The sequence below is a fragment of the Dufourea novaeangliae genome, unplaced genomic scaffold, assembly GCF_001272555.1.
Source record: "Dufourea novaeangliae isolate 0120121106 unplaced genomic scaffold, ASM127255v1 scaffold39, whole genome shotgun sequence".
In the NCBI taxonomy this organism is placed as follows: Eukaryota; Metazoa; Arthropoda; class Insecta; order Hymenoptera; family Halictidae; genus Dufourea; species Dufourea novaeangliae.
Window position 1 is genome coordinate 1371849 of NW_015373918.1, and position 72089 is coordinate 1443937.

At 43.3% G+C, this 72089-nt stretch overlaps 1 protein-coding gene across 1 annotated transcript; it reads left to right on the forward strand.

Moving 5' to 3' along the window:
* Positions 1 to 16600: 16600 nt before the first annotated feature.
* Positions 16601 to 47515, forward strand: LOC107194426 (cell adhesion molecule 2-like). The gene is made up of 5 exons (XM_015584048.1): positions 16601 to 16661; positions 35868 to 36073; positions 42123 to 42351; positions 43411 to 43710; positions 47415 to 47515. Exons 1-5 carry the CDS (start codon positions 16601 to 16603, stop codon positions 47513 to 47515), a joined length of 897 nt encoding a protein of 298 aa, XP_015439534.1.
* Positions 47516 to 72089: the final 24574 nt, after the last annotated feature.

Below are 72089 nucleotides of genomic sequence, written 5' to 3' on the forward strand. Positions count from 1 at the left end.
TTTCGTTAATTAAGTGGATTTACCGAATTGAATAAATACCTCCGCGGGAATGAATAAATGATTCTGGGACTTTAACGAGACCGGTCCGAAAATTTCGCGTTCCCGTGTTAAATGGATCGAGATGCAATGAACACGTACGTCATATCGAATAATATAAATTTTCTTATAGATAATTAACATCGGTGTTCGTTATCATGCAACTTCGTTTACAATCACATAATTAGCTGTATTCCGACGGAGAATCATTTCGAACTAAATAAATATATTTCTAAGTATTGCAAAGTCTCAAAGGCTTCTATGTCCATTTCGAAGGCGAAAAAGCGAGTACACGGAAATTTTACGTTCCTGTTACAGATAAATAAAGGTAACTTTCGCAATTCCCGCAAAGTGAAACGGGGGTAAAAAAGTTTCCACCATCCCCCACCCACCAACCGCGAAGTCCATGAACCGAAAGATAGTTAAACTTTTATCTGAAACAATTTTTCATAAACGCGGAGCGAGAGCTTCGTGGAACTCTCTAGCTGTTAGAACAGTCTGTGAACACAGACAGGAAAATTCGAGTTTATTTTGCATTAAGACCCCCGTTCTTCCGGACGTCGATTAAACACGAACGGAGTGTAATCAAAACGATAATTATTCGCTTTGTGGGTGGTGGGGCATGGAAGGATAACTGGCTCGGTGCTCGCGATCAGGTGAAAGAAGGGGCCGGAAGCAACGGTTCCAGCACGTCCCAGTTTATTCGTTTCCCGTCCACGCGAAGCGAATCACGGCGCGGTAACGCGAGGAAGGAAGTTCTCGCATATTTCTATCTCATTCGAGATTCTTCTCGGGGATCTGAAGATACAACGGGAACTTCATTAAATGATTATATCATTAAAATTCTGTAGGGATACGAGCTCTAGCGTGAATACAGATGCAAATAGAAAGTCTGGTTCTAGTATAAATACTGCAGTAGCATCTCATTGGACCGCTAACTGGACCTGTCTAGTTTGTCAATATTTACCTGATTTCGGGGATTTCATCAGATCCGGAGGAGGCACACAAGAAATGACAGGACATTTTATATATCTTATATCCGTATTAATTATTAGGTCGAGCACAAGTAACTTCTGTAGTAGACGTTGAAACAATTGCTCAGTAACAATTAAATGGCAAAGGTGATAGGATTAGTTGAATTCAACGTCAATACTTAAGTTTAGAGATAATGAGGAACATCGCATAGATTCATATAAATTATTAAAATTCTTTGAATCGATAAAAATTTTACAGAGCAAAAAGAAAGTTGCTTACGACTCAACCTTATACATGCCAATCTTATCTATATACATCCAGAAGCAGATTCAAGATCTTTTTTAACCGATTCAATCGAAGTTGTGCATGTATATATCTGACTCAATGAAATTAATGGAAAAATGGGAATAAATTGTAGAAATAGTAGTAAATAAAGATATGATACGAATTATTTAAAATATTCTAACTATTCCCTTATAAACGCTACGAACTGTCCAACAATTATTAATGCTCACCACTATACGACCACTGCTAATCCCACAACGAAACGCACACTTCACTCCAGATCGATGTCAGAATTACCTCATTAAAGCACTACCGAAAGAAATTCCCACTGGATCGAATTTCGAGCACGTAAATCTACGGGGAAGGAAGTCGGTATGGGCTGATGAAACACGTTCGGAAGATGAGAATCGGTGGACAAAGGGATGGGTAGCATGGAAAGCTTCGAGCAGGAAGACGGTAGGAAAGCTACAAAGGAAACTGTCTGAGCGGAGGTTGCACGGAGGAACGTAACGGAAGACGGATTCGCACGGCTCCGGCCGTATGTTTGACGGTTGTCGAATCGGAAAACAATTTGAGCGTACCTTCTCGCCGGGAAGTAAGAGTCCTGGGGCTGTTAGATGGGGGTGGGGTAAGGAGGGTAGGATATCGGGGAAAAAATCCAGTGGAACGTGGCGGCGGAAGTCGAGCCCAGCCGGGGAGAAGGAGGAGGAGCTATCTCGGTGTGGGATCGCAATAAATAGCTCTCGACGAAACACAGCGGGACAAGTGGTTGAGAACGCGAGGATAGAATGGAGGGAGGTAGGGAAGGAGGACAGATCGATAAATAAATTTGTCGTTCGTTGAACACGGCCGGGTAATGGCGTCTGAAAAGTCCGAGGGTTGCGGCAATCAATGGTGGGGAACTGATGAACAGAAACTATAATACAGTAATGTTTCGATGAGTGCGACGTACTTGGATCCACTTCAGAACATTCGTGGCAAGGCGAAAAAGTTTTCAGCCCTTCATAATTCTTTCCATCATAAATTTGTTTTCTGCCCGAAGCCAAGCCTTAGCTTAGCTTCTGTTTCCTCTGTTTTGATTGGTCCCACATGTCGCATTCATCGTGGAATCACTGTATGTCTGGTAATGCGTAGAGATTACATAGAGGTATAGTATTCCCTTTCCATGATCATATTTCCATTATGTATACTGTGTCCTTATCACGTTGTACTATCATAAACCGTCACGCTAACAGAACGTATGGGTGTCAATGGTAATATAATCGATTCTATAGAAATATAAATTCGGTAACATTAGTGATTCTAAGTCATTCGGGTACAAATTAGGTCGGTATTTCGGTGCCCATGTTTCATCACGGTGACGTTGAAAATTTACACAATTTAGCGAATAGAAACGATCGATTTTCACTAGAGGACAGTACAAAGTATTGTTGCACACTTGTATGGGATAGTGTACCGGGGACACTCGTCATGGAATATAGTGTTCCGCGTGGACCATTAATCACAAAGTTGTCACGCGTCGACAGCGCATATTGTTCCGAATGTCAATATAATTCCCGTCGCTAATAAACTCGCGGGTACGTTAAACTATGGGACAATCGATTCCGGAATAATGGTAGATTCAACTATGGCTAATTTACCTTCAGATAAAAGTGATCTATCCTTTGGGTGCATTTAGAAACACTTAGCGAGTCTAGGCATAGAATTACTCAGTAATACGTCTGGTATATTGAATAAAGGAAGGTCAAGGTACATCAGAAAAAAATATCATGTAATATCAAGAGCTAATAGGACTTTGAAAATGTTCGAATGACATGAAAATTGGGATGGTTCAGGATATTCCAGCCAGTTGCTAGAATGAATAGAAGTTGAAGAATATTTTAAAATTCCATTAATTCGAACAGAGTATTAAAATCCTTGTATTTTAGATTGCATTGACTTAAAAAATCTTAGAAAGCCGTCCCTGTTCCTACAGATCTGTTATACCCTGATCTAGAGCCTTAGAAACTAGAGTCATGTTAAAAAAATTGGTCCAGAGCCATCCACGAATTCTACGTAAATATACTTAAAAATTTTTTATATTTATTATCATCCCACTTAAAATCCTTATCATTCGTGCAGTTCTGTGTGCAAGTTTCCTCCTCAACAACAATGTTTAAATAGACACAACGAGATCCACGGGAATAAATCGGACGTTAGTCAGACAGTATCTAACCTTTTTCGAAACAATGCATTTAAGGACTGCCGGAACGACCAGAGAATTCTTTCAGCGGTAAAATGATCGACACTGAAGCGGCACTGCATTCAGAATTCGTTTACCTAAGGAACGCTCGGGCAATTTTTCTCGTGAATGGAAACGTTTCCTTATCTCCGCGCGGCTGTGGCTGTGGTGGCGGCGGCAGTCCCGCTGAAAAATCTCCTAGTCAGAGATGTACAACATTCCTTTCTTCCTTTGCCTAAAGTCGCGCATCCTTTGATTAATTTTCTACAGGCATCTGGATCCGCCGGAACACGACAAATATATCCGCCCGTTCCATCCCTCCGTCCCCCAACCGCGGCCGCATTTTTCTTCCGGTCTTCTGCCCACTTCCCGGCTGCTCTTCCAGCCACTCAGCTCCCTCGTGAATTTATCATTTCACGAATTTGCTCCACTCATTCCGTTTTTAATCTCGTCTTCGTGTGTCGCGTAACGGGCAATACAGAGTAAACGTGCGCGGACAGTGAACCACTGGCGGAATTTACACTCCACGAAAATAGTGTAATATGTGTTCTCTCTGCCATAGTATTCTTTCTTTTCTACACAGCCGCCAGACGGAAGCTTGAGAACATAAACGAGTGTTCATCTTTACTATAATAATATTAGGAATTCTGGCGGTAACTCTGTAAACCTTCCGTGAGATAACATATTTTATCACACTCCTTAGGCAAACTCGATCATTTATATCCAAGCCTGATTCTTTCGCTGTTTTAGACTTTCAAAAAATCTGGAAAAATTCTAGGATACTTATTCAAGTTTCTACTTCATATACAATCATTTCTTGAGTTAAATGCTCAAAACTTTTTTCAAGCTTGGGTCGTCGACGATTCATATTGCGTACGTAGGGTTCATACAGTTTTCTAGCATAAAAAAAGATAGCAAAGATATTTATTTATGTATATAGATCATTATATATATATTAATACATAATTCATTATTTCTTATTCAATAAAACATTTAATACAGCCTATGAATCAAAGTAAATATTCCAGGGAATTTTACCAATTCTACGTTGGACATATGTATTTCAAACGTTTATTTCTTTCACGTCAAATTAATGCATCGCAAATTGAAACAGAATTTCACGAGCCATTAATTCTGCAAGTGAATTAAATGATGCTTTCGAAGTAGCGCGATGCTGAGGGCATTGCTTAATTTAATAACACCGATTGCTACGTTTTCGAAGTTCCACATCCGCATAGAAATATTTTCTCGTTTCCATCCACGGTTTTCATTCCAATCGTCTGCATCGAGTCTTCGCACAATCTATTCGTATTCACACGCGATACATCGACGGTGATTCGTTCAAATTCAAACTCTCGCGGCGTCTTTCAGTGATCAGCTCTCTAGGGAGCAGCGGCCCCCGAGCAGAACTCGCTCGAAACTTTATCTCTGCTCGTGCGTATCGCGAAACCCCTGGCAGAATTTGTTCGCGAACTTGATACCGGAAACAATTCCCTCGCACTCCCACCGATTCAAGTTCGCCCGACCCGGGCCAACAGGTGCGACGTTAATTCGTTAATTCTCGAGGAAATCGCGTTCGAGCCTACGAAGAAACTGTTTCCGTGCGTCTGAAAACTCGTTTCCACCTGGAAATCAGCGAAGGGAAAATTAACTCCACAATTTACGCTTAATTAAAACATCTAATAATATCCAGCTATTCAACAACTATTATCTAGGAAATCCGCGATTTAATTGTATGATAATTACGCTATTAACAAGTTGACTGCCGTGGGTATTATAGGTGATGGTATACTCATGCAAATTTTGATAACACGGTTGAATTTAGTCATTTCATAATATAACATCGCTGATATCGTCCAATGAAAATTTCATCCCAACGTCGCCGAGTTAGACATACAAAATTTCCTCGACGATAATCGTGTTAATGGACCTTACACCATACTTACGTTTATTATATTCAGATAATCGCTTCTAATCTCTAGTCAATCACATTTTCCCATCATTCTCATTTCGTAGGGACGTTGAATCAATGCAAGACACGCTTTCCACTACGCTCAATTATTCAGAACACCGAATCGCCCAGGGGCTCAGAGATATCGTTTTTCCAGTCGGGCCAAGCCACCTCCGGTGGAGAACTTGAACGCCGCACTGGCAAGAATGGCGAATGGAATCCCATAAAAGAAATATCGCGGTGCTGAATTGCAGACCTGGCGAGCGGCAGATCTAGATAGAACCACGCTTCGAGACCCTAACCCCACGATCCGGTCAGGAATGAGGAGGCCTGCCCTCCGCTCGGTCGAAATGTATACGTAACGACCTGCCGACTGCGTAAATTCTCGTCGGTTTTAAGGGTTTCGCCGACACGTTAATTTTCAGTTAGCTTACAGCTTGCGGGTTGGCGAGGTGCTCAGCGAACGAGACCCTCCGAGGGCCAAGTACCATCGTGCCCGGAACAACAGCTAAGGTTGTTAACTCTGAGCTTACCGCCTGGCCCCGAAAGGTAAGTGCATTATCTTTTAGAGACGAAGTAGGGGGGGGGGCATGAATATAAAAAATGATAACTCTAGGGGCCATGGTGTTGCGGACGGGACGGTGGTAACGCTGTTGGAATTTTCATTACATCCAACGGTAACGGTCCCGTAATCTGCGGTTCGTTCGAGGGCAACTCGTCCGTCGAGTCAAAGAATCTGATTTCTCTGTTCTGATTTGTTCTTCTGAAGTTTGGGGTCTTAATGATGCGTTTTGACAATTCGTGAAGTTTCTTGTGCTTGTCGGCGAAGTGAAGTGACAAGTAATTGAGGCCATTTTTTAAATTTTGTAAAGAAGAAACAAATATTATTTTATACAACTAAACCTATGATTTCAGAACGTTTGAAGGTCATGTTACTACTACTTTGAAGAAAAGTTTGAATTAATTGCAGTACTTTCCCTTAAGTTATACTCTAATGAAAACTTTAGAGTCGATTTTGTCGAAATAGCGTTTGGCGTATGTGCCCTTTTTCCATCAATGGCCTCAATTTCTGTCCAGCCACTGTAAATTCCAACGACCTTTCAATTTAGTTTAATCTATATGACGGTTACATTGGCACAAGGTGTATTTTTTTCTGAAAAAATATCATTGTTCACTTACCGATCTGACACGTAAAATCCTTAACTGGAAGGTCCACGGGAAGTTGTATCACGAAATTTCGGGTGGAGTGGTGATTCGATCGCGATTTCCTCGAGCAGATCACCGCGTATACGGAGTTTCACGAAACGTTGAAGTTTCGTATCGGAACGTTTCGTTTCCCGTTCCCGGTGACTAGAAACGAAAAACCTTCGAGGGCCCGGAGAACGCCGAGCCTTTTCGAGACCCGTTCACGAAGTTCGAACACTTAAAAGTTGGTCGCTACGCCGGTTAATAAAATTCTTCTACTTAACGCGAACGGGGAACGAGGTATACACAGAGTAACGGGCGGATAAACTTCCCGTTTTCAGACCCGGGGAGCCAGATTAATTCAATATGGCGGCAATTCTTGGATAATTTCCAAACCGCGCGGCGAACGTACCGAGAGAAGGTGTACACTCCGAAGATTCCATCTAGGTTTCTGACTAATACCAGAATGGAGGGTGTTTTGCGCAGATATCGGTGTAACTGGAACAACGGCGGAGGGGGTGGATGGAGAGACTTCAATTTGTCTACCTAGCTTTCTATTACTCTTTGACTTCCTACGGTGCAACTTCGACCTGTTTTCCTTCCCCTCGGTCGCGTCGACACAGAGCTTCTCGACTAAAGTTTCGCGTTTCACCGATCCCGTGGATAATTACGAACCGTGTCACGAAAATAATTACAAAAGCGTGGGAGTTGAATCGTAGAAGCAATGAGTAATTTATCCCTCGAAGCAAAGTATAGCGCTAGAAGAAAATGGCAAAGTAAAGAATTTAATCGGATAAAACTTCGTTTCTCTACTTTATCTCGAGATCGGCTACACTTGTTTAAATGGAACGCTGTCTGCCGCGAATCACTGCTTCTACTTCCGCAGGAAGATCCGGGATTGTGCATCTCATAGCTACTCGAGGCTAGACTGTCTGACAGTGGAAGTCGAAATAGCGGTTTGAAGCAGACACGGCGCTAAAGGACAATTTTCACCAGAAGCTATTAACATAACTAAATGGAAAAATAGTTCTTTCATTCGGGTAGTCATCTTGGAACATTCTGTGGGACTTGGATTGTTACTAAACGCATACATCTGTGGTTTCCCGGTTTATCTATAATTTGATAATTACATAGCAGATAGTACTACCTACATCGACGAAAGGACCACTTTTCTACCATTTAGTAAGTGAAAATTACTGCATACGTCATTTTCACCAAATCCTGCAATTCGATTCGTCAGGTATGTAGGATGAGATAAGGGGAAAGGAAGCGAGCAAGTCACTGCGTGGAACGCTGCGATGCAACGCAACCAGACAAAGGGTGGGAGATCGATAGCCTAAAGAACCGAATCTACGCAGAAAGCAGGGCAAACTACTCTCAGTTGGAGTTCGCTGACTGGTTAACAAGCTGAATACCCGCGTAACGTTTCGGACCGTCATCCGGCGGCCATGGGAGGAAGCAAGGGACCAGACCAGGCTGCGAATCGGAACGGTGAAACTCGAGGGATTCAACTTCTCCGATATTGCCAGGCCCTTTGACAGAGAGACGACGCAGTCGAAGTTACGTTTTCCGTCGCGCTAATAGATAGACATGCAGCGAACAAATCTATCGACACGTAACTTCGCTATCAACAGAGCCCAGCCACGGGCAATTTCATTTCGCTCGGTTGACCTGCGTAACAAAGACCTTGGGATTGGTTGTCGTGTACAGACGTTTCTATATGAAACACAATATTCTACGTTCCGATTGAATTACCGAGTGCAGAATTATTTTTTAATTACACGAGTTGCACAGCGATCGAATTATTTAGAGACCAGAAAGGAATCCTTTGAAGTCTACTAAGTCGTACATATTGTTTATTTTTTTCTTGTTTATACCGGTTTTTTATTCATTGTGACTGTATTCTGGATTGCCAGTTGCCAGTGTAATGCAAAATATTATATTTGTAAATACAGTAAGCAATGAGTCAGTTTGGGGGTTCGTGTCTATAAGCAATGGTGAAATATGGTGGCTCTTCGTTGGGATTACTTAACATGAATTATGCATTAAAATATTTATTGGGACTCTATTGGTCTTGGCTTGTTACAGTCTAATACCCACGTTTTATGGAAAAATTTATACTCCAACAGAAGTTAAGACGGTTAGGACTAGATTGACAAGACAAGAAAGTTGCCAGTGTCAGTGTAGTGATCCTTAGCCTGAAGGCTTGAACCTAAACTGAAAGTTCAATTAATATCCCTAATATCTCCTTAGAAAATATTTCTGGGCATTTTGCAACAACAAAAGCATGCACACTCGCTCCACAGTGTTCCACAGTAATGTCTCCAAGTACCCATCAGGCTTCATGCTCCTACGAGACGACAGCTGGACACCAGCCAGGGCACAAAACTTTGCGCAGCACACCGACCAAAATATTTCTTAACTATAAAACACAGGTATTACTATACCGTGACGATATCCGTTACAATATCCCGAATAAAAAGTGTCATCCGCTAACAGAATTTGCTACTTTCGAACGGCAAGATGGACCGAAGGGAATTGCATCTTAATTTCGTTACGTATTCCCTTATCCCTTGGCCAGCTAGGAATTCCACGGCGAGTTATGAAATCGTTTAACCAGCGGTCCCCGTGGCGAATTTCAATTTCGGTGGTTTCTTCGGCGAAACAAACGGTAGACAGGGAGGTCAGGGATTCTGCCGGGCAAGTAATTCATGGGTTGCTCGTGTTGCTTCTGGCCGGGTTTTGCCAGGGCGTTTTTCAATTTCGTGCGGAAACGTGCGTGCGCAGGGCCGATAAAACAACACGTTGGCGAACAAGAAACCCAGAACGACGGGGGCCTGGCCCCTGGAGCCTTGTTATCGGCATCAATTTCGAAATATCGGGAATCTTGCGCGTGTTGCAGCTGTGTTCACCTGGAAAGGAGGTCGACGCCTTACCACGTGGAGACAAACGTTTACCTGGCCAGGTGCTCGACACCAGCAATCTGCCCCTTTTCCGCTTTACGGATTTCGTGCTCGCGCATGCCGGCAGACCGCTATCGTCGACTTTATCGCAACGGTGGAAAGTTCCCCTAGCTAGCCTCTAGGGCCTCAAACGCCTCGCGAATTTCACGGGGAGGTGTAATTGTTCGCCAGGCTGGAATACTCTTCACGTTCAGAAATTAGCAGGTGTTGGTCCGGTTACGAATGGATACCACCCGCGAACCGGCTACTAGTCGTCGCGGTACGACGACTATCACCGTAAAAGCGCGGCATTGTTTTTAACGAGGTTATCGTTTCCGAGCGGATTTTATGCGCTGGTTTTATTGTCATGTTAATTTCCAAAGCTCTGCACTTTGGGAACGGTCCCGAAAATGGGCTACCGACGAAAAACGGGGGAAACAGGTCAGAGAAAAATTGTAACTACTGGTGTTGTCGTAACGAAAGAATCATTTTCCATGAAACGATTCCGGTGCTGTTTAATGCACTCTCGGGAGTGGTTGTCGACCGGGGAGAGTTTACGAATTTCCTTTGGGATACTTTGGAAATGTTCTCTATTCTTCTTCCGAAATGAAAATCTGGTATAATGTGTATGGTAGTTAAAAGAGTGTCCGTACAATGGATCTATTTATTTTCGTTCGTGTTGTCGGATGTAAGCATAACGAAACCTAGGGTTATTCCCCTATTCCGTTTCAGTTTGCACCCTTCTCGGCCTGTATTGGCTTCCCGATTCTATCATTAGATCCCTGATTGTGTGTTCGCTCCCCTTCTGGGCACAATACACCCCATGGAACAGGACAAAGCTACGTGGTAAAGCTCCATTTGTGGGCCGCACTGCGGCATTTCAATATGGTTACGATCGAAATAAGATCAGCCAACTGTTGACCAATGACAAGATGTCTTTTCATCACTGGACACGTTTCTCCTACCATTCTACGTCTTGCCCTGAAGATAATTTACTTCATTACACGGCGTTCTTTTATACATCTGTCACTTTAACTGTCGTTACTACTGTCAAGCACTGGATGCTCGTTCTGTTCATCCTCGTTCCATTACTTTATTCTCATCCAGCAGAAAACAAAATGCAGACTGCAATAAAACGTAGAAGTCGTCTGATTCATCGCCATGGTACAAAGCGATCTTGAGAGAAAAGTCGATTTTGTCACGACTATAACGGCTCGGTTCGACCGACAGGAGGCGAACGACTCCGCGGTTCGTTCGACAGGCCGCCTTTCAACGAACCATCGAGTCGTCCGGGGGGGGGAGGGGGCTTGAGCGTCGTTATCGGTGGGTTCACGTGCGAGGCGTAGCTGATGAATGGTCCCGCGTCTGCAAAGGCACGGCCGTCACGCGAAACGTTATTTATAACATCGGCTTGGAAGCTGCTACGTCGCTTGGTTTTTATTTTTTTATTTACTTGTACGAACGCCTGGTCGTTCGCGTCATCGAACTACAGCCTCCGTGAAGTCCAAATATTCAGAATGGGTCTCTCCTACTGTTCCCAAATTGAAATAGAAATCCTAGCTGTGGTGTTCATTGAACCTATAGCACATGATTGTAAAGAAAAAAAATATCCGAAGAATATCTATAATGAAAGGAGCACTGTTCTTTTTTAAAAATGTCCAAAGTGTACACCGTTTTCAAAAAAATTAACAGAATCGTTAATTCCTTTTATTGTTGGTTGAGAATATACCAAACGATAGATTTCTAGATAGATTTCTGGTTTTGTTTCCGACGTTCTGGAATTCCAAAGATATCAGAATTTCTCCTTGCACACGTTACAATTTCACGGTAAGTCGAGGTGCCCGGCACGAGAAATGATTTCGAAACTTGCCGCCCTCACGAATGAATTACACCGACATCAGCTCATAATTCTCGCACTCGATACCAGTGTGCGCGGAAGGCGAGGCGTGTATTCATTGGGCGAAAAGCAGAGGTTATTACGTCAGTGTCACACGTGCGCGAAATTTCCCAGCAAATATTTCACAAAGCGCAGGGGTTATAAAGTAGATTTCATCAAACTTTCCCAGATAGTTGTTAAGCCGGTGGCGCACGTAATACGAGCGGCGGCCAACGTCATTTGTTTCCCCCCGATGTCGTCAAAATATTAGACCTTCTTTACATATTTCGTATGCACGTTCGTCCCATGGCATCGCATACGCTAACGTTCGACGCCATCGCCGCCACCCTCCTGTCTAATGGTATCTGATCACACGTGACGCGCGGTGAAAATTAAAATTACGACCGGATTTTTCAACCTGTCGCCCATAATGCCCCCTCACTTTTTATTCGTCGTGTTACGAAACCGTTTGCCTCTGTGTACACAGCCAGGCGATAATTCTTGTTCAAAAGGGTAATTTAAGTACTTCGCTGAATGTAGGCCTACTTGACTTAATAATTCGAGAACGATGGTAATAGATCTTTTGGTGTTTATAGTAGTCCTATCTTTAAGATTGGATAATAATAATCAATATTGCAATTGTGTACTGTGTTCGAACTCTTGTTACAATGTAAATCGGATTTACTCTAGTTTATTAAATATTCGTCATTTACTGCCGCCTGTTTCAAGCACGAGAATCTGTTGTGAGTTCTCTGTCCTCAGTACTGTCATTGCCTGTTAGCCATAGAACCTGGATGGGATCTCCATCCTGTGATGGTCCCCACTAATAAACATCATTGGTTTATCCCTTGAAAGCACGACTAATCGTCTAACTACTTAATGTATGGCGAATAGGTCGGGTTCAGTGCAGTCCAAGCTTTACAAGCGATTAAATAGGACCTCTCTTGTTCCAACTGCATTATAAAGGAAGCCAAGATGTTACGTATGACGTCATTTACTAGGACTCCATGTTTGCTTGCGCATACGCGCTGGGGACCTCGAATCCGATTGGTGGAACTGTAACTTCAAGTAGCTACCTCTGGTAACTTTTGCGACAGAGCTAGCGAACCTAATTCAGCATAAGTATCTGAAGAGGTACTAGATGACCAATTATTATCAAGCACTTGTCAAATTTTGATCTGACCACTGTTGCAAACTCAACCAATCCCTTATTTATAGTCCTCCAATGTCCGCATACTTCACTGGATCGTTATCATGGATCATACTTTCATTTTATTCAATACGCCGTCTGCGACGAATATATTCTTCAGCCGCCATTATTGACAGCGAGGTATCACCGCGCGACTTTTCATTGACACATTTTAATATCCATCGGCCTCATAGCGATACCGTCGCGACTAACACGGAGCGATAGAGAGGTAAAAAGCGCGGGGGAAGCACTGTGATATGCGATGCAACCTCGTGAAATTACTCCTACTGGCCATGGATGATCGAATCCGACTAATCACACTCAGTGGTTGACAGTGTCTCGCCTGTGAAGCCTGGCGTTATGCACTCGCGTGGCTATTTATATCTGGTTCATCTAGCAACATGCATTTAATAGCGTGCTCGACGATCATCGCGACAGAATCTTGGGAGCAAAAACAAAGACGGTGTGGTTACCGCGAAGCATTGAAAACCAAGGCTGAGATAAGACTGGTTTCTTGCGATTCCTTAACAGGTTAATTAGAGAAATGTTTTCGGCTGGTGGCGAATATACACGTTGAATACAAACAGTGAACTGTTTGACGTGATAAAAATTCTTGGGTAAACAGAATAACGTTTTAAAAGTTTGCTATTTACACTACCGTTGACTAGTATTAGGACACCTAATCTGTCTGGACAAAATCTGATATTCCAAAAAAATTGCATATTTTGAGTTTCCTTTATTACTTTATATCTAAATAAATCCCATCAAGTTTTAAAATCCCATAAAAAGTATATATTTTAAATTCCAGCGATATCGTGATATCGTATTGCATTTACTTTATATTCGATAAGTGTTCTAATATTTACTATCCCCATTGTCCTAAAATTAATTTTATGGACGGGAGTGTACTTTGGAGCACCCGTTATATATTCAATGGAACATGTAGGACAAAATGGTGTGGACGCAGTAAATAATATTACGCTGTTGTATTAACCAAAGCGTAACTCGGTACTAACAAGAAAATGCAAATGAGCGTGCGCCGAAGAAAAGTAATTTGTAATCGCTGTTACAGTATGTATGTACAAAGTTGTTTTCCGCGTACAAACCATCGCTCAAACATCACGCGAAGAGTAAAGCTACGAAAATCCCTCCCATATTCTTCAAGATACCCGGGCATGCGTGTTTCTAAAGTCTCCGGGAAGAAAAAAAGTGCATGGAAGTTGCACCTGTCGGCGTGGTACGCCGATAACGTGCGACACCGCAATTACGTAGATTTCCTTCTTATTGTAGCATTATCATATACAAAACAGATTAGCGTGGCTTGCACGGGGGAACAGTGCGCTACTACTACAAGGCACACGAAACTTCGCGGCAGAACACCTGAATAATTTTATAAATTAGTTCATATTTAATAACTCTTCGATGTCGCCAAAGTACGATACTTGTGTAGATACTGCATCAATGACGAAGTTAATGAATATTCCCTCAAAAACTACATATTACCTTCAGACACCACACCAGTGTGAATTTGCACTATCGAAACATTGTTCCGTCTGTACCATTCTAGCTGGAAATCATAACGGTTTCAAATTTTCCCAGTAAAAGAATTATTTTTAAATTTTACAATTATTACCATTGAACTTCTAATGAAAATTTACCCCAAAAAATACGTCATGAGTTCAATTTGTTTTTAGTCTCTTCAAGTTCTTAATCGTAAAAAAGTCAAAATCCCTATTCTCATTAGTGTAATGTTTGCGTCTGTTGAGGTGGGGTGTGGTGTCTGAGAGGTCAATTCTACATTCAGCCTGCCAGAAACTTCAACAAAGGAATTAAATTTATATACAATTCCCTTTTCTTTTCTAACCCCAACTACACGAAATCTGTATTTGCATAAACGCCCACAATCTGTTGATTACAATCCGCCTTCGTGTCTACAGCCAGTCTCGTATGTCGTATTCCCACCGCATGAGAATTGAAAAAACTAGCAAAATAATCATTCACAAAGAATCCAATCAAAGGAATAAGCTTTCTAGTAGAATCATACGAACAAAATTGCATTTTTCACGTGGCGATTATAGTTGAGAGACCTTGAACACTGAAACGACTACTTCCGTATCGTCCCCGGTACCGCGTTCTCCGGAAACCAGCACGCAGAGGGGTTGCGCGAGGGCACGCATATCCCCCCCCCCGATATCGCGCTGGATCTCCCCGGTCCCGTGGCCGTTAGATCAGGTCGCGGTGAAAAATAAACACGCGACCGAATATCCCCGAAGCCTGGTTCTAAAGAGTATCGTAGATTTCGTACCTCGATTCTGTACACCTTGCACGGCCTGCCACACTTTCTGCTCGTGACACACACAGTGCCGTACGTCGTGGTGGACGCGGGCCACTCTTAGGACCGCGCACGAACGTCAGGGAGAGGGAGAGGTGGGCTTCCAGCGCATGTGTGTACGTGTATGTGCGTGAATCCTCTCGGATTATATGTGAATTCGTAGGTGTGCCGGGACTTCACGGTTGTGTACGGGAGGACCTTACGTGTGCGCCGCGGACCCTGTTCCGTGGACCCTCTGCGCGTTTCCACCATCAGCAGGAGGTGGATCGGAAGCGCGCATGCTCCCACGGCCGAGAATCTCCCCAGTCAGGGTAAATCTGCCACCGAATCAAGACGTGGTGCGTGTCGCGGTCGTCCTAAATACGATGTCGCGTACACAGACGCGAGATTCCAGTTGAGTTAAAAGAAAAAAAAAAGACAGGTCCCCTCCCCTTTCCCCGAAGTAGAATCGCGAATGACGATCGTATGGAAATGAAGAGGAACCGCGCGGCTACGATCCTTTTCGGAACGTTCCTATGGACCTAGCTGTGTGAACAGTGGCGAACGGTTCGGTTCGGTGTGGGCGAAAGAAGTTACGGTTGGATCTGAGATTCATAAGTGTTGGACAATTTTAACAGACACACGTGAAAGAATGTCAAGAGCAAGGTCGATTTGTGCCCTGAACGGGGCCTGTATACGAGCGAAACTTCTTACACTTACCGTGAAACTGAATGATCTGTTAACACCGAGAACGCTGACTAAGTTGTACGAGATAGAACATTGAAGTGGGCTACCCTCGAAACCCACGGACAACCGACCCTGATCTCGTTTCGAAGTGTCTTCTCGAGATTCTTGGGATACAGTAGTTTGAAACTATCCGAGACGCGTGTGTAACAGTTGATGTGCTAGCAGTACCCTATGTGGTCATAGTTCATCCAAAAGACGTTAACTAGGTTCTCAATGATAATAAAGTTTTCGTGCCAAACTCCACGATTGGAAGACACTTCTGGGGTGTGTTCCATGTGATCGACTAAGGAAGGTGTCAGGGAAAGACGATTGGGATTCGTCAGGTGTCCAACTGGCAAGGGGGGATCAAGACTCCTCGGGGACCGATCGAAGAGTTCAACGTATCGGACAGTGGTTCAAACGACCCAGACTGCCGCGACAATCGACTCGGGACTTGACTTCTTGCGTGACACGGTTACGAGGAAACTTTCTCGACGCGTGTTATCTGTTTCCGTGGGTACTAGTACGCAAGCTGGTACCCAGATACCGTTCTCTCGAAACTTTCAAAGCGTTCCCGCGAGTGTGGTGCTGCTGCTGGTTGCCGTTTATGTTTCGGCTGCGTGTGGATACAGGAGACACGCGCCACGGTAAAAGGATCCGTTAAATGACGCGCTCCAGGTGATTCAGGATTCGTTCGATCGCGAGTTGAGCCTCGGGATCACGTCTGTGAAACAGTGCTTTTTTACACGGTGTTGCATAGCGATGACAACACGACCGGCATAAGGATTTCCCGCGTTTGTGCCGAATACATGTCAGTGCGTGGACGGTGCGTCGTCATCCAGTGAAGAGGATGTGAATCGCTTACAGTAACCAAAGTGAACGTGCCATCAAACAATAGCGGACATGGCTTTGAGGTGGCAGGCGAGGCTGTCCATTGCTGCCATACTCTTCATGTGCACCGAAGGTAATTATTCAATGGGAACGTCTTGACAATTGAGGGAACTGCGGGGAAACGCCTTTGTGCGGTGTAAACGGTTAGGTATCCTGTACGGACTGTGTATACGGGTTAGGATCGAACATAGAGTGTAATAAAAAAATCAAGTAGATGAAACAGGACCGTGTTATTTTTCAAATTAATTCGAAGTCTTATTGATCTTGAGGTATTTTAGAAAATAATTCGTGATCCATCGAAGGTAAAATAATGACACAGAAATGAAACCAGATATGTATGTTAGATCTCAAAGTCACGTTACAATGAAAAGTGATTAATGTTAAGAAGTTAGAGCATAGTTAGGTTCAACTGGCAAATACCTCAATACAACGAAAGTTAATACAGTAACTGAATTCACAAAGATAACAGGGACTACGTAGCGAAGATACGCTACAATAGGTCGTATCATTAATCCTACACGAAAACAGTGACCTCTCCGACCGCCATGAAACTCAGTGAACGTCTTGGGGAGGCACAATAGTGGCTCGGTGTTCGCCAAGTGGAAGGAATGACCGCGAATATTCGGAGGCGCGCAATAATCCGCCTCGAATACTCCCTCGGCTGATCCAGCAGACAGCCGGGAGGAGTTATTCGATCGAGAACGTAGCGGCTATCGAGCGGCAAAATGGTACAGCTAATGGAATTACCGTCGTGCATGCGTGCGTGCGACGCGAATTTATCGTATGCATTATTCATAAGTCAGTCGCCTGTGGCCCCTGCCCCAGGAATGATACACGACGGTGGAGGGACAGAGGTAGTGAGAATTCCTTTTTTTATTCTACTTTCCGCCGTGAAAAGCGACACGGTGGTCGTCTGGTACACGAAGGCCCGTTAATATCGATCTACGTAAACTAATTAACCAGTCTCTCGCGTCACAGCGAGCCGAGAATCAAATGCGCCTAGACGACGCCATCCCTGTCGCTGTCGTCGCAGGACAACGCTACGTACTCACCCCCCTACCCTACCACCTCCACGCGCTTTACACCTCGTTTACGCCATTGTCGTTCTAGACGAACAACTTCGGCAATTTCGTTCGACGCTACTAGACGCCCGCGGGGCACTTTGTTCGCGCTCCCAAGTTTGCTCCGGTAAATTAAACGCTTGTCTCGGGACCGCGTGATTCTCGGCTGTGGTACTACCGGTAGACCCGAAGATCGCGGATTCTTGTTTGCCACTGTGAGATCGGTTGGGTTCGGTTTATCCATCGACAATAGCCTCGACAATCTAGCTGAAAATTTTAATTATGTGCGTATTTATTAATGGACAAATTAAACTACTGCTTGTATGGATTATTATGGGTTTTAATTGAAGACGATATAATACTTCTTATATGAGGTGTATATGTATATATATACCTCATATTACCACTTCTTTTACTGCATTATCCACCAATCAAATGTCGATTCGTTGCTACAAGCATCTATGCGTACAACCATCAGTCAGAATACATTCGACCGTCAACAAGAACACATCTCTCATTCAGAAGAAACACACGTAGTATACACTTTCACATACAGCACAGTGTTACATTTATATAAATATTGAAGTTGAAATGTGTTACAAAGTAGTGTTAAATTATTCAAATCACACCTTATCGCCGTATACCATCACACCATATTCCAACGAACTACGCGGTATTAATTTACATATTATTTTTATTTTTCATCAGAATGTTCCAATGATATTAATTAGTACATCTTCGACTAACTGGTTCCAATCTGTGGACGTTTCGCACGAATCCCAAAGAACTGCGACAATGGTGAGGAAAATTCGATGCGTTTTGTAACACGTCGGATATTAACGTGTTGAAAATGGCGAAAATTAAACCATGCACAAACCGTCGCGTCGGGAGCCCAACGGCTCCTTCGAGAATACTAACTTTTCTCGAATACTCGCCTCGTCGAGTTTACCTTTCCCCGGGCGTTAACGCCTCGTACCGTTATCTCGAATAATTTCCACGGTATACACTACCGTCGACACAATGCTTACCTTGTTCGTCGTTAAGACATAACTGATTCGTCTAATCGGTCACTAAAAGGGGCCATTACTGGGGCGTTCATTCAACGAACACGTGGTCGAACGTGACAAAACTAACGACCTTTGTCGCGGGAGGCACCGAAATGTCGACCCACTGACACACATTTCTCCATGGATCGGTTATTTTTAACGGTGAAAATTACTCCGACTGATCGCGCCGATTCTTCCGTTTCATTAAATCCATCGTTTTGCGTGCACGTCGAACGACGAGGCGATACTGTACACTTGGAGATCAAATTTATCATCGAACCCACGCATTTCACTTTAATCACAATTAATTACAAAATATTATTTCGCGCTGTTCCCGTGTTAATTACAACTGCTCGTCTCATTTAGTAGTCGTCAGCGAGCGACACGGGTAGCTGTTCGCGAAACTGGCAGCAATATCAGCTTAGACGTCATCGAGTTCACTTTGCAAGATCGTATGGCAAGAACGATACAATGTTCCGACGACGACGGAGCAATAAAGTTTATGCTAATGGTCGTTATAAAATCCATCGTGTTTCACGAATGCCCGTTACATTTATGCTCGCCACGCTAACTGATTCTCAACAATACGAGCGACACTTGCCTGCGAGAAACATAACAAAGCGAAAAGCCTTTGTATTATCTTATGATTCGGGACAAACTAGGAGTATTTAGGAAAGCAGGGTATTTGATTATAATACGATGTCAATAGCTTCATTTAATACTGGTTAACCAAACTTTGGAGCTTAGTAGAACTTTTCACATTCTATTGATCGGACAGTAACGAAGTTAAATTAAATAGTAAATGGATTTCAAACTTTGTCGTTTGAATATTTCATTTATTCGGGGGACATTAATACACTTCACTGAATGAACCCACTCGTTCATACGTTCAATTGGAAAGACAGGGAATTTGAAAGGTTTGCAAAATTAAAGGACAAAGCTTCCAATAACGTTCCACGTACGTTCGCAGCTGTAGAATCGGTTGGAAATCTTTTTCAATTCCAATGGAAATTAACGGCCAGCGAAATGCGAAAATTTCCGGTCGCTCGAAAGCAACAGGGGTGTGCAAATTGGAAGCTTTGGCTGTCCGGTTTTGTTGACAGTTTCGTGTTACCGAAAGCGGTTGAAATCCAGCCAACGTTTCGCTGTAAACGTTTGCTGGGCTCGTTAATGTCCTTATTGTTCACCTTTAATAACTGACAGAAATTAAGTATTCACCTGACACTAGGGATTCGCTGCTATTTTTCAGTTATCTCTGACAGAGTGTACCGAAACGATAACGTTAAAAATGACTTGGCATTGTTTGCGTGCGCGGTATTCGGAGTCGACTTCCACGTCGACTGTTTCTTTCTCCGACGCGCAACGCGCAGAACTTTCGGAAATCTTATCTTATTGCCTCGCTTCGTCGCCGCCGAGTTTCGTAGGTTTCGGTGCACGCTATCGAACTTGGTCGACGGAGAAACCAGCGTGATTCCTTTATCTGGATGATAAATTGGACTATCCCGATTCCGTCGCCTTGGTCTTCAGGGGGTGGAGGACGATTGGGATTTCCTTCTTGCATTCGGTCGAACTGTTACCATTTTTCGAAAACATTGCAATTTCCAAAAGAATACAAGTGTCTCCAGAATGTGGGCAAGTACTTGCACAAAGTTTAAAAATAGTTGGTTACTTCACAAATTCGAAATACAGTAAATCATCGATGAGTGTCCGAAGGCTCCTCGGCACTGAGTATTCAGACACAATCCCCACCACTGGAAGGCTTTCCCGTGGAAACAGTCAAGCACCCAGTCAGTGGGGATAACGACTGAACACTCAGTGCCCAGGAGCCTTCGGACACTCATCCATGCTTTACTGTACATACACCAAGCCTCACATTTACCATCTGCTACTACCACCTCTTCAACAACCTACACGAACCAAAATCCTGCATTTACCACCAATACAATCACCACTCAGAACACATTCAAACATCGAACAAAACATATCGATCACTCAAAACACAACCAGTACACACATACAAGCATCACATTGTTAAGATTGTATTAAAGCCTAAGTTACTCAAAACCATGTACCACTATACACCATCATATCATCTTTCCAACGAGCTCCGCAGTATTAATTTACCAACGAGCAGTGGCAAATCGCGAGCTTATCATGAGTACGTTGCAACAACAATAACAGGCCATGGATGACGACTGACTGTTCCAAATTATTTGTTCAACCACGCTGCTTCGAGAGACTGGGCTACTCTTCTGTAATTGTCGCGACACGTTCACAAGCCCCGACATCCACAAACACAACCGTGGAATCGTATTTTCTTCCAGCGAGAATCGCGTTCGAAACAGCGGTACGTACCGTTCAGTTCTCTGGGGTGCACTCGGCGCATTGTCCGCGGATGAGGTAAATCTCCGGTGAAGAATGATTTTCATTCGTCCGCTCGAGCGTGGAGTTAAGAGGGAAAAAGGTCATTACCGGGATTAGCGGAATGAGAACGGGTCCCCCCGGCAGTTCGTTTCACTTTCCAGTATCGCCGGTGTAAAAACGTCGAAACCCTATCCCACTCTGAATCCCTGCGAATAATATTACCTATTTTGTCCACCTCCAACTCTAAACTGTCTGTCGGTTTTTAGCGACTATCAGTCAGACACTGAAGTCGACCGTCAGAAGAAACGACTTGAAGGGGGGGATCGCCTAATCGGGGGTAAAACGAGCGTAAGTAAGTTGCATCGTTCAGCTTTCTCGCGACTTAATTATGGTCGTGAGTCCATTGTGAGGGAAGTTTCGGGACGTCGAACGACGGAGCGTGTCGCGGGTAAAAAACTTGCGACGAGGCTGAAACTTTCTCGAGATTCTCTGGTGGTGGTGGACCGACCTCAGCGCTATCCATTATCGCTCGCTAATTTCATATTCGACGTCGGTTCGACGAAAATTTCGCGAAGCGTTCGACGGCCCTGAGCGCAGGAGAGGGGGGTGGGGCGAGGAAGCGTATTATTTTAAAATAAACTTCTGGCCCCCGGCTGGCAGGTGCTCCGTCAATCCGGAAAGTTCGTCGCGAAGAAACTTCATTCCCTCGGAATCGTTTTATCCCCTCAGCTACTCTACCGCTCTTGCCCGCCGCCTTAAGAAACCCCGGAAAGTATGACGAACCTTGAAATAACTTTTCGCAATAATAAAACGCCGCTTCCTCGACGGGAGTTTGCCCGAAGTCGTACTCCGTAGCCCAGGGCGAGGCTCGTTACCGGCCCTGGATTTCCTTTCGTCCCTTCCTAGCGCCTGAAGGGAACCGGGGTTCCAACGAATGGGAATAAAGTGCCCGGTAATTATTTTCACGCCCCTGCTAGCTTTCCGTGCTACCGTTTATCGTTGGGTCCCTCGAAACGCGCCAGGCCGGGTTTCACGATGCGGGGGAACTGTTCCTTTCTGTATAGCGTAGTCAGCAGAACCTACCACGGGGCATGGGCGAAATAGTGGGTTAATACTACGGTACGCTGCGCCGATCCTATTTCTTGAGGCACGAGTGGAAATGCAATTTTGTTAAAACGGTGAGCGTTCGGAGAAAAATCTTCTGTTAAGTACTGTCTGGGTTTTTAAGTGGTGTTTGTAGTGGAGTAGAATCTCGATAGTTGCACGGACAAGGGGCTGATATTGTGTGTAATTACCGAGGGAATCTATAACAACTAAAATCGATACTTCTTATCCGATTACCGTTAATCATTTTGTTTCTTTGTAACTAGACGACCATTCCTATTAGGTCTATTAGTAAGTAGTCTACTATTTTTTTGTGAATGTTTGTACTTGTTTTGGGACAGTTCAAATCCCTGTACTATCTCCATAGTGTTCGTTAATTGTTTGCATCATTCTCCGCCATTTTGACTAAACGATGAGGAAGGTATTCTGAATAAAAGTTGTATTCCTAGTATATTGGATTATTTATTAGTCCACCTAATAGTATCTGTTCACGGAATGTAACAGGCAAGGTTTGTCAGTCAGTTATCGGGGTTGTAACTATCGATGTTCTACTGTATTGGCTACTTTGGCCAAAACAGATTCCTTCCGAACTTAAAATGAACCTAATGTTTATATCAATAACTGGTATGAAATGACAGTATCACTGTACTTTAGCGTGAATGAGGTTAGGGAGTGTGACCGAATAAATAATCAGTGAATCAAGGATTGACACTCATTACACTACATCCCTTATTCCAATAAAATTTTACCCAAAATTCTAGTCTACAGTATTCAAAGTAACACCGGTAGTATGAGCTGTTAAAAATCATAATCCCTACCACGATTTGCCCACCTCTACTCGCAGCCAACTGGTGGACGAGCTTTCAAAATTCATCCCACGTCTAAAGCCTCCAAATACGCTTAGGCTCCAGGTATAAATCTACTCCAGAACTCTTGAAGTCCACTCGGACAAATCATTCGAAACAAATCATCAGCCTTGGGGAACTGCCACGCGGTACACCCGCGGTTCGTTACTTGAAAACTCTCGCGAGCAGGAAACATTAAGTTCCGGCGTGTTTTAATTACGAGCCTAAGCGCGAGCACCCTCGACCCGCTTAAACTCAGTGGGAAGGGGGAGTAGCCTGCGCCAGTCTCCCTGCTGCATTTCCGTGTCACGTGACGAGAGACAATAAACTCACCAAATCATGGCCGTTCCATTATTTCTCGACGTGGCGGCCCACTTGTCCCATAATGGATCCGGAAGTGTCATCGGCGCGTTTTCACGGCGTAGAACCGGAGGATCGACCTTTGCAGGTTGGATTTACGCGAGAAAAGGGAAGAAAAAGGAAAAGGTAACACGGTCGACGGGTTGGGAGGGTGATAAGTAGGGTGGATGCGCGGGAAAGGAAGATGGAGGGAGGCTTCGAGCCTTAATTAATTGCTTTTATCTCCTGCTACTCCCCCTGAACTCTCTCGTTTTGCGTCTTTTTTGCCTCTGCTAGCGCGCGCGTCTTTACTCTCCTCCTCCCTACTCTTCCCTTTTCCTCTTTACTTTGGTCGTGCGAACCGAGCAAAGGGGACGCAAGCTCGTTTCGTAGGAACGAACCAATGAAATCTGATCCCCGATCGTTAACGGGTCTAATAGGGCCCGATACAGCGCAGCTTATGCGCCGATAAATTGCAAGGACGTGAGTTGGAACGCTCTCTGACGCCTTGACGAGCTTCCCTCTACGGTAATACGGCAATTTATAAATGTGAGTAAAAAAAGGAAAGCTTTTCAAAAGAGATTTTTCTATGCGTCGCATATTAGCCCTCTGACCGCCCCGTGACTACGATCCCCGGGCCATTCGTTATCGCCTCCCTCCGGTCACCCCCATTATTGCCTTCGTAATTTCAATAATGATTCTCTCGCACGATGGAATTCGATGTCAGTTACGATGGTTTCCGTTCGATGAAACGTGAACTCGTGTCGGTCGGTTCTTTCGAATATTCACTCATATATGAAGCTAATCATATCGATCGTTTGTGCAGTTTTGTGCTCGAGCTTGTCAACAAATTGATCGACGTTCTCGAGTTTCTGCTGGAATGGACAAATGTTCCCGTCCTTTTCCCCGTATTATCGGAATGAAAATTGTCACGATATTTATTCGACGTTAGTGCATAGCCAGCGACCCTTTCACTCGACATCCACCGTTTCTGACGCGCTTTTAAATTAGCCGTGGACCAGCAATCGCGACAGACTTGTTTATTCGTTGTTGTTGTTATAATTGCCCCGGCGAGCGGAACTTTCGTGCGGCAACGAGACAAATAACGCGGCTAGTGCGCCGCGAGACTGGGCGATTGTTCGGCCAAATAAATTACAAAAGCGGCCCTCCTGCCCCTTCCAGTCGTTGTTATTCAAATTTTCCAGTTGATTTTTAGCTTTCCACCGGCAAACCGGACGGCTTTAATTTACCTTTTTTCCCGCGAGCTATGTCCACGGTTTTTATTATCGCGCCAATGTAATTCACTATCTAAAAGGGTTTCCTGTGATCATATCGGGTGAGTTCCGTATTTTTTTTTTTTTTTCACCCGTGCGAAAATCTCTACCGAACGAATGACAAAACATTGAACGCATTTCGTTATTCTCGTTTATTCCGTTCGAATGTCTCACATTCAAAGTTCGTCTCATGTGTTATTCCATTATTAAACTCGTTCGCGATTCTCTCAGTCGGTTTGCGAAATTGAAACGGTGCTCGCGATTATCTAAAATTTCCCGGACCTTTCCGTTCAACGACGCAGTCGTTTAATGGGAACCGTGCCTCGTTGACTTGCATTGAATGCATAACTGTTTTAGCAATGCAAGCGGCCCAGTTATGATAACTCCAGTTAACGTTATCCCGTTCTTAACCGGCGGGTACACGCATCCCCACGGATCCGCCGTTTTCTCCGGGGAGGTCGCTTCCTTGTGCGTGCCCCCCGGCATAATTAGCATACACTTTTAGCATGAAAATCCTTCCTGCTTCGCTTAGGAGCTATCTTGTATCCCCTTCGGAATGGGGCTCACCCTCATGGTTTCAGAAAAAACTGTCGGAAACTGGTACCGAAGACGCGTAAAAAGAGATTTAATGGCGTGGAACAGTTTCACGTTGCAGAAATAGCTGCCCTGGGGAACGCGATGTCAGGAATAATTGAATATTTACAGAATTCTGCTGGTAGTACTAGAATATCTGCGTGTTGTTGAGTATCTTCTATTCTTTTTGGTAGCGTTATCCTTCTGTAACGTCAATTCGCTTTTTATATTCACAATACACTGTGTGGCATTAGTAATCTCCCTAAAATTTTCAATCTTTATGTATTATGATTAAAATAAAAACGAAGTGGTTTTTCTTCTAGGGAGTATAATCTATTTTTTTCTGGAGAAACATTATTTCTCAACAAGATTTCAGACATGGCATACGCGGTTTGTCTTTAATTTAACCACAATACATAAGAATTTCAGGGTGGTTTTATAGTATATTGCTTGCCATTGGTTAATAGTTTGGAAGGTTTTCAAACCATATGAACATGGTTTAAAATTATTCCTGAAATTAACTATATCCTCCATTAACAAGTATGACCAACGATACAGTATGATCTTGTAATGAAGAAACCTAGTCGCTTTTCACGTCGGTCAAACGTATCTTATGATCCCACTCTTGATCTACCACCCTTAATATTCCATAGTACATACAGTGACTCACGAATTTGATCATATACTTTCCAAATTACAATTAAATGTACAAATTGTTACGCAATGTCCATTTATGTGCCCTCATAATTTGTACTTTCTTTGTACTTTTAAATTTTATACAAACTTTTTACAAACTTTTTACAAATTTTTCTTAATTTTGAAAGAAGGTTTGTAGTCTGTTAAATAATCTAGTGAAATAAGTGCGACAGCCATCCGTGAACAAATTTTTCAGTCACTGTAGATTCACTAACATCCGGTACAAAATAAACAACAAAAAATGTAATAATTGATCAGTTTATCTTCCGACAGGCTCAATCCACCCCTTAATGAAATTCAACGATGCCAATTCTCCAATTCCTGACTATTCTCTGCTACCAAGAGTCTCACAAATACACATCCAGTCCGCCAAGATCCTATCGAGGCACGAGTCCCGCATGAAAATGGAAAAAACTGAACGTAACTTATCGCGGCTGCGTATATCAATATTCCCGTCGTTTTGCTCGCATCTTCTCCTCGTCCACAAATCATCCCTCGGCCGCGACGGGGCGCGAAAGTTATGCGAGTGAGCAGGCCACGTACACGCGTACGCGCGGCCCCGGCTATTTATTTCCCCGCAATCTGCGTCGACGAGGTAAAATGAAAAAGAAAAAAGAATCCAGGGAAAAATAACGCGGCACAGGGTCGCATAGCTTCGTCCGCTGGCCAGCGGAGACAAATCTGTGGACGAGGTCACGCGACCGCCCCCGCGTGATTAAATTACATTGCCTGTTTAAAAGATAAGGAGACCCCTTATCGAACTTATTTATCGGCCCTTGCCAGGGTTTTACGGGGCGTTTCTAGACCGACGTGGCCCGCTCGCGGTTTCCAGCCGGCCCCATTTAATTCTCTGATTTACACTAAATACGCACGTGAGCCGGGTGGCGTTGGGATAATTAACCGCGCCCCACCTGAAAAGAACAGCTTGTATTCATTTCTCTTGGCGCGCTCGTTCGCGCCCCTGCCGCGATTAGCACCGGCGAATTCCTTTATTGCGCGGATTAATTTGCTCCTTCCTGGGGAATTTCTCGTAAGAGACGGTCGGATAAATTGTAATCCTTTCTCGCGTACCCTTGCGTTAGAAGAAAGAGATTAATAGACCTCTCCGTCTGTTTATCTTGATGCTGTGGCGTAGTATTGGTCATTCTCGACTTCGAGTCATCGCGTTCGTGTATACCTACATTTGAAATCGATTAGATCCTTTCTTATGAAGTTCTTCAGCATCTGAGTTTTTGAAATGGGCGTTTCATTTTTTTACTTGTTTTTGAAGCCACGTGAATGGCGTTGAAGTGTCGGCAACTTTTAAATTTCCGACTGTAATTGTCTTTAGGAACAGTAAATCTTCTATTCGTGGGTAGTTATGATGGTCGAATTGTGTGATCCTGAAACGATGAACAATAATCTGAGCGTTACTGTGACTGTTGAAGAAAAAAAGTGGCAAGATTTTTTTTCAATAAGCTCCACTGAACTCAATAAATTATAAACCGGATGTCACGGGTGCCGGAAATAAGATCATAACTCTCAGGAAAACGATCTTTCTACGCTTGGCTAAAAGTCGTTCTCCCGGTGGTCCAGAGCGATCTAAATATTCAGATCACCGACGAAGACAGGAATCTTCTCTTCCTCTCTCGGTCTCTCATTCGCTCCCCTCGATTCTTTCGGTCGAGAAATTGCGGCTGGATACGAAAGGGACGGGGACGCCGCCACAAGCCGGAGTCCCTTAAATACCTTAATCTCGAAACGCCAATGTGATTCTCGTGCAAATCCGCTGGGCCAAGGTGCGGCAATAACGTCGTCGGATCGGGGTTCCCACTCGAAAGTAATTCCGACCTTTGACACTCGTCGCTTGTGACGCAGACACCGCGAACATTATACTGGAAACGTCGTTGAAAGTGGAAAGACCGAGAAAAAGAATCTGTCTGTCGCCGAATGAAGTAATTATTCTATTATATTGATCCTTCGTAGCTATTTACGATTTACTCACACAACATGTTCCCCCGTATCTATTCTTTTATCGTATATTAATAATTCTTTGTGTGTTAAAAATCTTTATTAAATGCCAGGTGTCATATGTGTCTGACAATGCTCTTCTTCTTGCACGATTTCTACTTCTGAATTAATTCATTAATAATATTCCAAGAAAAATCAATTAACTTATTTTCTAGTTCACCTTCGCTACTTCCTTCAGGGTATTTATTATTAGTTAGATGAATATCGGAAATTTATTATCTTAAAAACGAAGCATCCTACGAGAAAATTTAACTGTATATTTCCGACCTATTTGATTGTGACATATAGAATGACATCCTTTCAGGTTGTACCACCAGTTCGGAAACACTTTATGCATATATGTATAGGCTACAATTTTAATATTAAATATCCGATAAAATAATGGCCATACGCGGCTGAAACAAATACAGAAAAATATCATAAAAATCATTAAGATATCAGCGTTACACCTGGTGACCTCTCCCCATAACTTTATTTTCTTGTAAAAGATATCGAATCCTTTTCCTATATTCATTTCACATTCGTAGGTCAAAGAGGTAAAATTATGTCGAAACGTACAAAATAGACTGATACCGAGTATCGTCTCAATTGACCAGTTACCTTTCTTCATTTCGTATAGCTTCTTGCACAAATCTCGGCTGAGGTTTGAACAATAGGGGCGAGAGACTTGGTTCCAACACTCTCAGACGCGCAGTGGGCGGTTAACCGTCTCACGAAATCTGTTTACTTGTGAACGTTTAACTCTCGAATAAGACACGTTCGAATGTCAAACAAAACCACAGTGAACTTTGGAAAGTTAATTCCTCTAAAGTTGCGACTGCAGTAGACACACGACGCACAGATATTTGTTTCCGTCATTGCACCGTTTCCCCGACTATTCCAGCGGTATCAGGTCATCGCAGCAAAGAAGGTGGTGTATCATCTGCTATTTCAAAAGTCTTGGTTTCCCGCGAAACACCGTTATGCGCCTTCCTTATCCTTGTACACTTCATGATGCTGAAATAACCACAGCTGTTGCAATATCTATCCGTGCTCTCGTGTCGACTGTTCCCCGCGGCGCCGATTTATTTTCAGGTAACGGCTGTGTATAGCGAGCTGCAAATATACAGAACGTTATTCAAATGAAATCAAATATTTTACAACCTTAATTCAATACAGCAGTAATTATTAACATGATTTTAAAAGTACATAAATTATAGGATGCACTAAATAATTGAATACGTGTTAATACGTATAGTCACTTTAAATATTATGTAGGGTGATTATCAATTGGTGTCACAAAATTTAGAGGGGATGGAGGATGGCAGGGACTTATCTCAAAATTGATTGTTCTCGAGATCCTTACTTCGCTTGTAAAAATAATTGAAACCATTAGATGTTTAGATTACACTGCACAATAGTGTTAGAGATTAAAGAATTGCAATACTTACTGCGTGCGATATTATCATAAATAATCCAAGAATATTCGAGAATGTGAGGTTCAATGAAAGTCACATTACATTCATTAAACTAGATAATACTCTATCTCAAAGACGATTATTTTTAAACGCGGAAGGTTAACAGGTGGCCCGTCAATAAAGCATTTATGCGTTCACATTTTTACGGCACTTTTTCTCAAAGCTCGGCTAACCAGTTTCGGAACACCGTTTTGTAACGGGGATGTCGGAAATTTACAAGTAAGATGTGACACAGATTAGCCGGTGAACTCTATCAGGCCCGCTGTCCGGCCAAGCACTGATAACATCCCTTTCTCCGTGATGAATAGGGGATTTTCTTCTTGCTCGATGTCCTATCCAGCATCTCACGCTCGACTTTTTCCTCTAATTAAACTGCTCGAATTCCTAGGCAGCTCGACAAAGGGGGAACACACACATATTTGTCTGATGTTTACGACAAAATGGGGTACAATCCCGACGAGACACAAAAACTGTGGAACTCTTCGAGGACCCTACCCGACCCAACTTATGTTGAGATTTAACTGCTGACTGTTTCGGACCTCCCTAATTACTCGAATTACTGCTCGGACAGATTACTTAGGTTCTTGGTAGCGTCTATATCGGGACATAATGAAATAAATTTACTTTAATCCTCTTTTTTGTGAACATTTCATATTTCTACCTTCTCAAATGGTTATCGTTGGAATAATGACGAACAGATGGCACGAAACAAATTACATACACATGAATCAGTTTGTCCTTAAATAGTCTAAGTCCACTGGAACAGAATTGCATCAATTAACAATTTGAAATCAAGAAAGTCATACGTAGATAATGTCTGTATATTCCATTAATAGCAGTACCAAAGCAAGACTCATCTACAGCCAATTAATTCCAAGATATGACAGAGACAACAATACTATTGTAGGTCTCAAAAGCGTTGTTATAGACAGAGATTAGTGTACTACACAGTAGCCAGTTCGATTTTCATCATTCAACTTTCAGAACAATTATTCACGACAGATGATTATCAATGATGACACATCCAATTACCAAAATTTACCAAACGAGAAGCGACTATAACACTGCTGACGGATCCATTCTTCCCTCAGCTGGACGATAACGATTGGGTCGCAATTTGTCGCGCGACCGCTTACTCATAAGTCATAAAAAATTGTCACTGCGATTTATCACAATAGGCCAAGGGCTGTAATTTTATTTTCACGTGGCTCTGGGCAAGATTCATCGTTATTTTACATTAGTCACGATTCACCGGCGACAAGGAATGCTAATCGTGTTCAATCATCTCGAGCAATTACGGTCGGTTCCGCGACGACATTTCCACGGGGAAGTCGTCGCGGATTTTCTTGTCCCGACGATACACGTATCCTGTCCCGCTATTCGTACCACAGCTCCTTCCCTGTTCAGATATTCGAGGCGGTTTTCAAACTCCGGCCATTTGAATAAACGAATATCTATTCAAGCTGTGTGCCGCCTGCTGGAGAGATTTTTCGATACCTGACGGGTGTGTTGGAGGATTCGCGAAAACGTTCGAAAACAATTCCACGAGATCACCGAAGATCGTTTGATAGTCGACGGTAATCCAACGTGTTATTCTACTTTCGATTTCTGATCGCAAACGATGGAATCGGAGTCTACACTACGGTTACTTGAATCGAGAAGTAAGTAAATATTCTATTTAATATTTCCCTGTAGATGCCAGTGTTTTATACTTCATTTCATGCTTAACACATCGACGGTGAGGAATTTTCATTTCTAAAAGTGGTTGTTATCGATTTTCTCTGAAGACTCATATTTTTCATGTGTAGCGACAGTAATAGGTCACCACAAATATAATTCTCTCTATAAGCCCAACGAATATTTACTCAGTTTATAGCTCGGCTCTATAAGCCACCCTGCTTAGATAGGCCATTACATTATATAGGTACCATATGTCTATAAATATTGATGAGCTTCTAAAGCAAAGTCTGCTTGCTACAAGTCTCGTGAGATAAATGGAAATACTGTGGATAAATTGTGCGTGCCTGCAGGTGAGTCTAGGTTCTTCGCCGTGACCCCGATCCTATCGAATGAGATCCCACGATTCATGTTTCGTGAATCAGCGATTTACTATGTCGACGTATAATGATGAAACATACAGCTCGTGGTTCTGGTGTAGCTAACATTACTAAGTTTCTTCCCTTCTGTTCGATATATTTGGAGTTAATAACAGGATTATCCTTATCGTCTTTCTCGTCCCCTAAAATAGAGATCAGACGAAGCTAAATGGAAGAAAATTTAGATAATCGGAACTACAGTCTAAGTAGTGGAAAGTTCAATCTACTAATTGAAGGATGATGGGTTCCATTTGAAATTAAATTAGAAAATTATAATTCATATTCTAGATAATTTTAGTTCCGTATGACATTATGAAAATATCCTATATAATTCCGACGTATCTACACTGACAGAGTCAAAAAGATTGTCGAATTGAACTGAGATTTGAAGTTTTCATTCCATCCCCCAAATTTCTTTCAAAGGTAGATTCAATTCAATCGAGGTGCTAATTCTAATCGAGTATTCAGTTCCGAAGAAAAACGCAGGGCATGGATTAATTGTCCGTAGTGAGGGGGCGAGATATCCACGCGAGGATCGGACAGACGGGCGCAACGTCACGCGGTGCAATATGTTGCTGACACGTTGCTGGAAAGTCGATACACACGCGAGCGAAGAGTATACGAACGGGCGTAGTTCTGGAGGAAGCCAAAGAGCGGTCCCAGGGGCGCACGGAAAAGCTCGTTATAAGCTCTTGGGGCTTAGTTGCAGCTACAGAATTAATTAAACCGTGCGCGTGGTAAAGCGCATAAAATATCCAGCGATGTCCCCCCCGCTAGGCGCACGACGGATTTATTATATTGCTATTCTACTGATCGCCCGTCGCGTTTAAATAACGCGGTCGCCGTCGCGGCTGAAGTGCAGCCAGAGGGAGAAAAGCAATTAACGGCGCGAAGTTCTTGCCGCTTATAATCCCGGGCTCCTTGTATAGAGTTTCTACATTCGCGCAAATACAAATTAAGGGTCGAATTAACGTCTAGATCGGGGACAGACGAGGTGCTCTACGTTGGAGCACTTCCTCTCGAAATACATCATCCACGTTCTCCTCTTCCTTTTCTCTTTCCAGACTTCCATTGCAGACATACATATTTCACAATGTATTCAGGATGTACAAAAGTTCCAACTAAAAACGGGGAACAGATTATTTCTTATGTAAAAAGGTTGAGAATAGTGGCATTGTTTCCGAGAAAATTGATTTTGTACATCTGTGAAGCAATTGAGCACGATTTATTGACTGTTATAATATTTATGCACGTTGACTGGCTTGCTGTGTCATCTATTTTTCGGAATAATGTTACGCAATCTGATGAAAGATGGTGACTTCGATGTAAGAAACGATTCCGTTTCACGGTCAAAGTTTTTAAGTAGATCGAGTAGGTAATAGCCAGACACGCTATTTTCTGCAAGTTAACGTTCCAATTCATTAGGGTACAGTCATTCCCGTTATCCATAGATCCGTACCAGCTGCAAGTAGCTTGTTTTCTTGACAAAGTGAAAAAGTGACTAGCGCGGCAGTGCACGCCGGGAAATTAACCGTAGCTGGAACATCGGGTCGGGGGTCGGCTACGGTTCATGTATATTTATAACTCACGCGACGGCACACGCATTTCCAAGGGACTCGAGAGTGTATCGTGCTTTCTTTCACCCTCCCGCCGTTTTTTCTCTGATGGATTACGAGAAAAACAACGGGAGGACGATACACAACGGTCTCTACCCCTCTCGACAACCCTCGGGAAGGCTTTTCGCCCGAGCGCTTCGAGCTCTCAGCCAACCCATTCTCTACCTAATTCACTCTTAAGCCGAAGTGTAATGAGCTCTGATCTAATCTAATTCCATCCAATCTCCTTCTGGCTATAGCTACATCCCGCGACTATTATGCTTCTCCGAGGAGAGTGAGCTATAGGCACTTTGTATGCGCTTTCCTATTGAAAGAGGCTCTATTCTTACCCCCGTGGGCCGTCGAACAACTTATTTAACTAGAGACCCTTAAGGGTACCTCGTTCCTTTCCCTCGTATCTTAAAGCTTCCTCGAGGCGGTGATTCGCGACATGGAGGGGCAACGACACCACCCTATTTATCGTGAAAGTTCGAAAAAAAAGTTTTCGTGCGACCTCCGCAAACCGATTCCGGTACACTCGTTGAATAACGTGAATTTTTAGTCGTCCTTTATTGGCCGAGCCAACAGCCGCGACCGCGGTTCGATACACAGAACGGCCGCGTAATAACGATTACCATGCAAATAGCGAAACAAAGGTACATTAATATTCACCGGCTGTGATAATGTAAGGGTCACAATTCACCGATCGGACTTCCGTGGCCGTTTTACCAGTATCGGCGTTTTCATGAACACACCGGGAAGAACTGTGAAATTTAGTGCCTAATACGAATCGTAAAATTTATGTTCCAGTTTTCGAGGGAAATTAAATAACGGAAAGTTGTATGCACCAACGGTATTGTTTTATGTAGTCAATCCGTTAAATGCATTTGTCCACTACACTTGACCTACTGTATTACTTTAGTGACAATATTTGGGACAAATTGTAAAACATTTCTCGACTGGACCTTTTTTAAATAACATTCAAGCATTAGAAAAACGGTGTTACTGTGACTACTGGTCCGTTATTCATCGCGAGCAAACACATTGTTTAAAAGAAATATTTCAGAAAATTTTTTAAATAGTCCTAAAATGACTATTGGTTCCTGATTTTATAAACAAAATTTTTGTGCAAGACACCACAAAGATGCAGTGAGCGGGTTAATCGTGAAGTCTTGGTAAATGTTTGCCTGTTGTTATTGTCGAAGATTATTGAATAATTCAGAGCCTGTAGCAATGATCTTCAACTTTAAAGCAGTAGTATGTAATACGCATTAACTGTTTCATACTGTACAATTGAGGAACAACATTTTGAAGTCATTCAATTTCGAAATGAAATCACGAAGAACTTAAAGAATCTGTCATTAACCAAAGAGTTCAATAACTCGATCATTTCTGTAATTTTTAAAAGCTGACAAAGCTCCTTGAAAGTATTTTGTATTCACCATCACCAACAAAATCTTCTTAATCCGCCGAAACTTTCCTTACCAAGATAAAATGCAGATACCAAAAACTTTATGAAATTCAGAAACCGAACAACAGTGACCAATCGCCTTGTTCCAGCTGTCTCGAGCGTCTCCACTTAACAAGCCATTCACAATCTAACGGAACCATGTCTCCATATTCTCGAAACGTATCATTGCATAGAAATCCGGGAAGATAGAGGCTGGCTGTCTTCTCTATGCACGGGAAGTCATTCTCTGATGCGTTCCGTTTCTCCAACGATGACTGTTAAGACGCATAGTTCTGCTCCCTTTACAAAAGAAACGCATGTCTGCTCTCGCGATTTTGCGCGCTAGGAGTTTCTTTTTACTCCGCGGGGAAGGCGGCTTGTAGAACTAGCACGCAAATAAAAAAAAATGGGAAAGACGAGGGCGGAATAGAGGGCACGGATGCGTAGAAGATACCGAGGGGGAACAAATAGAGCAAGACAGATTCAGGGTGCGATAAGCCGAGAGAAAGGGATGGAAGGAGAGAGATTAGTGGGTAGATAGGTACATAGAGATCAATAGATAGTCTTGTGGCAGAGATTCGCGATCGGGTACACTTGCCGTGATAAAGTGATATCATAGAAAACCTGGTACAAATAGGCGAGAGGAGTTAAGAACTTGCGTCAAATCGAATAAAACGTTCCATTTAACTTTCGTTCTGAATTCAACGCACAATCTACACTCCTGCGGCTCTTATTAAACTTCAGAAAATTAACTCATCACTTCTCTAATAATTTTAGGATTACTTTCAGGATTTCGACAGACACCCCACATTTCTATGTTTCAATATTTAATAAACCCTCCTTTGCTATATGCAAATACAGAATCTAGAAAGAAATAAGTATCACGAGGACAGTTTCTCGGGATGAATAAGATTTTTTCCCCTTTATCCAATGATAGCACTGCCCTTTAAGAAGTCAACGAAGGCTCAAAAACTGTCTCGAATGCGATGAAAAGCAGTCGAGACGTTTCGACCCCACGTTGTAAAACCGGCAATCTCAGCAGTCTGGCTAGTAAAACAGCGAAACGGGAATGAGGATCCAATGCGCCCAGGGTCGTCGCGAAAGCACGAACATCCCGAATTCTCGGAGTTCGACCTCGGCATTTATAGACCAGAACGAACAAAGTCAAAGTGGCTGTTTACGAAAACGTGGAAGACGACGTATTTATCCGTGAACCGTCCTTCCACGTACTCCGGATCGATACTTCGTTCACAAAGAATTGCGGTCCCATTCCGACAAAAGCGAAGACGGCCGGGATAGGGTCACTCGCTGACTGGATCCGTGGAAGAGTAGCTATTTGACCGACGGATTCGTTCTTTTTCTGTTGCAGATACGCTGAGCTTAGGGGATCGAACGATGGATAACATGGATCGGCACCAGAGCCAAAGCCGGCCACGGAATCAGTTGCTGGTGGACACATCTGGGCAGAAGTCGCTCGAGCCTACGTTCGACCACACGCAAAACACGAACGTGACGGCGCTGATCGGGGAGAGGGCTTATCTCACGTGTAGAGTTCGGAACCTGGGCGACAAGACCGTAAGATCGCTTTTTTCCTGTCGATCGAGTCCCCTGAAAGAATGAAAAAAGAAAAACAGAGCTTTCTTCGAATCTTTTCCACCGTCTCTGTCCGCGGTGCTATTCGTGAACGTTGTTCAGTAAAGACTCGATGAGAGTTGAATAAGAAGTTCCTCGTGAGAGTTTGTACTTCATCCCCACTACTGGGAAGGGAAGACCGCGGAAGCGTACCAACCGCATAATTTATTGTCCCTGCCCCCTTCTTTTGTTGAAGTTGTCTGAGGTGTTGGAACGATTCACGGTGCAACGTGAAAGTTTTGAAGCAGACCCGAGTTTCAAACTCTTATCGAGTCTTTACTGTATCGTGAACGGGAAAAATTTCTCGTGACAGCTGCATTCTACATGGGAATTATCGCTACCAAGTGAATTCTCGTCTCCGCGCACCGCATTGATTCCGCGGAGTTTCGTGAAATTTGCGGCAGCAAGGTAATTACGCAGCGAAGGAGGAACGGTGTATTCTTGGCTGGGGCGTTCGCAGGAAATCCGGGACTTCGTAAAGACCTTAGGAAAAGCGATTTGCAGGAAATAATCGAGTTGCCCGGGCTCGATTGGACGTTAATCGACCTTCAAGGGAACTGGAAACTCAATTTTATCGCAGCTCGCGGTGCCGACGTTACAGGTATTGGTCGATCGAAAGTAATCGGGCCCCGGCGGTGGTACACGCGGTACTCGAGTTATGACTTCGTGATTACAGTCTTCGGTTTATTACGTCGCTCCGACGTAACCCGTGACTACGTTCGACTTCGATCAACGGAAACGTAATTACAATCGCTTCGTATGGTCCTCTCGGACAATTGATCTGGGAAGATGGTACAATTGTCTGGGTATATTAGATCTCTCTCGTTCTTCCTTCTTGTATTATTCCACATAGTATAGAGTATAGACTGCGGATATTTATGCAAACACAGATTTTTATCGATTAATTTAGCGATACTGGATTCACACAGAAATTGTTCATTCTATGAAGGGTTTCATCATGCTCGAAATGAGATAAAAATCTGAAGTAAAAAATGATCGTGTACAGTATAAGTGCATAAATTCCGCAGTCCAATGAAGACCATCACTTTTTGTCACCGTAATTCAATTTTTAGGATATGTTTCCCAATTCCATAAAGGTCTCTTCTGTCATGAAAACATGGAAGGAAAAAGAACAGGTACCTTGCGCAGAACTTAATACAATGATTTAACTAATTAATTTTATGGAAATGTAGCAACTATTAAACGTGTGATTTCTTTTCAAGGAATGTTCTTCGAAGAACATTTTTAATTGAGAAAACGTACAATCGACAGAGATATCTCCTATCGAGACCATCTCGAATAACTGGTTACTTTCCCAGAATCGATTCGTTCTCGGTGCAACGAAGTTTCAGTAGGTCTTCGCCCTATCGCGTCCAAACATGCGCGCCCCGTAGTCGATTCTCAGACAAATTTCCGTTCCAGAACCACCGGTATTCCTCTACCCTGGGACGTCTCTAGATGGAAGAACTTCTTCACCAAGTTGGTAATTACAGGCCAGAACGGAGAAGACATTGTCGTTCGGTGGTAATCGCCGCTCGAAGATCGGAATTCCACGTGGTAGCGGTTCGAATCCCGAGGAAATACCGAAATTAGCTTGACCCCGATTGCATACCGTATTTTCCCGATCGAGCCAATCGATATATCGGTTGTTTCGCGAACGTAGCCTAGATACGTGTGTTTCGTTTACCTTTTAAAACTAATGGAAATCTAATTAGAAAAGTTCCGACGATGCTTACACGAACCCGTTCTGTGCTGCGCACTTCGATCTTCTCACGAGCACCTCGTAGGGAAACGGGATTACCGGGAAAAAGGAAGATTACGGAGGTCAGGCCAGAATATAGGAGATCGGGCGTGGAGTGGTAGTGCTAGCTGAACCGAGGCAGTTCAATTTCGGCATTTCGGGGGGTTTGTAAACCGTATTAAGTAAATTCATTATACAATTCTCCGATACGTGATTCCGCGCCGCTTTCTCTGCTGCCCCGCGACGTTTTTAGCGTTCGCATTGGGCCCCTCCACCTGGCATGGAATTATTGATACCACTTTGCAATACCGTTCCATGGTGTCTGCACGAAAGATAACAACGTTGTCGGGTCCATATTGCGGTGATAAGGTTTACGAGCTACAGACGACGATAATGGTGCTGGATTCGGGTAGAATTTCACCTGTTCGGTGGTTCCTGAGATACACCAGGGCATATATCACTCGTATATACTGTTCTACTTTCTAGGGTCTGAGTCCTCCATCCGTCAAGCTGCTTCAAAGTTAATATTTATACAACATCTACGAAATCGAGCCACATCTCTGTTTTCATTTTGGTGCTTCTGGAAGCAATCTAGGTATCTTAGCTTAGGCACGTCGAGGTGTCATGTATCGCAGTCTTAGAACAGTTATCTAGATTTTCTTTTACCATTGATTTTATATTTTTTCTTTGTTGGGTTTTGTGAATTTCGAATCACAAACAAACTGTAAAGTTTCGAACTTTGTTGAGTTTCGAGAGGTTTCGAGGTTCCTAAGTTTCGAGTAACCCACCCTAATTCTTCTCATGCATAACAGGTTTTCTGACCCTCACGCATAGGATTGTATATTCTTTAGTACGTAAAATACCAGAATCCCTTGAAATGCAGTTTTACTTAAATTGTTCCCTACTAATTCAATCCAATCTATTAATACAAATAAACTAAACATAAGTTTTTAGACTCATAACCTAAATATAGATATATTCTTTGTATGTCACTCTATCGAAAACTGTATGAAAAACTTAGCCAATTCTCGTTAGAACGTGTACCATACTGAATAATGAATAGTGTATCACGAAAGGGTCAGAGTCAAGAGAGTCAAAAGGAGACTACCGATCCCATAAAATTCCGTGTATGAAAATGTTGGCGAGTTTACGGCGGCAGACAATACCCGGAGTCCATTTCCAGTTACGCTCGTACCAGTTTTGCTTAACGTTCAGCATTCATCATTTTGGACGTCTTCCCATAGTTTCCAGGTTGCCCTGGTGCCGCCGCGTCGTCTCGATGGCTAAGTTCGGAAGCGTTAAACTGCTTCTGTTCCCGTGTACGGTAGCGGCACTCGCCAGACGCTACGAGACGTAAACTTTCCCAAGTAAATACGTTAAGTGGTGCCAACATAGCGGAGGCCGTGTACGTTGTCTCGAAATCGCGCGAAGACAGCTGCCTTTTCCGGTTTACATAGAGGGATTAATTATGGCGGGTCACTGAAATAGACACGTTAGTTTCGATGCTCGGCGACTGACAGACACTATTACAGTTTTGCTATCTATTGTTAACCCGTTTGGCTGTCAATTACACTGGGTGTTTCGTTCGGAAAACATTCATCGATATTCCGTGCACGGAAGTTTCACGTCAGACATGTGTTTTCAACAAAATCGTATTATCAAGCTTTGTTCTTTCTTATGAATACAATTAAAATGGAACAGTTATTAGGAATGATTGAAATAATTAAATAATTTGAGATATGTCCATTTTAACGGAGAAATTGCTAGAAACACTTTTATTTTGAAAGTCACTATGAAATATTGTTCACATATGATAATATTGCATGAAATTACATCAAATTTCAGATCAGGGAATAAATAAATTATGTTCATTCATCCTAAATTGAATGCAGTTAATTAATGTACTTGTTCCGGCTGTCATAACCACTGATTTCACTCAAATTGTAGGTAATTTCATTAATTTTCAACAATCATTTAGCTAACAGCGAGTCTCGTTTAGTAATTATTAAAGATACAAGAACTGTTTCCTTCTGATTTTATTCATAATTAATCGTAATTCACGAGTTCGTAGCAATATAGCAAAAATTATCTTCATCTTCAAAATCAACTTCATCTCACCGAAATTTATCTCTAGACCTTTCTTAGTCAGCCTACCGGAAGACCTTTAGATCGTATCAGCGACTCAGTACGAATGCAAAGAATATTGCCAGACTGGTCAAAGATCCAATAAAATTCCATTGTTTACACGATTTGCCCGTCACTCCTCATATACGACCCAACTTTCCTCACGGACATCAGCTTTTTCCCGACTGACAAAGTCGTAATAAGGGAAGCTTCCTGAGCTGGCTGAAACACGCTCGCAAGTTAATATAAAACTTTAGTTCCCCTGCCCAGTGAAGTTTCCTGCTTCGCAACGAGAACGAGTAAAAAGTGGGACCCCTTTCTCCGCGATTTCAAACCGGTCATCCTTTCGCTCGGCGCCTAATTAAACGAGCTTCTCTCCTGGATTCAGGTATTACAGTGTTCTGGGAACGGACTAGTCGGCGGAACCTTTATTAATGTCTGATTAAATGCTAACATCGTAGTCGTCCTTCAGGCGTGCACGTATCGAACGATTCAGATTACACAGCCGGATGAACCAATCGTACGATTAGTCTCCTCGTCTGTCCCTGCTGCTACTAGTCTCTCCACGGAAAAGTCAATTACTCGCGCCAATAAGCAACGAAGTAATTCCTTCACCGCTCGGACCTCCAGCTCGACTCGCTCGAGTGAAATACACCGTATCTCTGTGTGTGTGTATTGCACACACGTTGGACGGTTCTTCTCGATCATCCTCATAATTAGTCGGTGGATCACTACTGATTGTTTCTGCTCTGGGAAACAAGGACCGTGTCAATGTGTTCCAGGAAATTCCAGTGTGTACCCTATTCAGAGATACTCGGGTCATTGTGTCACGAGCGTAGCTCACCAGATACAATCGAGCCCGTTCACGAAGCTGTCAATAGAGTCAGCAGACGAGTCTTCTCAGTTGATACGTTTCTTTCCCCCAGCCACTGGGAATGTCGCGTAAATTAACGGTCTCTACTATGGCAGTCACTTCCCGAAGCCAGAAGTCCCAAGAGTTTACTATAGATTACTTTCCCGTCGCTGAGAGAGGTGGTTGCTTGAGCACATACACACCCGCTGATGAAATTACCGTCGTCCCCGTAGACGTCAAAGTTCACCGGGGCCGAAGTTTAAATGTCTCCTTCGTCGAAACAAATTATGTATTATACGGACGAACGCGGCAGGCGTTTTGCGGGTGACGGAAGTGTGCTCGTGTCGGAACTTCTGACCCCGGTTCCCGGCTTCTTGAAATATTTAACGATACAGAATGACGAGACGGGACTGAAATATTGATTCCTGAGGAGACGTCCGTGGCCCACCTCCTCCCCCCTTCACCCCCCTCTTGGGAACCTTCGTCGAAATGTTCGGAGATTCTCGGAAACTCGAGGATTCTTCTTTGCGAATTTTTAGGGTAATGGTGAAGAGTTTCGAATCTTGTCGAAGCTACCCAGCAACCGAAGGAGGCTCGGAAATCTTGAATAGTTTGAATATTTCAAGTCTTTCGTTGTCTTGAATAGCGACTTCCACTTTAAATAAGGTTTAATGGCAATGGAACCTAACCCAGACGGCAAAGAAAGAGGTAGATTGTCAATGCTCTACTGTATTGTCATGGAAGGTTTGGTTCGTAAGATGTATTGCAATATTCTGTACCAATGAACAATAGATCGACATGAATACTGCAGATTATCATCAGAGGAATCTTCTTCTCATTTTGATCACAAGTCTCTTATATGTTACTTTATTATGCTCAGTACTGAATAGCTCCTTTCCTGAAACGTCCTGGGACATATTGAGCATACGTTCTTGGATCAAAATGCCCGCAGGAGGTTTCAATTTCGTCTCTAAACTCGAACCTTGCTTTTAAGCAAAATATTAAAAGCAAAAAATTTACACGGTCGAAGACTCGTCAGGCTTTCCCGTCGGGTTCCAATTTTCAATGACATTTTTATAATACTAGTCACGCTTATCGGCGCGGTCGAACGACGAAAACAGGGCACGAAAAAAGTCCCCAGTTTGACGTTGGAACGCTTATGTGTCTCGTTATCGGCGAGCTGGTTGAGCGATCGTGGCTATTCAAAGCACACCGACGCTTACGCCATGGCGATAACCATCATTGACTCCTTCTTGAAATTCCGTATGCCAAAGGTATCCTGGGTCAGGGCGAGGGACATTCACATTTTAACGGCGGGGGCGTATATATACACGAGCGATCAGCGATTCGAAGCGATCCGCGGGAAGAGCAAGGGCCAGAACAGCGAGTGGTCTGAATGGACTCTTTGCATAAAATGGGCACAGGAGAGAGACCAGGGACTCTACGAATGCCAGATCTCGACCATTCCCGTCAAGACGTATCAGTTCCGCTTGAACGTCGTCGGTAAGTCAACAATTCATCGCAGAACACCCGGTAAATCCCTGAACAAAATATCTATACAGTAGTAAATCATCGATGAGTGTTCAGTCGTCATCCCCACCACTGGGCACTTGACAGCCCCCTCTCCACACAGTGTCGAGGAACATTCGAACATTCATGGATGGTTTACTGTATCTTGGAAGTTTCGTCTTTTTATTTGTAGTCATCGTACACTCAACCGAATATCAAATGCGACCATTATACGAACACCGTGTTCCTTCATTACTCCAATGTCAAAACGAAGTGATCCGTGGTAATTCAAGATGTAACACACGCGCACGCGCGAGAGGAGTGTCTATACACAGTTATACACCGAGCTTCAATTGCACTCGAATCGTTTCCCTCGGCGTTCCCGATGCATCACGGCTCGACGACGCGTCGAGTCCGTTCACGGGCTCAAAAGCAGAAGCTTCCTAGGGCATAATTGCAGAGATCGCGAATATCGCGACTGTCCTCGTTATTTCGATTACAATGACCTCAAGCACGGATAACAAGCGTCAGCTCGTTAGTATACCCTCGGATCGCTAAAGCATATCGGGGTCTCTCTTCTTCTTTACCTCCTCGCCCCACTCCTCCATCTGGCGAGTGTCGTTTTCCAACGGGAGCTGTATTCCTCTCGCGCGGAAACACCTCGCGCGACGCATGGACCATGGAAAATCGACCCATACACATATAAGACTAGACTGCGTGTCTCTGAAAACAGCCGTTTCAAGTTTAGAAAGAGGTAGATAGCTTTCGGAGGACTTGGCATCTCTTTTTAAAAATCTAACTGGTTGGGAATGAGGTTCTGGGGATCTAGGTTTTAAGTGGTTGACTCAGCTATATTAGAAATATATAGCAAGTCCTTCAATAGCAATTTATCTCTTTCCAAAGTTCGGACTCTAGCCCAGGCTGACGCGCAGTCTACACATTCTGTGTCTATGAATCGACCCGATGAAGTCGCGTGGCACTGGAGGAGGGGTGGTCCAGACGCGAGAACAAAACAAAAAAGGAAAGGAAGAGTTCTCTGTTCCTTTATTACAGTGCCGACAGCGACGATATTGGGCGGTCCGGATTTGTACGTGGGCGCCGGTAGCACGATAAACTTGACGTGCGCTATACACTTCAGCGCGGAGCCACCAGCCTTCATCTTTTGGTACTACAACGGGAAGGCGCTGAGCTACGACAGTCCCAGGGGCGGCGTCTCGGTGATAACCGAAAAGGGTGGCGACATCACCACCTCCTGGCTCCTTATACAGACGGCGCAACCCTCGGACTCTGGGGAGTACAGCTGCAAGCCCAGCAACGCCAATACGGCGTCCATCAAAGTTCACGTATTGAATGGTGAGTGTTTACACGTGCGGCAAACGGAATCCTTTCTTGTAAATTGGGCAACGTGGATCACTCTGTCGCGAAATGATTTTGGAGATATATTTTTGACTGTGGAACGTGTAGTGACCTTTGGTGTACGTCTTTTCGTTCGGTTATTGGGCTCAAAGGAAAGGTGAGCAAACTAGATAAAGAGTTGCGAATAACGAATGGAGGACAAAAAAGTACTTCGTTAGTTTTAATCGATTAAATGTGGAAATTCCAATTTTTATAGTAGAACAATACTTCTTCTCGAATGAGTGGACACTTGGTAAACAATTATTGGCTCACTGCGTTTTCTTGGAATCTTATAGAAAAGTTTTTTTTCATACATTCAACAATCAATTGTCAGTTTAAGAGTGTTTCAAACATTTTTTGTTCAAAGGAACTTACAATTAATTCAGCTGGCAGTGCAAATTTTGGTATTTCATACACTGTTTTACTGGGTAACATGGTTACACGTAAGTTTATCACCCCCTTAACGTTCTCGATAGTTTCACAATGTAGCATAACGACCTTATTAATAAATTATGATACATATAACAACGTGTATACCCGTTGAGTGCACAAAATTCACAGTTAACTGCCAGTTATTACGTGCGGTTGATACTCGGAACAAAGGTTCAATTTCCCTCGAAGTAACATCAACACGCCTCCACATTACATTCATTATAATATTCAGTACTATTCATAATAATATTCGCTCTCTCATTTCTGTAACTTTCAGTACCTCGCTGCGATAACGGACGAAGAAAACACGTTTCCGTTATAAACGTGCGTTTGTGTTCTCTGCAAGACCAAGCGATCGGCTTATTAAAACTTGGCAATTACACAGTCCCAAAGTTTTCTCCGTTTATTCAATAACGCCCGTTGGAGCGAGGTAGCAGCAGCGAGCGAGCAGGAAACGAGTTTCAAAGCGGCCAAGAATGTTTACCGTCCTCTTCTCGTCGTCGTTTCCCCACCCAATACCGAACACGCTAGGCGAATAGTTTCGTTAATGCTCAGTTCAAACGTAATTTCCGTGATTTTCATTATTACGTCCCTTAAAAGGAAGGGTTGGGGTGGGGGTATGTGTAACGGTTCCAGGCATTTTTCATCAGCATTTTTCCGAGAACTTTCGCAATGTCCGCCGTTTCGTGGAATTTTTCCTAGCGAATACTTTCGCGGACATGTCTGCGCCCAGAGAGTTGGCCCCGTTTGTTTAACGGACAGGGGATGGTGAATTCTTTGCGTGGATATCGTCGACGCGTCCACCGTTTTCCAATCGTAACAGCCAGTTCGTATCGTAACAGACGATATGGTTTTTTAATCGTTTCGGTAATTTTGATCGAATCGATAACAACATTTATACAATTCTATATCTTTACCGAAAATCCAAGTCTAATGCGTATACTGACTTCCTTTGTTTGTACGTGTTCGAATGCTGCTCTCGGCTGTTATCGGTCTGAATCGGTCAACAAACCGTATCGTCTGAACTGGCTCTAAACCGGGAACGTTTTCGGACGGCGGACAATAAAGGGCGGCGTCGATCGTCAACGACAAATTTGTCCATGTAAATTACGGGCGTTCACGTGGTCGGACAGGGGGGTGGGGAGAATTCTTACCGGAGGCGAGCTCCGTCGACGACCGGACCGAAATCGAGCGGAAATTGCATTTCGATCCGTCGCATAAAATACCCCGCGAGCCCGTGGGCGACGTTTAACGAAGAACGAACATGCGAAACGGAACTCCGATACGGTCTTTCGGAACTCTCCGTCGCCGTTGCATGGAGAAAATATCGCGGGTAACTTCTCGAAGATATTTTTACGACGCATGCCCCTGCGAGTCCCGCTCGTTTTTTCCACTGTTTTTGGTGAATTCTCTTTCGGGAGACATCTTTATTCCTGTTATCGAAACTAGCAAGGTTCCCTGTTCTGACTCGTGTCCTCGATTCTTTTATTCAAAACGCAGCTGGTCCTGGGGTAAGTGGAGATTTTACGTTTCTTGTTGCTTCAATGGAAAATATTCGTTTTTTCAGGGTTGCTTGGATTTTTACGTACAATCGGTCGTAAAAATATTCGGTCACCTGTATAATTTTTACTTCCAAGAGCCATATTTCGAACGGATGTATGTACAGTGCGTGGCACAACTATAAAACCACCCTAAAATTTTCGATCCTTATGCTTCGGTTAAAATAAGAACGAACTACTTTTTATTCTAGGGAATATAATTTATAGTTTTCTGGAGGAACATTATTTTTCAACACGATTTCGGACAATACATTAGAATTGAAAATTTTGGGGTGGTTTTATAGGTATGCCACGCAGTGTATAACGGGCAACCAAAATGTATTACATCATATTACATAATACAGTGGTAAAAGATAAATGAAGTCATCAGTTAACATTAGCTTCGATATAAAACGCAGTTCTCGTCAGCGAATCCATGAAAAATTGATGCACAATGTGGAATTTGTATATTTTGTCCAATTTAAGGTTATCAAACTTGTCAAAGAATAATAATAGCATAATTTAATGGAATTCTCCATGCAATTCAAGCAACTCCTCGTATTCCACCGTCAACGCAGACAATTTCGCAGTCCCTGGCGCACCAAAATGCTACATCTTCCGTGAGAAAACTCCTGTTTTCCCCAGTTGGCAATCGAGTTGCCCGATTCGTTAAAGTCTGCCGACCGAGCTCCGCCGTTGGGTTAAAAACTTCCGCGGACGGAGTGGCAGTCGATGCGGAAAAAAATACGACGCTTTAATTAATTTTCGTATCCCGTGCAATTAATAACGAGTTCCAGCTCGACGAGCCTCGGTAATCGTCGTTAATTTCGTGGCCCTGTGAACATGCTCGCAGTCACTTCCCACGCTCTAAAAGTCTTCAACGATATTTTCAGTTTCTATATTTCAATAACCGCCATTTTTCGCCAAGTGTCGATTCTTTATACGTGAATTCATAGATTGTTTCATGAACATTGAGAATGTTTGTAAGAACTGTTTAACCTTCTGCTTACAAGGAACTCTATCCAATGATCGCTAGTTATAGTAAAAACTTTAAAATTCATGGAAGGCTTCTTGCCTACGATTGCCTCGTATATTTTACTAATTATTTATTATTTATTACTGTATATTCACTAATTCTCTTGTACCATAAACATATAAGCCGTTTTCACATTCTTCATATCTTATACATCTTATACATCTTATACACAAAGAATATAGGCCACGACTGTACTGACATCGTCCACAAACCTATCTTAAAATCAATATTCAAGTCTAATTAATACGAAGTTTGTAATATTAATATACTCGAATCAGTTTTCCTTCATTATACAACATTATACTGCCCATGACGTAGTGATATTTCGGAGGCACTTACCTTCAACAATTACGAAGACCTTCAGTTTCACCAAAACTGACAGGGATCATGAAAGTTCAGTTATCCAAGACATCTAGATAATAGAGGCCATGAAGTTTCAGTGACCTCAACTCTTGGTGGCTAGGTACCATAAACTCAGAACAACAAAGCTCCCTATGGGCATATAATACAAGTGCCACTTAACAATACCACCAGAAATTCAGTCACAAGATCGATTAATTCAGCCAATTAGGAACAATTTTCTCGATACAAAATAACGTTCCACTAAGCAATGGTACATCGTAGATCAGGGAGAGACGATTATCTTTCTGTTGCAGGCGAACGACCGGAGGCGATGCAGACTGGAACGGCGGGACCGATTTTATCCTCGAGCTGTCTTTTGGTGTCTCTGATCATTTTGTACATATCGTCGGTGTAAACAAAACGTCGAAACGGGACGGGACAAGCGTCGCCGGAACACAGCCAAGGGCCGAGTAGTTCGAGCCAAGCCGGGGTACGTTCTCATCGAGGCGCGCAACACGCGTCGTCAACCAGAACCGTCTCTTGTGTCATACTATCGAACGGGTAACCGAACGCACGCCTGAAACTCAGAATCTTGCGCTTTTCCCGACTTCGCGATACGCAAACGCTTCGACGTCTGGTCCGTGAAACACTTTGTCTGATATTTCACTGCGCGAACAGATCGCGTCCACGATGATTCGACGTTGTGAGTCCCGAAGTAAATCCTCGTGGACCTAAGATGACACGTTTCCGGTCGACTCGTCCACAGGCCACGAACAGTTAAACTCCACGATCGACGAGGACCGACTGGAGACGACGTCTTTGGGGCCAGATGATCGAGATCGATCGCACGTATCCTGGAGCAACGACGAGAGTCGTATCTCGGTTCGAAAGGCGGTTTAGTTAAGAGGACACGTCGACGCTAATACCGGATGTGACGGCCGTCTACGTTCAGACGTACCTGCGCCTCGTTTCATCCCTCCGCGACGGGGTACCACAGGGACGGTGGAGGGGAGCCTCGATAATCCACATCGAGAGAAAACCGATTTACGGGAGGCGTAAAAGGAACGAACGACCGTTTTCGCGGTTCGCTTTTACGATTGGCCGAATCTCGAACGACGATATGGTAGCGAGACACCGTTCCAGGGGGGATGGAATAAAACGTGACCAGACTGCTTTATCCCATGATTCGAGGATCTGGGGCAGTCGGTTAACCTCTAGGTGAAGTTTCCCCCCCTCCGAGATGGATCTTCGTCTGATCCCCTTGATTAATCGCTAGTGTTTCACGGCCCCACTATCACCTCCCTCGTCGCTCTGTACACCGGAAGTGGAGATGGAACGTGAGTACTCTGTGTCGAATTGTGAACGGACACATCGACATTGAAACTCGAGGGAAAAGTGTACAGTGGTGTGTGTGTGTGTGTGTTGCACTCGTGCGGATAAATATACGCGCGGTACCGAGCGTTAATATTCGCGGGGGAAGCGCATTAACGCGACCGCGGCGTAGCGTGCGTCATTGTCGTCGCCGGCCGCGCGAAAAATCCGGGCGAATTTCTTCCAGCCGATTACCGCGCCGGATCGCGAGCGTGTTCCGCGATTGAAAACAGTTACGGGGAATTATTATTGCCGAGCAGGTCGAAATAATCGACGGGATTTCGAGCTGCGAGGCATTTCGCGGGAACCGGTCGCGTCCTAATTTTACGGAACGGGCTCGTTGGTACGGATTATCGATTCCACACGTCATCGGGAGGTGCTGAACGAATTTGGCTAATTATTCGTCCGAACGGATTGAAATTGTTTTTCGTCTGGGAACTTGAATAGCTTGGATCGTTTCGTTGACCTGTTAACACGTTGACTGACAGAGTGAAAAATGCAGTACGTTGCCAGACAATTTATTTCGTTTTCTGAGTCACCAATCGTTGAAAATATGTGTATTTAGTTAACAGATGCTGTTGGTCTTGCTTTAAATTATACTGCGATATTAATTTTCCGTGAAATTTTGTAACGGTATTTAAATAATTCAGCTTTTCTTTTCAATACACGTGTCACCCATATTTGAATGACGTGGCAATTAAAGTTTTAAATTGGGGATACGAGTCAACTTGTCCTTTACGCACCTACACCTTTTAATGGTTTCAGTTTCTTGTACTTTATTGGGTTGTGATGTTTTTATTCATGTGAATTATGTTACTTTTTCATTTATTATGGTGCATATATTGCGTCTTATTATACTTGTAATGCATTGACTGCCACGAGTACCGTAGGTATAGAAGTGACACTATCTTCGATCTGGAGGTAGATAATCAATCTTTAGAGACAGATATTAAGTAAAATTACGTGGATCAGGGTTTATGAAGTTTTACTAGCTTATAAGAAAGAGGATCACGTCATACTTTAACTCATGCTAATTTCTTTCTGATAAAACGGAAACTTCTGAAAGGATGAAAAGTTACAGGATATTCGCCTGGCAGTCAATGTGCTAACAGTATCCCCATGGTCCATTGTACCGGAATAATTAACCAGTTAACAGGTTGATAATGCATAATAATATTTCGAACTATTAATAATTCGAACCTGTTCACGAATAAATTATATTCAAACATTACGATCCGTTGTACCATAACATCTGATTGACTCAACTGAATCTCTAAGTGCTCGTAGTAAACGTTATTCGACCTGTTCGGTTCGGCAACACCCTGAATCGAGTCAAATAATTTACACAAAAGATTTCCTTCTCGGTAAACGAACTTCCACAGTAAGCCGTCTGACCAACAGAACGCGTCACGTGCTCTAATAAATCGCGAACGCCCGTAAACGCTCGAGGGACTCCGCTGAAAAGTACACAAAGCACATCGGGTCAGCGACAGAAATAGAGTACTCGAGAAAGAGTAGTTTCCGATTGAGGAGAAACAAGTGTTCACCAATTAACACAAGAGTCTGCCAGCCAATTCTCGCGGAACCATAGAAATTTTAAGCGCTCGCGATCGATCCCGTTCGAGTGTTCGTCTCGCGACGCGGTTTCCGTCGAGGGCCCCGAGTGAACGAACGCTGACGAGCAAACTGGAGGAGGAGGAGGCCCCAGAGACGCGTCTTTCCCCGCAGGGGGGCGTGAACCGATCTCGGGACCACGAAGCAGAGCCTAAAATACGATCAACAACACCGAATCGAACCTCGTCACACGGCGAGAACCTACCCCACGTTTTGTCGTTCGACGAACGAACGGGGTATTAGCGTCGACGACTGGCGAACCTACGAAAACCATGTACATAGCGTCTGTATTATAAATTGTGGCCGGGTGGATGGTAGTTAACACACTTGCACGCGCGACGAATACTCCTCGCCACCGTTCGATCGAGGCGTGGCGCGCGAACAACCCTCTCTCATCTAAGACCGGTGCGCGGTGGATCTAGTAATCGTGTTTAACGCGTGAAAATCGAGTTTCGCGGCCTGGAGTGGTTCCGGGCCGAGCCGACCGTAAACACGGCACCGAGCATCTTCGGGGGAGGGTTCGTCGCGGAAGGTTGAGCAGCGAACGGTTGGAGGATCGTTGCAGGGAAGACTGTACCTAGCGAGAACACTTGTTGGAAAATATATATCTTTGGCTCGATGTTGCTGAAAGTGCAGTGTTTCTGAGGATTATTTTGGAAATTCAGTGGAAAGTGGATTAAGGAAATAATCGATGAGTGCTCGTAGGCTCCTTGGTACTGAGTGTTCAGACGTCATCCCTACCACTGGGAGCTTAATTGGTTCCATGGGGAACCCCCTCCAGTGATGGGGATGACGTCTGAACACTGAGTGAGTATGTTACTTTCTAAATGGAGACTGGTTACTTGTGTTAACCCTCCATGACACCCATGGGTTTTTTTATGGTTGAAACGAAATTTCACGGTCAAATATCTTCCGATCAAAGATATTGTTATTGAACAAACTTTTTAAATTTTGGCTTTAAAAATTATTAGATCATATAGTAGAGACCCTGAAAAATTTCAATGAATTTTTAAATATTTTTTAGAAGTCAAAGAAATAGGTCTAGACGTAAAAGACTAAAGAGGTGACGGGAGCAGCAAAAGTAATGGGGGTCACGGAGGGTTTATCTTGATTGTCCTCTGCTTAGATCGTACTTCAGTTTAACAAATGGATTTCTTAAATGCTTTGACTTTTATGCGTCACTTATTATTTGACTTTATTGGAATCGTACGTAAGTTTGGGAAACGTGGCGAGACTACAGCATTCTCCAAGATGAAATTTAAAGCTCCAAGACATCGATCGAAGTTAAGATTTCAATTAAACTTCGAAGTTGAACTTCTCTCTTACGATTTAACGCATTATTAAATTATTTTCAAAAAATTTGTCCTCTCGATACTAGCTGAAAATTCATGGTAGGAGATTCGACGTTTTCTGAGAATGCGACTTGAATTCATCGTGACAGCAAATAGCGCGATAAAATTCCAAATCCGTACGCCGCAGTTACGAAATTACGGGAATAAAAATAATTCTCCGATAGGAGAGGGTAAATTCAAAGTCGACCCACTTTTCCCAAACTTATTCCATTTGCTTCTTATTTCATCAAGATTAAATTAACCCAGTTATGTTAACGGCGCGATAAGAATGCCAGATTCGCGAAGAGCAGCGACGATCCTCCGACTCGTTCCCTGTAGATCATTGCCTGATTGAAGTCCTCCCTTGATCAGGTGGTCGTCGAGCCGGTCAATCCGCGAAACTTTTAGACAATTTGACCCTTACGAGAGCCCTAACGGACCTTTTTACTACTTTGTACATTATTCCTTCCTTTCAAAGGCTTTCCCGTCGACTAAGCTGCGTACACGTGACACTGTAAAATGGCTGCTAAACGGAAGGGACAACGCGTAATCGTTAAGTCGATCGCGGGGACAAACGGCTCGACGGCTGACCGATCGGAAACCGGAACCACGTTTGGTACCGCGGCACGCAAACACGAGAATTTTCACTTTCTATTTGTGTGTGTGTTTCGATGTGATATCCTCGCAGATAACCCGACACGAAAGTATCGCGCGGCTCGTACACACGCGGCGAACACCAATCGAATCCCCCCTAACCTCCTCACTTTTGTGTTCCTTCCACGGTGTCGGTCGTTTCTCCGATTTCGAATGCTGCACGAAGGAAAAGCGTCGAGAGGGAGGAAGAAGAGGGATGTAAAGGGTACGGGGCTGAGGACCCTACCAGAAGGGTCGCGGAAGTTTGTAGAGGCTGAAATGAAAGTTCGAATCGATACACGTGGCCGCTGAGTACCGCTGACTGCTGGAGCACCTATCGAATTTCTATGAAGCTGACACTGGTTTTTCTGGTACACCAGGGATTGTGTGTATTAATATTTGGTATCACATACGTACTTCTATCACTTAGAAACTACGCAACACATCAGTGCACGTAAACACCAGACTAGTGTCAATTGGGATTTTGAATTTTTGATGATTAGGAAGTTGAAGAGAATGGAAGCAAATTGAACTTATAATATATATCTATTTTGGGGTAAAATATCTTGAGGAATTCAATGGTAATATTGCAGAAGGAAGAAATAATTTTTAACCGTAATAGAATGTCACAGACGAAACAATGTTTCTTCGGTACAAATTGGCACCAGTGTGGTGTCTTAGGGTTACCTTGAATTTGATGAACCTTGACGTAAGTTCTTTCGTTTAGTAATTTTATCGTAACGCCCATTTGTCGACTGAGTGATCCAGTTTAAATGATTCATGTGGATCTTACAGAATGTAGAAGGTGTCTAGTTCTCCTATGATTTTGATAGGGCATCGATCATTGAACGAGGTTTTGGTTTAGAGGCCCATGAACATCGTTCGTCTGTTTCGCTTGGAATTCGTTTATCCAGTAACCGAACGATAATAACGCTCGGTGCTAATCAAATTCCCGTGAAATCCAGTTATGTATCGTCGGCGGTGATCGATCGAGCGTGATGACGGATAAATATTCGAAGAGCCGGAATTTGCGGTGATCGCGTTATTTGTTTCCACGGGCGCGTTAACAGCGGATTTAGCGGGGTGCAGCATATTTCAACAGTTAATAGGGTTTAACGCGCGATATCGTTTTTCCGGGCCGAGGATTTTTCCCCCAAGCTTCGCCGGCGGTAACTAAAATTTACGCGGTCTGTGTCATTTCTATGCGTGACGCCTCGCTGCATCGGAAAATATAGTCTGGCGGTTTGAATTTATTTATTCGTGCTTTGTGTCTCCACTTGGAGGGTAAAGAAAGATTGCTACTTTAGGGATCGTGAAAGAAATTCGGATTATTTCTTTAGTAATGCTTTGTTGCGAAGTGTTCCATGAGATTTCTGGTATTGAGATTCTTAGAACGTTTACGATGTCTGGAAAGTTTTGGAAGACTGGGAAATGTCAGCATGAAATCACTTGACAATTCTGATTTAAAAACTCGACAGCCCTTCTCTTGGATTCCTTCATTGCCTTGAATATTTTGCTGTTCTTGAAGAACAGGGAGGTCTTACAGGTTCTGGCAAACACTCAGAATCTACGTAAAACCTACGAATGCAGTAAATCATCGATGAGTGTTCGAAGGCCTCTCGGCACTTAAGATTTAATATTTCATAAACTAGTGTCCATATGGGGCTGAAGTTAATATCATTGTGCTAAACCTTATTAAAAAGTCAGTGTTACACCTGGTGACCTCTTCTCGAGAGTGACGAGGAGCCTTCGAACGTTCATCGATGATTTATTGTACGGTGAATCCTGAAGGTTCAGAAGCCCTCAAGGATCATAAGTCTCAATTATAAAGAAAATAATTTTACAGTTCTACAGACCCATTCACTGTCTGTATTATTTTACGTACAAAGTCGAGCATCAACGAATTCCCCCAAATCCAGCACACGATCGAAAAATTCTATTTCCGTCGAAATGTCTGCACCAGGATTAGCTCTCTACTTCACCGTACGATGAAAAGCAATTGGTAATCGCGCGAGGAAACTGCGCCGAAAGAGGTATTCGCGGAAGCTGGTCTGAGCTGATCTTTTAAAAGGAAACACAGGGGTGCTCGAAAGCAGTCGGCTCCAGCGTGCCGCGGCTCCATGGGTTTTTCTAGGTTGAAATATCGCGCTTTACAGGTTTTATGAAACGCGAAACGAGGTAAACGCTGCGTGTCGACGACCTCGTGGGACGGGGGTGAAGGGTTTTTGGTGTGGGTGGACTGGACGGGGGCGAAACAGCAGGAAAGAAAGGGCGGCATTGAAACAAACTCTCTGGATTTCGTTCGTTCCGGCTGGCCGGGCTCGTCGCGAATTGAATTCCACCCGCGAATAGAATTCGATTCGGCGATGGAGGTCGTCGTACTCGCTGCGGCAAGTTTCGATTTTGCTCCCCTGACCGTGCACAAATCTCTTTGGCGTCTCGCTGGCCACTTTGTCCCGGTGCACACGGTATTCCTGTCCTTTGAAAGGAAAAGTGATATCGGGTCTTTGGTCTAGGGGGTGTGAGAAAAAAAACGAACAACCAAAAAAAAATCATAAAAAAGAAAGTACAATAGATTTGCCGGACGAGGAGGCGCAGAAACGCTCCGTTCCCTCCCTGTCGACGCGTGTTCTCAGTCTAGAGGCCGGTCGAAACAACGAGACCTTGTTGTCGTTTCGCTGCGCAAGGAGAAACAACGCGAAACATGAAGGAAGGAACGGACACGCGTCGTGGAGTACACTCGGCAGCCCGTAGCTCTTAATCGACGACGCTGATGCGTCTAAGCGAACGAATCAAGGCGAGAGAGAAAGAAAGAGAGAGCGAGAGAGAGAGAGAGAGAGAGAGAGAGAGAGAGAGAGAGAGAGAAAGAGAGAGAGTAAGTGAGAATGATACACGGACAGAATCTGTAATCGCAGTGATATCGTTAGACTAGATAGGTATATTATTGTACATACTATAACATTACGATGTTTACTAAATAAAAACGTTGAAAGGAGGCTCTGTGGAAGATGTATCATCGCGTCTTTTCATAGAGCAACCGTATCCCTCATGCCTTTTCGCGGATTCGCGAGCTTGTTCTTCTGATGGCGTCCCTTTGTCACGGACATCTGTCCTTTGAGGTCAGCATCCGAAAACGAGCTGATCCCCGAAGACAGACGCGTATTTTTTAGCGTGTTCTGGTGCAGCCTTTATGTTGCCATCAAGAGTCATAGACGATTCTTTCTCAGAGACCTGTGGTTTCATCTTCACCCAACGATAAGCAACTAGCGAGCATCAAAGGATCCTGACGACACACCTTTCTCGCGCTGCGTTGCTGGATGCACTCTTTGCGACCACCCAATCATCTAGAACATCCAAATTACAACCAAACATCCCAGACGAGGGTTAACTTCGCGAGCTCTTCCGGCTCCAGCCGCTGTTGAACTCGCATCCGCGATCATCCAATTTGCCCAGGAGGACGACGCAAGGGCTGTCGGGGACTTTCGAGGTTTGACTTCGGCCAGGAAATCAGAATGCCCGCGGTAAACTTCATCGATCCGCTCGTTAATGGAAACTTTTATAAGCGGCGTAACGACTAGAAAAACTTGGGACTTTCATTAACCCCCGTGCACAGCCAGTTACGTGACCGACTGCCGCGGCACCGCCAATTAGGGGCTCAAGCATTCCAACGGGGAAAGGTACGTAACGTTAATAATTATCCTGATTACAAGATCGATAGGCGCGGGACACTTTTCAATGGGTTTCCCGTGCATGCTGTAATGACGGGTGGTGCAGGGGGTACAGTTTTTCAATGTAACGTATGGCTGCGATAGAACTTCATCTAGTAGAGTAGGTGGTCCAAACACAGACTGGAGTTTAAATATGTGATAACTGTGATAAAAGTAGAATAATAGCCAAATGGCAACGAATGAAAAATGACATGATACGGTTTCAAAATTTTAAATTGTTGCGAATCATTTATATACCATGTAATAGACACAGAAATTCAGCAATATATTTCTGTTTTTAAATAATTCGGGAATGAAAGGGTTAATATCGTCGAATGGTTTCAGCCATAACCTTATTCAGACGTGGGATAATTAAGTGACCTGTTTCTCTAGACGAATAATCTAGAAAAAAATAATAAATCAACTATTTGTTGAAAAAAACTAAATCTAGAGTTTCGATATTTTCGTAAAAATTTCATTAGAGGAACCGTTTGAAAATCGTGTTTCCGTGCGACGAACGAGAATTGTTTACCGAACAAAAAAACCGAAAAGTAACGAACGGAACGCGGAAAAATTATAGCTGTTCGAAAAATATTTCCCTACGCGTTCCGTTCGAATCCACGCGAAACGTTTCACCCAATTCCGCGAGAGGCTGCCCCGGGGAACGTAAAAACATTGTACCCGTGTAACTTCAAACTGTTCGTAAACCCCGGGTTATTAAAAGCGATCGTAAAACGGGAGTGGTACGATCGGAGCTTAATCCGAAGTACGCTAGCCCCGCTTGGATCCGAGGCAATCTAATTTTCTTACTGACTGTGCACGTAGCGAATAGTTGCAAAAATTGTTATTAACGGGAGACGGTGTGATTAATTGAAAAAAGGCATAGCTGCAATAAGTAAGCCATTTAAGGCGTTTTATGCAAGCATAATTTATTGCTCCTATAGCTTCGTATTATTTTAAACAAGAATATTGCTTTAAATTAATCGTTTTTCATGTATAACGCTGTACCTTTCATTAGATTCACCTCTTACAGTTTCTTCCTAGTAGATACTACTTTATCTTTGCAAAGGGCGTCACTGAACTTCATATTCTTCATTTTTTCTCAACAGGGTTAAAATATTGTATAAAACTGAAGTGTCTTCTAGACCCTTTCTTTAATAAAAATAGCACAAAGTACCTTTACGCTACAATGAATATTCTTCAAGCATCGCAAGTGCGTTATTCTTACAGCCATTTACTGAAGTTAAAAGAAAATTTAACATTAATTTTCAATGCTATAGACAATTTTGAGAACTGTCCACTTAATAAGTGTTCACCGATCCAAACGTGTAGATTCGACCCTAAAAGCCATGGAATGCAATTCTTTTAAACCGTGTACATGTTGAACGGAAAGTTCGTCCGTTTTTATTCGAAATAAATTCCACTGTATTGCTTGTATAGAAAGTGATTTGTTTAATCAATGACATAATTTCCATTAGTCCCTATTACTTTTTCCCACCGTTCCACGAGTTTTTAAATACCATCTGCGTCAAATTTTTGCGATACAGAAACATCTCAGCAAACGCACACGAACATTCCATTCAACCCATACATTGCTTTCGTGCCGTTCCTCATTAGCCCCCCAATAATTAAAAAACTCATTTACGATCAGTACCAATTGCCAAACAATAATGACCAAGGAAAATTATTTTAAAGCACCTCGTACATATATATCGATCACAGGTCCCGCATAAAAAAGCAGCGTCCTCGTCGAGCCAGCGCAGCATTGTCCTTTCCGTTCACGTAATTCGTTCTCCGCGGAATTTCTAATTATCCGCGAAATTAATTGCCGCTCCGCGAGAGACGATCCCTAGCTCGGTTTTCCTGCAATCTCGAGTTCTACATTCGTAATGCGCATCTTTTTTTCCCCCCTGGTGCCTCCATCCCTCCCAAGAGGCGGCGAACGAAACGAAACGAAACGAATACAGCGGACACCAGCGGAACGAAACTCGCGCTAGCGAACGGGGTGCATGCATTGACCGTGTCGAGGAGCCGGCATGCAAAAGAGGGCACACGTAACGAATTCCCAAGGTAGGTTTAACACGAGCCACCGCCACGAACAGGGTTGCACGACCGCCTCGGCTCCGTCGACGCGAGCAAAAAGGGAAGGGTCGACGGCGCCGAGCAACGGATTCAGAAGGGGTGGTGGTGGTGCCCCGACGCGGGAATTCGAGCCCGGCCAGACCAGGAACCGGGGAGGTAAGTGGTAACGCGATACGATACTCGAACTTGGCTGTGTACACCTGCCGCGCGCGGCAAGCGAATTCTTCGGGATTTTCTTCCAGCACCGGTACGATAGAACGAACGAACGGAACACCGGGGTGCCATCCAATCCGTGGCGAAAGCAAAGATCTGCCTCACGATTACGCCCCTCTTATCGATCGTGCTCGCTCTTGGGGTATACTCTCGACCCCCGTTGCACTGCTTTGCGGGAAATCTTGTTGAAACATATGGCAATTGATATTGGATACACTGACGAAATAGTTTGAAGAATAATTCAGCTCAATTTATCACAGTTTGATTGTTATGTCAGCCAAATATGAGTGTCACGTACGTTGATGTTACGAAATTTTTGCGTAAAATTAATATCGAAGTGTCATTTAACACTGAACCTACCACGACCGGTCAAATGACCGGTTTTGCCGGTCTAATTACTACTTTCTTTTAGGGTTCGGTAGATTTAGTGTTGGAACAAAACAAACAGTTTCTATTAACACAACGCATATATTTTTGACGATTTATGACTGTGAAAACGAAATAAAGCGTGTCTGGCTATGTATGGCTTTTTTCACTGCGGCAGTCAACGTGTTAATGTGGATCGCGATGCTTCCACAAATTGCGTTTATCTTGTGTTGTGTAATAAAGTATACAGCGTTCCAGATTGATATGTCAGGTTATATTAGGAAACGTAATTGCCAAGAAATTATTAATTCAAAACGTGTAGATTATTTACAGTATTACACACGTGACATCTGTGAATAAAGTACTCATAGTTGTACAAAATAAATGAAACAGAACAATTATTTGATATCAGATTTCCCTCGACAAAAACACCTTTCGAACTTCCGACAAATTTTTTTCATCCCCAGATCTGGTTTAAAACTGCCAGGGACGATTTTTCTCCGAGGTCGAGCGAGCTTATTATATTGGACTTTAACTTCGTCAGCGGTCAGTTTCGTCCAACGTCGACAAAATTCGCCCTGCTCTGAGAAATGTTTAATTGGCGGACGAAAAAAGCAGCGAGCACCGTATCGTTTTTATACGAATGGTTTCTCCGTTTATGCGTCGCGACTGACAACCGTAGGGACTTTTTCCGTGGACGGGTTAACCGGTAGCTCTCGGCTGGGCGACCTTATCGTTGCCAAGCGAGAACGACCCCTGAATATCTCGCTATTTGCGCGTCGGACTTTACGGCTCCCACGCGAGGCGGCGAAGGGTGAAGAAAACCACCCCAAAGAGAGGGACCGTCGAGGGTGAGGGGCGGCGAGGAGGAACCGACAGAAAAAGGACCGGACGAGCTAACGTCGCTGTAAAACGGCGCGTTTGCGCTAGATGCCCGGTTAAAGGAGAAAGATGGTGGCCGGACTGATAGAGGGCCGGAATGAGGAGAACGAGGAAGGATCCGGCCGGGCTGGGAAAGGACAGAGAGGGAAGATAAAGAAGGGGGTGAAGCGGTCCAGCGTTTTATAGCCTCGGCTAGATGGTCCGGAACGTGGTGTAGAGAGCACCGGACGGAGGGTTTAGACACACGTTACAGATACGCTTTTTCCATTAACCCCATCTTGACAACGACGAATTTACTGGTGCCGAGAAGTAACGTGGTCACGGACAGTTTCAGGATACCGTTCGATGGGTGAATTATCGTATACTTTGCGAGTGGAGCAACTTGGGAAGAGGAATAGGAAGGTGTTATTGCTGAGTTGTGTGTTCTTACATGTGCAATGAAAGAAATGGTACTTGAAAGTCTGAGAACGTTCAAGATAAAAATCATTCATTTCTTCGACATAGGTGCAGAAGCAATAATGACAAGAATAAATCCCTGAATGGTAGTTAACGTAGTAAGGGTTACTCTGGCGGTGTTTAAGGGGCTCTACCCAACAGTCTATTCTTCTTCTACTTCCAATGATTCATAGACTCACACAAATCGATGAACTAGAGGATTGTGTCACCTGCACCCCACTGTCCGAGTTATAACATTGTGATAGTGCCAACGGAGAGGGTAGGAGGGAGATTGGTGGAATCTTCTGGCGCCGATTATCAGCAGAATGGAGCGCAAATGGACACAAGGGAGAGCTCCTCTCGTAACCCAGACGATCGTCCGTAAATCATCGGGGTATATGTATACCGACGAAGGTGAGCTAATCGCAGAAGCCGGATAACGTACGCACCAATAAATATCACGTGGGACGGGTTAACGCGGGAGTTCCAGGTCTTAATCGATGATAAAGCGCATCTGAGAAGATCCCGCTAATGACGAATCGGTTATTGCCGGGGTAACGCTGGCCTTGCTTCGCGGCATCCTCCTGTACCCCACCCCCGATAAATCATCCTTTCGGGACCGATCGGCATCGCTTTCGAAACTCCAATTATCCCGCGGAGCTTCGAGAGCTTCCGGTGACATACGGCAGACGGGTCGGGCCGCGTCTACACAGTTCAGGCGGAAACTTCGCCCGGACGGGTTGCTTAAACCCCCTCTAAGCTCGCCCGGTAACGAGCAACGGGGGACCAAGGGAAAGCGAGAGGCCATCAGGATCTAATAACCTTTCGACTGGGTCTGGTCGGGAAGGCTCTTGCGTCTTAGGAGAACCTCCTGACATGCGAATGCACGCCGCCATGTAAATAGACATCTGCCGGTTCCTGAGACTGATGCAATCGATAGTTTCAGCCACGGCGGAAGTCGACGACAAGTTTAGAAGGCATCGCTACAGGAGGATGACGTTCCTGAGATACTTTCTTCCATAGGAACTCAGAGTAGCGCCTTTATTCGAAGGCACTCGCGATTAATACGCTGTCAGGAGGAAGCGACTCGCCATGAGTATCGATAAAAGTTGGAAGGGCTGGATGAATGTCTGTTGAGAATGACATTTACCCTGGGGAAGATAGTTGGGTAACTATGGAGGGGAATATTAGGTGTATTGTTCTGTTTAATGAATCTCGACCCTTTTTCAATTTTTGCGAGAAGGAACAAATGTTTGTTCTGTCGAATTTCTAGGACTTCCTGGAGAATTAACACATAATGATTACACACTGAAACATTATTTTCGAACGGATTTTTCTGGGTTTCTTACACAGGGTTCAGCCGAATAATATAAGAAAGCGGGCACGACGTGCTTCTTTATAAGAAATGAGCAAAAAAATGCAGAATAATTGCGTGTATTTTTCATAGTAGTAAGTAGAAACTGAATTCAATGACCAGACGTGCCAATCAAGTCCTATTCAATTGCCCGCGTATCCAGCGGATATTCAAAATCAATTTTTTCGAAAACAATGCCGACAATGACAAAGCGTTATTGTACATTTTTTTCTTATTTTTTTCAGGAGGTAGTCGCGTGGTACCCGCTTTTACATATTATTCGGCCTGACCCTGTATACCGATGATTTTCAAAGAATGATAAACCCTCAATTGAACATGAATAAAATTATTTCCTCTGTACTGTCTTGATTCCAGGGGTTTCAAAGGTAATACAAAGTTTTAAGAACTTACAAGAAATTGCAACCAGAAATAAAAGTAAATCCACTGTTCCTCACCGATCAAAAGTCACTTCCTGTAGGGGGAAGGTGGAGGATGGAACCCCTTCTCCATAGGGGAGGTGCAGAAGCTATTCGTTTTATCGGTGCACTTACAAAATTTACATGCTACCGCGGTACATTTTAAAAGTAACGCTGATGACGTTATACCGTTGCGGTGCGCCGCTCACTCAAGAAAATTGGCTATTTTTCCAACAAGAGGGAGGAAGACGGAGAAAAAAACGGGAACGAGATTCATCTATTCAGCTAATAATAATTCCGCTTCCATTTACCTCGTGAGATAGCGGATGGCGGATGACGGGGCGATGGTGGGGGTTTGCGGGGGAAAGTGGGGTAGTTATAACACGACGTGGTTTCGATGCCCTTCGCGTGGTAGGGTCTCGGACTAATCGGCGAAGCCATTTCCCGGAGAAGGTGACAATTACGCGGACAGTAATTAACTGCGGATGATAGCGGGAGGAAAGGTGGCCATGGGTGGCTTCGCGATTACACTCGACGTGTACAGTACCAGTCACAAGTATGGCGATTCAGCGTTTTCTATTTGTTTGTTTGTTATTGAAAATTGTGTCCTTTTTTATAAGAATCTTATTATTATTTACTCAAGTAGACAATGTCTTAACAAGGATATTCCCTGGGACCTTATGTAAGTCATTCTTTTATCTGGTTGTGGAATAATGAAATTAAAGGGAAGCATACTACTGTACAGCTGTTCAGGTTCGTAATCAGTAGAAATAGCGAGCAGCAATCAGACATAGTATACAGTTGTATTCAGAAGCAGCTTATATAACGGATTCTCTTATCAGTTGGTGGAGTAATAAAACTACTGGGAAACAGATGATACCGTGGCATCGTCAGGATTCATCGCAAGTAGAAACGGTCCGTAATGGTCAGACGCGGTTGCAACTTGTATTCATAAGCACGTGTGCTCGAGAAATTTTGTATTTAAATTCTCTTCCATATGAAGCTTCATCAACCTGTATTATACAGCACATTGTAGAAATTCAGAGACTTCGCGACGGCTTTATTCGAATTATTTTCAAGCTTCATTCCACAAATCCGTGAAACTAGTTCATCTCATTTTTCCATTCTTACGTGCCTCGTCCCAGAGAGATTCTGTGTGTAATTAACAGCTTTAAATTTGCTTTTAAAACGGTTTAAAATAGCTTTTAAACGCATTAATGGCTTCGCTTTTGACGGAGTAATTGCACCATTTACGAAAAAAAACCGCACCCTGCTCCGTTGCACGAAAGGAAAACGAAGAACACGTAACCATAAAAGAGGAATATAAAACCTTACGCTAATTCCTCTACTTATGACGTGACGACGATAAGCGTTACCAATTAACGATTCAAGTCAACCGTGAGAAATGATGTCCGACTTCGAAATTTCTACCACTGATACGATCCACCACGGAAAGAAGAACAGAAACCGAAAAGGAACGAGTGCGAGACCTTATTTAGGGTTGTTCCTTCGCGAGTGTGTCTTGAGTGTCGATGGTTAGGGGGTGGTAGCACGACCCAGTCGACTGGAATCGATACATCCGGGACCTCGTGACCGGGGAACTTAAATTACGGATTAAGTTCCAATACAGGCTTAACGCAGCGAGCACATCGCGAAAATTTATTCGTTTCGAAGTTCGTCGTCGGAGACAAGCGTTCCCGATCCTTGGGAATTACTTGCCCGGAATCACTTCGACGCTCGGCTCGTTCCTCACCCTCTGTATTTTGTGAGACAATATTTGTACAATATTTTAAACAATCGACCACGTGCCGCGGCTAAGCTTTATGAATTTGAAAGCCTGTCAAGGCGTTGAGAGTACCTGTTTTATTATGTTGTAACATTGATGCCGCGATGAATATACCAGGTGTTCTGAAAACAAATTGAAAAACGTCTTTAACCTAAATAACTAGTAATCTTGTGATAAAATAGAGTCACTTATTCTGTAATTACTCTGTAACGAGTAAAACATTACTGATTAAAGAATTATTATAGTATTTTCACGCTATAATTTAATCACTCAGGATTAGTATACTATATTGTACTATATTGTTACTATACTATATTATAATTATACTATATTATAGGGACAGATCTTCATGATCCTTCGATCCTTTTATCAGCTGGTGATCAATGAGGCCCAAACAGTGACTAAGGAAATTGAACAGTGTATTAATTCTCGCTGTAGTACCTCATTTTTTCTCGAGACACCCTATACGCTACTCTCCGTTATCAGATCACCTTCAAAGTATAATAGGTCTTTCGAAGTTCTTTTTTAGATTGACACCTGGAACCGCCATTAATCAAAGAACTCGGTACAATGGAACGCATTTCAAGTAGTCTACATAGTTAATTATTCGGTTAATAAAATCTCCGGACACAAGAGTGCGTGATACAATTCAATTATTTTATTCTCCATACAGCCGTGTGTGTTTACGTGATATTGATACAAATTCATCAGCCGCGGATACGAAAGTGAATCCATTAATCGGATAATGAAATCTCCACGCACACCCCGCGATCATTGCGTTTGATTTAATCGAATCATATTATTCCCCTGCCGACTCCGTTCGTTTAATGTTTTCTGCCCGGTGTAATTGATCGCGATGAACGGGTGAACACATGCAGTCTGCCTTAATCGCGATTATAAATGGGTTATTAAAAATTTCGGTGCAGATTGCAGCGGCATCGTTACCGACGTCATCATCATCGCCGCACTGCGGGGAATTTTCGGTTTATCGGCATTATTATTCACACGCGCATTAATATCGCTGTATTTTCAATGTTTCTAATTAAAACCGGCGAACGCCCCTGAATAATGAAGCAATTAAAAAATACATATTAAAATTCCGGAAAGAAATTGGTCCGTGCCGACCTCAATCAACTATCGTTAGCAATACGCGCCTTGGCGCTGAAACGAGTGACCAAAAAAAAAAAATTGTCCATGCCCTTTCCCGTAGGGATTCCGATATATCATCCGTTTTCATCTCTGCTTATCCATCATCCGTTTTATTGGCGGGAACGCAATGACGCAGTTTCGGCGCGCGAAATTTTACGAACACCGTGTACGTACATGATCCCATCGGAACACAAATATTTGATAGCCGGTCCCTACGGTCCGTCGAATATTCAATCAATATTTGATCGCGGGAAATCGCGCCGAGTTTCTCCCTACGTCTTCGGTTTACTCATTTTACCGCGATGGGCGGGAAGTACTTGCCGCTATTGTTACGAGTTTCCGTTACGTTGGAGGATGTTTCTTATGAAGAACAGTTTCGAGGAGGCTATTTGGATTTCTTGATCGAACGCTACAATGTCCTCTGTTCGAAGTAAACTCTCCACGGATTTGGTTCAATGAGCTCTAAGGACCGATGATACCTATCGATGATTGAACGATAGAATTTCATATATGTATTGCATAAACTGACTAAACAAGATTTAGACATCTTACTGGACAATATATTCTCCTTTACAACTCATTGAAGTCAATGGAAATCGCATAATATTGTAACGCCATCGATGTCCATTGCGAGTGGTAATAGTCAGTAGTATAGAAACACTTTAGTCAGACGTAATCAGGATTCATACTTGAGAGTTGCCTTTTGTATACCATGTAGAATACCACAGGTATTTATCAACAATACACTATATTAATAAATCAATATTGCGAATAAATGGATGTTAACAAGTTATTTAAATAAATTAGATAAAGGCTCTGGATTAGGACGGATCGTTGAAACGAACTGAGACGTGGAACGGCAGTGTGTCGTCGGCGTGACCTTATAAATGGGCCGCGCATAACGCCGTGAGAAATGGCATTGTTTTGACAGCCGTCCGGCGGCGGTCCGTACGTACGTACAGTCGAATGCCGCGCTGCGAAACTCGCCGACTGCCTTTGGTGCTTACGCCCAGGCCCGTAATTCTGCGACGTCGCGTGCAAACAGCAACGTGCCTCGCGCTCTCCCGTCGACTACGCCGATGCTACGACGGCGAGGATTGTTGCGTGGCGTCAACCACACCGGTGGAAAGCCGCTTGGACGAATGCATCAAAGAATTAGAGAACTTTGTAACGCTGGAAACCAGCAGTAGTGTGTGTTTGTGGAACTCGAAGGGTAGAATGGGGATGGAGGACGGCGAGATTGAATCGGGGAGGAGTGTAGGACCTTGTTTGTCTTAATATATTGCAGGACAGTCGGAACTAATTCTGTCTCTGACTTAAACATTAAAAATACAGGTTGCTTTTTGAAACTAACGATAAATCATGCGACTGGATGGTGACTACGCATAAATAAGTAAAAGATATGGAATTAAATTTTCCTTTCTGGCTTCCAGAATACCTTGGAATATAGTTCTAATTTCCAGATCACCCCAATTCAGGATTGGAGTTGGTGACACTTTATGCACAGCGGAGTCAGCGGAATCTAACGTTAACTAATCCAAGGCGTTACCCTTTCTATAATTCTAACTTCCAGATCACCTCAATTCAGAATTGGAGAGATACAACTCCCCAACACTGGTAAATCACAGTGGATCAAGTGACCCCATTCAAAATAATTCCATATCACCTTCAACTTCGCGTCATTAAACTTTCCTTGTACCGCAAGTAACAAGGACCAAGGAATTCGAGGAAGGATAGAGTGACACCCTGACGCGTAACCCTAGTGATAAAACGAGCACATGCTTTAGCGCGTAAACAGGATGCCATTGCGGAGATGGTTGTGGTAAGGGAGTTGGGGGACCAGCTATCGGCGCCGCAACGAAGTTCGACGGTAAATGCGGCTGAGCTGTGTGCATGTGCCAACGACTTTAGCAGAAAAGTTTGCTCGCCGACTGGAACACCGAGGCGACATTCCATCGCGTTCGGTGTTCGCTAGGGGTGGGGAGAGGCTTGTGTGTTGTACGTGGGCCCATGTAAATGCACAGTTTACGAGGCACTCGGTGCAATTACAGTCGGCTGTCGCGTCAGCGGGGTTTTATCGTACGGGTTTCAGATTTACGGCGGGTCTAGTTCAGTTCTTGTGTGCCGCATGGGTATACGTGAATCCGTCGGTCGCTGCGCACCAAGAGCGACTTAACGCGCTCCTACTTCGGGATTCCTTCGCGTTCGTTGCTCAATGGACAAGGGGATACCGTGGTGGTGTTGCGTTTCCAGACAGAACGGAAATCGAGAAAACGTCCGGCGGAAAGTGCTGTTAACCAGATCCCAGAACGCTTTTCCGGAATGCTTTCGCGAACTACGGACACGAAGCGCCACGTTTCGTAGCGATCCACGCGTTTCTCTGTTTGCGAGAAACGGCGAAAACGGCCAAAGTATGATCGAAAATCTGTAACTTTTGTTGGGAAGAATATATTTTAATGAAGATTTGGGAACGTGAACCTTACAGCACAAAGTTGATACTTCTGTGAAGAAGTAACTCGTTCTATTTAAACACTATTATTTTAATAATTGTTAATGCTCGAATGGTAAGGCGGGTTTTGTGGTCGTACTTGGTAAAGTGGGGTCGGATCCGTCCTGAACTCCTTTTTTCTATTCTCAGACCGCAAAAAAAAAGTTATTACCTTGAACTTGTATTTTTGTTTATTTATATACAATAACAAAACGTTCAACGAGTTATTTATGTAACTCAGTTATATATTTCACCCTAGTTTATGCACTGAACAGAAACTACAGTGATTCATAAATTTGTTCACACATTTTCGAATGAACAAGTAAGTGTAAAAATTTTATAATAAATTCTTCTGAATTGTAAATCAAAATTTACGGTTGGGTATGTAATTTGGTTAAACAAATGCTGCAGTCTTGCCTGAACAAATGTTTGAGTCAGTGTATATCTATATAATAAACTTTGCAACTACTTCGGGGATTTTAGGGGTGTCGATTTAAATAGTTACGTTCCTCGTGTTATTTAAATCGCGAGCAAAATTTTAGGTAAACACCGATAAATCGATCGACGGATCGATTCGTCGGGTACACAAAGGCCCCCGTAATCAACGTGCAACGACACTCAGGTCACGGTGAACGCTTAGCGTGGCTCGATGTTGCCCCGACGAACGGCATGCAAATGATTTTTCCAGTGATGGTTATCGATAACGATAGGGGCGGAACGCAAGAGGTCGTGTGGCGCGCGACGAATTTTCGTGCCGCGACGCATCCCCCTGCATCGAATTCCGCTGCAGGCGACCGACCCCGCGAGAGTAATTCCGTTTTCAGCCTGTTAATCGCGTAATTGGACGGGCATGACTTTCGACCGATGATCGAATTGGTTTCGGGGCATAATTTACGAGGCCGATTCCGCAACACCTGCGTACACGCTGCCGCGAACCCGGGGTTGAATGTTGGCTTGGGTAACATAAAACGGTGGGAATCGACGTCGACCTGAGAACGTTTAACGCGATGTTAATCAGAATTAGTAATATTTGCTTTAATTCTCAGATCATCGAAGGTTTTTTAACACTAGAATTACCAAACAAGTCAAAACGACTTGTCAGAATTATTACGACATTTCTCAGATATGTTGCAATTTTTATGACAATGTGAAAGTGAAGGTTAGTGAATTTTCAAAAGTTTGTCATGTTTATCGACCGATTGAACTAGATAGACGTTTATCGGCGATAGTTTTAGTGTTAAATATTATTATGATTTATCTCGTGAAGTTTATATTTTTCGATGATACGCGAAGATTCTTCGAATGCTAGCAGATTAGAATCAGTGATAACGAATCATTAGTTATATTGCACTTCAAGAATGTGTCATGAATTTCTCTTCTTAGGACTCGTTTATGTACATCGTATAGAAAGGAATTTCTCGACAGATAAGGAGGAATGAAAATTCCCCATTATATTTATTCATTGCACGAACGATTTCTTGAAAGGAACCTCATACATTCGGAATGACCCAGCTATAGAAGCTAACACACAGGTGTCTACCTATACGTTCTTTTCGATCTCCTCCTTCTATAACTCTCGGTATTGTCCATAAACATTGGACTGAGGGTGGTGGGTTCCTGGTCGGAGTACGACGATCCTTAAGAATTTCAGAAAAAACGTTAATCGAGCTTGAAAATTTATAGGGTACAATGAGGACTCTCTAAGGGATGTCGATTGACGTATCTGTCGAGTGGAAATGAACTTCCCGATGATACACTGTTACACTGCAATAACGTAAAGGGAATAACGAGGTCTGAAATGTTCTTGCGATAGAAGACAAAGTAGTGACCTACATTCACAGGATCTTATTCTTGGAAAGATACAGGTTTTCCTTTAAGACAAACAACGGTAACGGCAAGTGCGACATAACTGTTGTCTTCATTAACTAATACGACGTAATTCAGTCTAATTTACAAATGCTTAGAACTCCCATAATTTAACGGAGGTAAATAAAAGTATAGTGTATTCGGTTACTGGTGTCAGAAATTTTAAGGGGTGATTGTACACGTCGAAATAAAACGAAATTGTGTTGGAAAAAAAAAGGCCTTTACCTCTTAATCAAACATGTGTATACCTGGACGGTGTTATACGTCTCGCTGTTTTTTCTTTCGCTCGACCAGCTCGCCTTCACTTATCTTCCAAGTGTTCCTTTAGTACGGTGCCAGTCATCAACGCGAACACATTTATTCGGCGCGGAATAGTTCTCGAAGAAGAGAATCTGTGTTTCTCATAGTATTAATTTCATTTATTATTGTTTATAATTATGAATATTAATTTTTTTTAAATTACTTTATTTTATATTTATTCTGTGCGTGTGGTACTGTCTACCGTGTGAATTTATACGAAAAATCAGTATTTAACGTCGAGTAACTATTCGTGTGCGTGCTTTTTTATGAAGATCGCAAGAAGATAAACTAGGTGAGTGCGAATGTTAGATGTCACTTTTTCGACTACAAGGTAAATTTATTTTATTCTGATATGTACAATTACTCCTTTAAATTTCTGACACCTAAATTGTGTATCTGTGTACTAGTAAGAGAGTGATTTAGTGTCGCAACCAGCACCGTCAAAATGGTGTCCCGGCATGTGAACACGCATCCATGCCCTTTAAGCTTAATATTCTCCATTACACGTGTATGCGGCCGCGAATATTTTCATGGTAATCAAACTAATAACCAACGCATAACGATTGCTTTATACCTAACTTTAATTAAACCACAAGTTATACTCCATACGTCGTTTCGCGTGAGCCCTGATTAAACAGTCCGCTTAGCATTTAATCAAGCACCCATGATAATACGAGGTGAGCTAACCGCGATTACGATCTAACAACGCCAAAAATAACCCCTCTACGAGCCTTACAATACCTTACGATATTCATCTTAAGTGAAAACCTGTATAACATCCCTATATACGCAATCTATATCCTCTTTGAATCATCGAAATGCAACGATCTTCAAACAGTCTCAACAGTTGCAAACATTTCTATATTAAGCGATTCCTGTACCCTTTCCATTACGATCACTTACAACGCCTCGACGTTAATACATTTTCGGGAAAATTGATTGCGATAGGTATCGATTCAATTACCCGAAAATTCTGTTTCGTTTTGGCCTACTGTCTAAACCCTCTGGTCGGTAGCCTCTGCAGCCCGAAAACACGATTTCCCAGTCGCGCTTTTTTTCCTCTCTTTGCGACGCGCACGGCGCCCGTTGTACCGGCCGTGCATCGTTACCACCAGCGAAATCATGAAGATACACACTCGTTTGATCGCCCGATCAGCCGTGACCCAGGCATTATTGGCTCGCTCTGGCAATGGCTCTTCACGGTTCCGAGCAAAATTCAATTTCTTCGAGCGCAATCAGCCACCCCTATCCGACACCTCGTATTATTTCGACGGAAAACTACGATGACCAGCCATTTCTCTTTTTCTCTCTTCCTCTCCCTTTGCCATCATCCCTCTTACCCCACCCTTTTGTACAGCTGGTGTCGGTCCGATGAACGGTGTATCCTGTTCCGATTGTTGCGAGCACGACTATAGAGAACAGTGCACAGTGGAAAGAAGCGACGAGTTCCGCTTTCTGTCGGACGTTCCATGGCGGAAATTCGATCACGTTCTTAAACGGGTTCCGTTCGAACGCGTCAGGTGACGCGATACCAGGGATTCGAAAAGGTGTTGCTCGCTTCTGGCTAATTTTCTGATTCCGTTATTGCTTTCGCACGTCTCGACTCGGTGATAAACGACCGGCACGGCAGAGAATGCTGGCTCCTGCATAGGATTTCGGGGAAACAATGCTCTGTGATTTTGTGTAATATAAGGAATAGTTTTTAAAAGTTGATACTTAGGTACCTTTCTGTCTTTTAACCTAAGCATATTTCTATTAGGGTAAACTGAATTCTATTAGGGTAAATTGACGCCCTGTTTGACAAAACGACTCGTTATTGTTTTGTTCATAATGCAAATTTTTGTATATTTTTTTGGGAAATATAATAACGAGACCTATAGACTCAAAAATCAACTTATCAACTAATTGATTGGTACTGGACGACAATTTTTAGTTCGCTACAAATTCCAGCTTTTCTATTTTTACTAAGTATTCATTTTTATTATCAATTCTAACCCTTTCGATGTTTATCTCAAGTGTACTCGGCATGAAAAAAATTGCATTTGCTATTTAACGTCAAATTTAATTGGAAATTTTATTTGGAATATTTTAGAAGGAGAAAAGGAAACATGGAAAGAAAAAAAATTACTTGATATTTTTTGATATTAGATAGCGCTCAAGTCGCATGGGTAATTTTGTCATTTTATTATAATTTATTTCAATTTTACAAGAAATGCATTTACTCTGCTTTTGTAGAGTATACTCGCCATAGCTTAAAAATAATTGAGCACACAAGTGCACGTTTTCAGAATGAAATAAAGCACTTAAAGGGTTAAGAAGAACAGTTACTCGCTCTTATTAAGTTCCATTTATACTACAAATTACTTTTTTTAACCTTTGTCCAGTCTATTTATGTAACGTAGCCGGGCAGTCGGAGGACAATGGAATATACGAGTACATCACGCGATTCTAGTAAAACATATATTTTGTTTTCAAGATAAATTTCTAAGAATACCCACAACTTTTTGATAACCTATTTATTATGGTATAATGGGGATTAAGTGACTTATACGTACGTACACAATCTATTAATATGACGATTCCAAGTTGCAGTAAAAAAGTTTATAGTGGTCAGTACTGCACGATTCTCTCCTATTAAGTTCATCTGTGCGTTCACCGAAAATCCTTTAAATTTTCATGCAGATCAAGTCTGCGGCCATCCGCAAGCTCACTCATCTCACAAAATCCCTGCTCCCCTTCTATCGAGCATATAAATCACAGAACACGCGTGTATCCCAAAAGTACCGCATAATATGTGCTTTTATACTGTCCCCTGAATACTAAGAAGCCCGATAAACGATAAAACCGGAATGAAGCACAATATTCCGAGTACTTCCGTCGCCATAACTTCCATCTCTGGCGAGCCTAATCGGCCGTGCCTGATCCGTGTCAGGCCAGTTGTTTTTCAGGATAAGAAACCGGCCGAGCGGTTTAACGACGCACTGAATTTCGCCAGG

Bases quoted from the DNA above. Each gene is read 5' to 3' on its own strand.
- LOC107194426 (XM_015584048.1), top strand. From the start codon at position 16,601: ATGGCTTTGAGGTGGCAGGCGAGGCTGTCCATTGCTGCCATACTCTTC. The intron at 36,074-42,122 runs GTAAGATCGCTT...CGTATGCCAAAG, and splicing joins GGAACCTGGGCGACAAGACC to GTATCCTGGGTCAGGGCGAG. The intron at 42,352-43,410 runs GTAAGTCAACAA...CCTTTATTACAG, and splicing joins GTTCCGCTTGAACGTCGTCG to TGCCGACAGCGACGATATTG.